Raw genomic sequence first — 72,089 nt, 5'->3', positions numbered from 1 at the left:
TCCTCTTGAAATTGCCCCAGTGTGGGAGGTGATCTTTTTACAGTGTATTCACTAAATAAATTTTTCAAGATCAACAAGGCTAGCAAGGGATTTCTTATTTGATTTTCTTTAGGGTAGCTAAAACATGGCCTACCAACCCTTTAGCAGTAGCTATTGCCTTAAATGAATTGTCAGACACTAGGGGACCCAAACCCAGGTTAAATTTCTAGTAAACTGACTTTAAGAAAACATTGGTTCAAAATTAAAGCTCAAATAGGTTACCAAGTGGTAAGTCAATGCACTGTTTGATTCTTTTTAGGTATACTGACTGACCAAAGATGGTCAACCATCATTTGATTAGAAAGCCATCATTACACCCATAAGACACTAACCAAAATTAAGAATAAAAATTCAAGGAACCTTGCTCATTGATCTCATAAAAAAGGCACACATGTCACCAAGCAAAATATATATATTTTTTTACAGCATTTGAATTGATAGTATGGTAGGTCATCTCCATCTATGTAGCGTCTCGAACCTGGTGGAACCCAGAGTGCTATTTACCATACATATATCTCTGATACCATAATTATAACGATCCGAACTAGAAAGGGGGCCCCGGGTGTTCTTGTCCATAACTCCATATAAATCATGCAGCCGAAGATAATTAAACCTCAAACACATTACTAGAGCTCTAAACCATCCCAACTGCACATATTTGTCTCCATGCAGTATATTACATCCCAAAATAACCAAAAACATGATAAACAAGTATCTCGCTTACACTTACAATAACTACAAAATCTAAACCCAGCCCCGCAACACGCTAGGCTCGATTCCCTGTAGGTCCTGAAAAATAAATTGGATATTGGGGTGAGACACTTCTCAGTAAGATGGATTAGATGATCATCAGTGTGTGGGTAACATGAGTTTTAGTGTGATCATAATACATTCATATATTTAGCTGTAGGTGAAATAGCATTTGAAAACTGTACTCACACCTATATAACTAAAAATACATAATTTCCCTAATAACATACTTTTGGCTCATTATAGCCCTTTTTTTTTTTTTTTTCTAAATTACATATGTGAATAGAGAACCTTCCTTATTGGGCCATTATATAACATCATAAATAACCCCCATGATCGGGTTGTGCGGTCCGAAGACTGGACTTAGCCATGGTTGACCTACCACCATGCTAAGTCAAACATACTCATTTGTAAGTCCAATTTGCCTACCCAGCCTGGTTCGGAATCCGAGGGGTGTACAAAAACTCTTCATGGCCAAATCGACTATCCCATGGCCTACACTTCCACTATAGTATGGTTGCACTAACATATTTCAATAGCTGCAGTACCGAGCTTTCATAAGAGCTAGTCCCTCAAGGTTCATCAACCATATATATAATTTACATAGTAAAAATTATAACATTATCTCATTTTCATAAATCAGTATAAACTGCCATCTTTGTAAATCTGTATAAAACCTATCATATCATAACTCAGTATAAAAACCATCATACCATAACTCGGTATAAAATCGTCATATTCATAACTCGGTATAAAACCATCATATCATATCTCGGTATAAAACTGTCATATTCATAACTTGGTATAAAATCGGCATACTCATAATTCTGTATAGAACATGTTATATCATAACTAGGTATAAAAACCATCATTTCATATTTATATATAATACCATAAACCATCAGGTTAATTATGCAATAACCATAAACATTCTCATGCCACACGATTTTAGTGATATATCATAATATAATAAACTACCCGGGGAAAATATATTTGCTAAAAATAAAGTTATAATCATCCCTAGGGTTTAATTTAACTCAATACATATGTTTTTCAAGAAAAGGAGATGATCACCCCACTCACTTTAGTTTTCCCAAAATACGTTTCCCTAAAGCATTGAGAGAGTTTATTATTAGGGTGAACCTAGTGTACATACAACTAATGGTCTCATTAGGGTTCATCCTAAATGCTTCATACTCACTAGTGAGCATATCATTTCTACTATCTCTAACATCAACCGTTCCTTCATAGGTTACTTCAAGTTTATCCCAGATTTGTTTAGCCGATTTACATGTCATGACCCTATTGAATTCATTTACATCAAGAGCACAATATAGTGCATTCATTGTCCTAGAGTTTATTTGCAACATCTTAAGGTCATTATCAGTTATCTCTTTTTCTTCCTTAGGTATGTCTTTGTTGTCTATGTTTCTAGTAGGATGAGGTCACCATGTGTGACTACTTTCTATACTTTCCAATTCATAGTTTGTAAGTATATCCACATTCGTTGTTTCCAAAAGATGTATTTTACACCGCAGAAAATAGGTGGTCAATATGAAGATTGACCTTCAGCAAAGGAAGAAACACCTAGGGTGTGCCATATAGATCTTTATGTAGCTTCTAATTTAATATTTACTACAACCCCACTATGATACCAATTGAAAAGTAAGGTGTATTCCCTAGAGGGGGGTGAATTGAGTTTTTAAAATTTTCTTTGAAAATTCTTTGTTTTACGAGTTCCTTTAGTTAAGTGTTAACCCAACAAATTAATATTCAGCAATCGCACAATTACACTGATATTGATTTGCAACCTCACAAGTCCAACTAACAATCCTTTTGAATATGTTAATCCAATCAACAAGGTAAGTGTCACACCCTGAACCCGCCAGGTGGGACCGAGGTGTGATGAGACCATTCACTGTATCTGATACCATTCATGTAGCGAAATAATAATTAAACAACCTCAATAAAATACCAGAGTAATATCTATACATCCCCAAAGAGTATATCCATCTATTTATACACTTCATATTACATAACCGACATTTAAAAACATAAACTATACATACATCAGTTCTTGCAACCACTCACAAGATACCAAAATTCTAAACCCTGCCCCCGAAGCTTTCTAAGCTCGATCACCTGAAGGAGGTGAAGGATAATAATTCGCTGGGGTGAGACACCCAGTGTGTGGCAGAAGAGTTTTAATATGTATATATATACACATACAAAATAAACTCATTAATTAATCAACAACTAGAAAGGTGCATACAAACCGTAGTCACACAAACAAAACCAATATTTACAGTGAAAGTTTTCAATGATTGGGAAGATTACGTGCCCATACATGTACCTTCCCTCTACTCTGATACTGTTTGTAACCGTACCCTTTGGTTCGGGTGTGGCTACAACTGATACCGATTAGGGCGCTCACATTTCACAATTAGCCCCAGGCGGAGAGATTTACTTTGCCATAAATATTCTCAAAACAGTATTCACATATATTCACATTAATCATCACACATAGTCTACAAATATATACACCACAGTTCATCCACACAGGAAAACAATACATTTCATTGATCTCAATACATGGCCCACATAAGACTATTGCGTACTACATTGTACGTGGCCCACATAGGACTACTATGTACTATCTCGATATTTGGCCCATATAGGATTACTGTGTACTACCCAATACGTGGCCCACATAGGACTACTGCGTATGACATAGTATGGGGCCCATATAGGACTACTGCACACTATCTCGATACGTGGCCCACATAAGACTACTGCGTATGACACAGTGCATGGCCCATACAGGGCAGCTACATATGTCACAGTACATGGCTTACATAGGACAACTATCTACTTCACTATACGTGGCCCACGTAGGGCAGCTACGTATTTCACTACACGTTTACACTCACAACAGACAATAATTCTGACTTGCAGCAATTCCACTTATCTTTCTCATTTTCCTGTTTAAGTTGTCAAAGATTGGGCTATTCAACAACCGAACAGTATTCACCACCAAACAATGTTCACAGCCAAGCAGTATTCACAAGCAGAAAACACTCACATCCAAACAGCACTAACAAGCAAACGATATACACAACCATACAGTATTTACAACCAAATAATTAAGAAGGATTATTTTCCTGCCACATGGTTTTTCCCAGATACAACTTATGATCAAAACCAATCATTTTTAAATGCTTAATCCGTTTAGAAAAAAACATACTATATATAAACAACTCATTTACTTGAAAATAACCGGTTCAAGTTTAATAAAAAGGCTAATAGAATTTATTTCCCCTTACCTGATCCTCGAAATTCTACTCAAATCGAACAAAAAATGGAACCATGTATTCCAAAAATCCCAACTTAATCAGTTCAACCCTAGAATATTTATCATTTAACATCTCCTAGGCCCACACACTCCCAATAATTAATTTAATATTAAAAATATCCTACTTACCTTAAATTTGGAGTGGTGCCCAAGAACTCCAAATCAAGTTTTTGCTTCGGCTAACTTGAAGAGAATCGCCCAAGGAACCTCGTGGTGGTTCATGATTGTCGAATCGGGCTAAATCCAAGCTAGAATCGAAGAGAGAAGGTAGGAGAACCAAGGCCCTAGAGAAAGAGTGAGAGAGGAGAGAGAATTCGTGGAAGAAAATGATCCAATGCCTATTTATAAGTAGCCCATCTTCGATGAATTTAAAAGGTTCGTTGACAAATCCAAGAAGGGCATTCGTCGACGAGAACATCAAGTTCATCGACAAAGCATTTAAAAACCTAAATTTTCCCTACTCTTAGTAATTACTTGTCAACAAGACATGTGTACTCGTCGACAAGACCCAGAAGGACGTTTGTCGACAAAGAAAATGAGTTCATCGACGAGTCTCTACTATTGCCCCTTTTTAAATTTCTCTTCTCTTTATTTATTTCCCATTTTCCTTTTATTTATTTATTTTTTTATCTTCTGGGTTCGAGTTATTACATTCTCCCCCCTTACAAAATTTCATCCTTGAAATTCGTTAATCAATATATATTCTATCATGCATTCCAAAAATTTAAATATTCTAGCATGTGAACCATTACATCACACAGAATTAAATAAAACTTATTATTTATCTCAAACATAAACATGTTACCTGCGCCTCTAGCAGTGTTTGTCCCAGCTGGGGCAAGTGTGTAGACACACGCTGGTCCGCCAAGTGGCACCGGATTATTTCCCCGATTCTGATCTGGAGTGGGTGTGTTACTCGGTAGTCCCTGGTTTTGACCTAGTGGCTTATGACAATCTCAAGCTATGTGGTTGTACTTGCCACACTAGTAGCACATAGGACCCCTACCTCAACATTCTCCCCAATGCCTTCTATTACACCTCGAACAATAAGAGGGGGTTGAGTTACCCCGATAGCTTTGATCACTCCTAACTGGCCTCTGACCCCCAATTTCTCTTTCTCCCCTCCATCGATCCTATCTGAAATTAGCATGGGAACTGGGAGACATGGGTCTCTTCCTCTGCTCTGACATCCCTACACCTCCCTGCAGGCTCAACTTTGCAACGGTGGCTTTATCCACCAATTCTAAAAAGTTATGTATCAGTAAGCATGCCACATGCTCGAGGATTTTTTATTTCAAGCCCCTCTCAAACCACCTTGCCTTTTGATATTCATCTAGGATGATGAAAGGAGTGAAGCGAGAAAGTTCCATGAACCTAGCAGCGTACTGCTGCACAGTGAGTTGCCCCTGAGTCAAATTGAAGAGTTCCTCTGCCTTCACATTCTTGGTGGTGGCGGGAAAATACCGACCATAGAAGACCTCCTTGAAACGTTTCCATGTCATAACAATAGGTACCTGCTGCTCTTCTAACAACTTCATTGCCAGCCACCACCACTCGGCCTCTTCTATCAGTTTGAAAGTGGCGAAGAGAACCTTCTGTTTCTTAGTGCAATCCAGCACTGGCAGTATCTTCTCCATCTTGTGCACTCAATTCTCAGCTATGATTGGGTCGGAACCTTCCACAAAATAATATGGTTTCAGGCTAGTCAATTGATCGATCGAACAACCCTGGTTCACAGGTGGGCAACTCAATCCCTCGGGGTTCCACCTCATCTCTTCCCTAACCTGTCGAGCTATACCTCGCAACAGTCGTAAGGTTTCAATATCATCTCCGCTGGAAGCCCCCAATTCGTTCTCCCCTCTAGCATCCACGCCTTTACCTCTGGGATCCATCTTGAAGATAGGACAGAGGCAAGTTTAAAATCTCCACATCTTAACATAACTGACACAATTATAAAACAAGAAACTAGATTAATATTCAAAACCTCAATTAAACATCCAACACTCAATTAACCACAATCATCTTAACCTTCAAGTTCTAATTCAAAGTTTCAGTCTCTCTTCTTGGAAACATCACCATCGATGGATTTACCGTGGTTTTCTGAAACCGTTGACTAAATCAGAAAATCACAGAAGTCTGTTAAGAGATTTCTGCCTCCAGGCTACAAAACAAAATTCAAATTCCTATCAATACCTTAATCTACCCGTTTTTACTCTTATCCTAACTTGAACCTATACTTTGGTATTAATCTTCCTAAAGTTTGTAGAATCTATAACCTAAAGCTCTGATACCACTTCGTCACGCCCCGAACCTGCTAGGTGGGGCCTGGGGTGTGATGAGACCATTCACCGTCTTTGATACCATTCACGCAACGAAATAATAATTAAACAACCTTAATAAAATACCAGAGTAATATCTATACATCCCCAAAGAGTGTATCCATCTATCCATACACTTCATATTACATAATCGGCATTTAAAAACATAAACTATACATACATCAGTTCTTGCAACCACTCACAAGTTACAAAAATTCTAAACCCTGCCCCCGGACCTTTCTAAGCTTGATCACCTAAAGGACTTGAAAAGATAATAATTCACCGGGGTGAGACACCTCTCAGTAAGGAAGAAATAAATTATAGCAGTGTGTGGCAGAAGAGTTTTAATATATATATATATACATAATAAACTCATTAATTAATCAACAACTAGAAAGGAGCATACAAATTGTAGTCACACAAACAAAACCAATATTTATAGAGAAAGTTCCAGAGGATTGGGAAGATTACACGCCCATACATGTACCTTTCCTCTACTCTGATACTGTTTGTAACCGTACCCTTTGATTCGGGTGTGACTACAACTGATACTGATCAGGGCACTCACCTTTCACAGTAAGCCCCCAGGTAGAGAGATTTACTTTGCCATAAATATTCTTAAACCAATATTCACACATATTCACATCAATCATCACACAGTCTACAAACATACACACCACAGTTCATTAACACGGGAAAACAATGCATTCCATTGATCTCAATACGTAACCCACAGAGGACTACTGCGTACTACATAGTACGTGGCCCATATAGGACTACTGCATACTATCTCAATACATGACCCACATAGGACTACTGCGTACTACTCAATACGTGGCCCACATAGGACTACTGCGTATGACACAGTATGTGGCCCACATAAGACTACTGCGTACTATCTCGGTACGTAGCCCACATAGGACTACTGCGTACTACCCAATACGTGGCCCACATAGAACTACTGCATATGACACAGTACATGGCCCACATAGGGTAGCTACGTATGTCACAGTACGTGGCCCACATAAGACAACTGCGTACTTCACTATACGTGGCCCACGTAGGGCAACTATGTATTTCACTGCACATTTACACTCACAGCATACAATATTCACCCAAACAGGCAGTATTCACAACCGAACATTATTCACCACCAAACAGTGTTCATAGCCAAACAGTATTCACAACCAGATAGCACTCATATCCATACAACACTAACAAGTAGACAGTATTCACAACCGTACAGTATTTACAACCAAATAATTAAGAAGGATTATTTTCCTACCACATGGTTTTTCCCAAATATAACTTATGATCAAAACCAATCATTTTTAAATGTCTAATCCATTTAGACAAATCATAATATATATATAAACAACTCATTTACTTGAAAATAACTAGTTCAAATTTAATAAAAATCTATTCTAATTTATTTCTCCTTACTTGATCATCGAAATTCTGCCCATATCGAATAGAAAACGGAACCATGTATTCCAAAAATCTTAACTTAATCAATTCAACACTAGAATATTTATCATTTAACATCTCCTAGGCCCACACACTTCCAATAATTAATTTAATATTAAAAATATCTTACTTACACTAAATTTGGAGTGGTGCCCAAAAACTCCAAATCAAGTTTCTACTCTGACTAACTTGAAGAGAATCGCACCCACAAACCTCGTGGTGGTTCCTGATCTTCGAATCAGGCTAATTCCAAGCCAGAATCGAAGAGAGAAGGTACGAGAACCAAAGCCCTAGAAAGAGAGCGAGAAAGGAGAGAGAATTCGCAGAAGAAAATGATCTAGGGCCTATTTATAAGCTGCTCTTTGTCGACGGATTTAAAAGGTTCGTCAACGAATCCAAAAAGGACATTTATCAACAAGAACATTGGGTTCGTCGGCGAAGCATTTAAAAACCTGAATTTTTCCTACTCTCGGTAATTACTCGTCAACGAGACATGTGTACTCGTCGACGACACCTAAAAGGACATTCGTCGATGAAGAAAATGTGTAAGGACCCGAACTCGAGTGGGTTCCTACATATAAATTTTTCAGCGGACACATATAAATCTAAATTATTTTTATTACCTATGCACTAATTAGCTTTATTACAAATATATGTCTCAACTATTAAAATGAAAATTTCTAAAATTATAACATATTATAAATTGTTTTATACTAAATTTTTATTCTACTCTGCTCTTTCTACTCCCGCTTATGCACTTGTTACACCAGATTTCTGGTATTCTCTTCAAAATTATCTAAAATGTAAAATAACGATTGGGGTGAGATGACGCTCAGTAAGTAAATAAGATTATTATTACTGTGTGGCCAAAATGAGCTTTTATAATTTTGTAAAATAATATTTAATACTATAACTTCAGACTGCTTTTAAAATAAATGTAAATTTAAAAATTTTTGTATAAAACTTTTACCATCAATTATAACAGTAAAATTTTATAACCATATATTGTTATTGTTAAATTAAATTTTTAGCTTTAAAACTGTAACTATAATATTTAATTATATACATATATATACTTTTCCTTATACATTTCCTTTAGATTATCATTTAGGCACAAAAATTGCCCTGTTCATATAAACATATACTTTTCCTTTAAATCTTCAATAACTCTATATACGTAATTAAATATGTATATGCATATATTGTAAAAATCAGCCTTAGGCCTGTTAGCCGTAAGTTATGTTAACCCACATGATTGGGTTGTGCTTTCCGAAAATTGGATTTAGTTAGTTGATTGATCAAACTAAATCAACGTACATTATCATTAAGTGAGATTTTTCCTACTAAACCCTAATCCGACCCAGGACTGCACTTAAGAGAAATCCACTACCATATAAAATCACTCTGCAAATAGCGTGGGAGCACTCTGATCTATTTAAACTTTAAGTTATGGTACCGAACATTCGTAATTTTCTATATCGTCTGTGTCATAAGGGGTTTTGAAAATATCTTATTGTAAAATTTATAAAATTATAATAATATCATGAAAATCTCATTTTTATTCATATTTTCGTGAAATACACAACGTAAAAATCAACTCATGTCATTTTTACTTATATTTTCGCGAAATTTGCAACGTAAAAATAAGCTCATGCTCCACAATTTTCGTATTAAAAATATTTTCTTAAATAAAAATTAATACTGTAAAATAACCGAAGGGTTTAGAACATTTCTTGACTCAAAAATAAATGTAAATATATTAAAGATAAAACTAGTATAATTAAACATGCGTAAAAATAAATTTGGGAGAATTTTATAAAAATAACTAGCATAATCAAAATTTTCTTACAAATAAACTTGGGTATAAATAAAAATCTAACATAAACAAATTTACTAACTAATAAATTTGGGTATAAATTTTAATAAAGATGAAACATAATCAAAATTTACTTACAAATAAATTCGGGTAAAAATTTTAAATAAAAATATAACATAATTAAATTTATTTACCTCTTACTTAACCTTGTACTACAATCACAACAAATATATTTAAAAAATGAGATCGGAAAGAGTGGGTGAGTGAGAATTTTAATTATAATAAAAATTCTCCCTCCACCACTAATTCTTTCACTCACTAGTCATTTTCTTTCTTTGAAAATTTTTTTGTGAAAAATAAATGTTGAGAGCTTCTTATTTATAAGAAAATTTTAGGGAAGAAAATTAAATTTGTAAAAGTATGGGGAGAGTAGTGAAATTATAATTTTTTTAAAATTATAGAATGAACATGGATGAGTTAGGCATGGGCTAGGTATGAGATGGGGATGAGGATCATGTAGGAGAAATGAGAGTGCTTGCCGACACTCCCATTTGATTAATTTTTAATTTAATTAATTAATTAATTTTTTATTTGTTTATTTATTTTTTTGAAATCATTATTATTATCATTGTTATTATTTTTAAGTTATGTTTTAGTATTTTTTTATGAAAAAAAATTAAGTTCGAATTTTGAAAACTCATGTGGGCCCCATATGGTCATATGGACCCCACACAATTTCGAGACCCAAGCGGGTCCTACGTAACTCCAATAGTTCTCACACAATTTTATGGATCCTACACAGTTTTGGGACTCATGTGAACTTCACACAATTTTGAGACTCATGTGGGTCCTACTCGGTCTTGTGGGCCCCATATAGGATACCTATATTATTATTATTATTATTATTATTATTATTATTATTATTATTATGCACTTATTTGTGTGTACAATCAGTATCTACTCCATTTATCATGTGAAATTTCATTTTGACCAAACCGACTTCTATAGAGCAACTAAACCGCATTGGTCTCTGAGCACTCGCTAAGATAAGGTCTTTCTTAGGCATCAAACATAGAATCAATGATCCTACAGAAAAGCACAACTATATTGATATTAACTTAATGACCATTTTTATTATTTTATTATTATTTTTCTTTAATCGTATATATATTTTTGGATCATTACATTCTCCATTCCTTATAAAAATTCAGTCGTCGAAATTTGCTAATTTAAAATGAGTACTGCATAATTGGTTGCGCTATTTGAAAGATTAAATTGATGAATGATTTGACTAAGTCTTAGAATAGATTGAGGGTTAATTTGGCGAAATATTTTATTTTGAGAACTGAAGTATGAATCATCGGTCTAATAGGGGTTGAAATGGAAAAGAAATTCAAAAGATGTGGAAAAGGATAATTATATATATATATATATATATATTATACATATCCTATAAATTAAAAATATATATATATAAAACAAAATGAAATGAAATCTGGCCTTTAGAGCCTTAGCCCAATGTCAACATCTATCGAAGTGCTAGCAGTGTCACTACTAACTACTTGGGTTCTTTCTTGGTGGAGTTGACCTTTTGTAATGTCGTTGGCTTGGGTCGAAAAAAGGGAGAGAACGTTCTTTTGTTCGGAAAGGGAGGAAAAGCTACCCTCTTCCCCTTGTGGCCTTTGGTGGGGATGCTCATAACGAGCCATCGGTGGCCCATACATGAGTCTCAACGCATTTTGGATCTCTTGGTAATGATGGAGTAGGCTAGCATTATCACAAACCTTTAGTGTGGTGACTGCGATGCTACCATTATAAGGGGTATGGCTCATTGGTGTGATGTTAGTTGTATGTTTCATAAATAGAATACTGTCGATAGGGATGAGGGTACAAGCGATTGAGAAAATGGTAGAGGCACTGCTCGGGGTGGTAGTGGCAGAGGAGGTAAGAGGGATAATTGATAGGACAGTAGTTGAAATAGTGACTTCTTCAACTGATCTCCGCTTACGCCTATGATTCTCAAACCAAAAGCGTACATTTTTCAGCTCGATTGGACCATACCATCAGAATTGTGCTGCAAGCAAGATAGCCCACTCCACAGAAGGGAGTTCCCCTTGACTGCTGTGGAAGGCCTCCTCTAAAATCTCCAACTATGTCTTACTGGGTTTCCATCTTTGGATTGGTGATCTAGTGCTGCTCTCAGTAACTTGGGGAGTTGGGTGATTTGACAACATTTTCAGTTAAATGAAACGAATAAATGAGACAACTAAGAGAAAAGTTGGGAAGAGCTAATCTCTGCAAACCGAAATGTGGTTGTTCAAGATGGTAGAAAGTTGTGATGCTTAGAGTTCGAGGAGGACAGACCCTTTTATAGGAAAATGACTGCGTGTTGTGGAAATCGAGAGAGAGCAACGTGTGCCGCGAGAATTGAGAGAGAGCGACGCATACTACGGATATCAAGCGCGCGATGTGTTTTGCCAAAATCGAGGGAGAGCAAAGTGTGTCGCAAGATTCGAGGGAGGGCAATGCGTTTTGCAAAAATTGAGGGAGAACGATGTGTATTGCAAAAATCGAGAGAGAGTGATGCGTGCCTCGAGTGACGCATTTTGCAAAAATCGAGAGAGAGCGATATATGTCGCAAAAATCGAGAAAGAGTGATGCATGCTGCGAAAATCGAACGAGCAACGCATATTGCAAAATTGGTAGACTCAAGGTTTTGTTTATGTTTCTACATTTTTATTAATATTTTAATTATAATTAATCACATCCTTAAGTCACCACTTGGGTGGGTGGCCTAGTAGTAAGGAACCGGTCGTACATCTATGTGATCGCGGGTTCAAATCCCCACTATGCCCAAGTGGTCTCATGCCCTGACTTTGCTTTGGGGGTAAGTGAGTTATAATCGATGATTTCCACCCATGAGATTATTTTTTATTTTTTATTTTTTTTACTGCAAGAGTACCCCTATATATATACATATATATATATATATTTATATTCCAATACTATTATTATCATTATTATTATTATTATTATTATTATTATTATTATTATAGATCAAATATATGTTTGATATGTTTGACCGATCGATGATTTAACATTGGTTAGTTATTTGAAGAAGATTAGTTAATTTTTATATTGCTTTCATTAATGGAATTTTTTTTACTATATAAAGTTTTTTTATATAATATAGTAAAATTTAAGTTGTATTAACTTTTATAAATTTATACAAAATAAAAATTAAAGATTCCGTCAAAATTTGTACTCCTAAATCAAACTTGGATACTTGATGGGAATTGAATATATAATGAATATATATATCATATTTAACTTGCACATGCTAAGGGAATTTTTTTTTTTTTGAATTTAAATATAATATAGTAACATTTAAATTGTATTTAATTCCTTATAAACTAATACAAAATTAAAATTAAAGATTTCATCAAAAATATATATTCTTAAATTAAGTTTGAATGTTTTGATGAGAACTGAATATGCAATGCAAAAATATATATTCATATCCAACTTGCACATGTAAATGAATTTTAGGTAAGTTCAGATTTCAGAATAAACCGTTTGCTCATATCTATTTGTATATGTAGCACTTCCAAACCCAGTAGGGTTTAATGTGTTATTTCTTATATTTTTAGTGAAAATAATAATAGTGAAAATAAATAAATCTCGGATATTATTATATTATTATATTTATATATATGAAAATTTTAAATTATTAATGCATCTAATCTAACAATTAATTATGAGTCATCAATATGTGTACATATTTCTACAAACATAAATAACATATTTAAATTAATTAACATGTTTTCAATAATACTACCATTTTTTTTAGAAAATATAGGATTGTTACCTGTTCTTGGGAGCCTTCACGTTGATCTCATTTCCTCCAATGTCACTATCTTTAGGATTCATTCTTAAATAATGATCAAATGTTATTTTAAAATCATAAATCTATTATTAACGTATAATAATATAACAAATTAAAAGAAATATTTTAAACTACTCAATCCTACTCAAATCATGTTATGCCTAAACTTTGGTAAAATTTATATGTTAGAGTACGTAGAACCTATATCCTATTCTCTGATACCAGTTGTAAGGACCCAAATCCGAGTGGGTTCTTACATATAATTTTTTCAGCGGACGCACATAAATCTAAATTATTTTTATTATCAGTGTAATAATTAGCTTTATTACAAATATATGTCTCAACTATTAAAATGAAAATTTCTAAAATTCTAAAATACACAAACATATTCTAAATTGTATTATGCTAAATTTTTATTCTACTCTTCTCTTTCTACTCCTGTTCATGCACTTGCTACGTCATATTTCTGTTATTTTATTCAAAATTATCTGAAATGTAAAATAACGATTGGGGTAAGGCGACACTCAATAAGTAAATAAAATTATTACTAGTGTGTGACCAAAATGAGTTTTTATAATTTTGTAAAATAATATTTAAAAATATAACTTCAAAGCTGCTTTTAAAATAAATGTAAATTTAAAAATTTTTGCATAAAACTTCTACCATCAACTATAACAGTAAAATTTTATAATCATATATTGTTATTGTTAAATTAAATTTTTAGCTTTAAAACTGTAATTATAATATTTAATTATATACATATATATACTTTTCCTTATACGTTTCCTTTAGATCATCATTTAGGCACAAAAATTGCCCTGTTCATATAAACATATACTTTTCCTTTAAATCTTTAATAACTCTATACACGTAATTAAATATGTATATGCATATATTGTAAAAATCAGTCTTAGGTCTGTTAGCCGTAAGTCATGTTAACCCACATGATTGGGTTGTGCGGTCCCAAAATTGGACTTAGTTGGCTGGTCAGTGAAAATAAATCAATGTACATCATCATTAAGTGAGATTTTTCCTATTAAATTCTGGTCCGACCCAGGTGTGCACTCAGAATAAATCCACTACCAAATAAAACCACTCGACAAATAATGTGGGTGCACTCTGATCTATTTAAACTTTAAGTTACGGTACTGAACATTCGTAATTTTTTGTATCATTTGTGTCATAAGGGGTTTTGAAAGCATCTTATTATAGAATTTATAAAATTACAATAATATCATGTAAATATCATTTTTACTTATATTTTCGAGAAATACGCAACGTAAAAATCAACTCATGTTATTTTTACTCATATTTTTGCAAAATTTGCAACGTAAAAATAAGCTCATGCCACACAATTTTCGTGTTAAAAATATTTTCTTAAATAAAAATTAATGCTGTAAAATACTCGAGAGGTTTAGAACATTTCTTGAATAAAAAATAAGCACAAGTATATTAAAGATAAAACTGGTATAATTAAGCATGCATAAAAATAAATTTGAGATAATTTTATGAAAATAACTAGCATAATCAAAATTTTCTTACAAATAAACTTAGGTATAAATAAAAATCTAATATAAACAAAATTACTTACCAATAAACTCGAGTATAAATTTTAATAAAAATTTAACATAATCAAAATTTTCTTACAAATAAACTTGAGTAAAAATTTTAAATAAAAATTTAACATAATCGAATTTACTTATCTCTTACTTAACCTTGTGCTACAATTACAACAAATATCTTTAAAAAATGAGATTAAAAATAGTGGGTGAGTGAGAATTTTAATTATAACAAAAATTTTCCCTCTACCACTAATTCTTTCACTCACTAATCCTTCTCTTCCTTTGGAAATTTTTTTGTGAAAAATGAATATTGAGAATTTCCTATTTATAGGAAAATTTTAAGAAAGAAAATTAAATTTGTAAAAGTGTGCAGAGAATGGTAAAATTATAATTTTTTAAAATTAAGGAATGAGCATGGATGAGTTAGGCATGGGCTAGGTATGGGATAGAGATAGAAATCATGTGAGAGAAATGGGAGTGCTTGCCGACACTCCCATTTGATTAATTTTTAATTAATTTACTTAATTAATTAATTTTATTTATTTTTTTTTGAAATCATTATTATTATCATTGTTATTATTTTTAAACTATGTTTTAATATTTTTTTTATAAAAAAGAATTAAATTCGAATTTCGAAAACTCATGTGGGTCTCACATGGTTTTATGGACCCCACAAAATTTCGAGACCCAAATAAGTTCTACGTAAATAGTTTTCACACGATTTTATGGACCCTATACAGCTTTGGGACTCATGTGGACCTCACACGGCTTCGGGACTCATATGGGCCTCACACGGTCTTATGGGCACCGCATAAGATACCTATTTTATTATTATTATTATTATTATTATTATTATTATATATTTCTACAAATTATGTCAATCAAAATATTATTTTATGTATACGTATTTATTTTCATGTACAAATAGTGTCTACCCTGTTTATCCAATGAAATTCCATTTTGACCAGGCCGACCTCCAAGGAGCGATTAAACCACATTGGTCTCTGAGCACTCGCTAAGATAAGGTCTTTCTTAGGCATCAAACATGAAATCAATGATCCTACAGAAAAACACTTTTGTATTGATATTAACTTATGACTATTTTTATTATTTTATTATTATTATACTTTAATCGTATATATATTTTTGGGTCATCACAAAACGAGTTCGTCGACGAGTCCCTGCTAATGCCCCTTTTTAAATTTCTCTTCTCTTTATTTATTTTCCCTTTTTCTTTTATTTATTTTTCTTTTATTTTCTGGATTCGGGTTATTACAGTAAACTTGATTTTACAATATGAAACAAAATAGAAATTTCAACAAGCTTCCAAAATTCAAATTTTGATATCAAGTAAGTTACTTGAATTTAATCAATAATTTAATGAACTTTGATATTTATCAATCAACGTATTCCTTTAAGGTTTCCGCAAACTTTGATATTTATCAATCAATGTACTCCCTTTAAGGCTTCTGTAAGTCCTAATAACAAATTAATTTCTAACAATTAAGTAAGCATCCACACAATTTATATATGCGGAAAATTAAAGAAATTTAGGGAAGAGAAAGACACCAAGATTTTACGAGGTTCGGCTATACCTGCCTATGTCCTCGCCTTAGGTAAACCACCCAAGGATTTCATTATACCACTCCCTTAACCGGTCGGAGCAAACCTTTTACACACTCCCTCAACTAGGATGGAACCCTACTCTCCAAGCGATACCCCACGCTCAGTTAGCCAACGATTCAATCAACCTTAAATCGTCAAAAACAACAAGAGAAAATTTTGTGTACAATGACACTCTCAAAAGAACTGATTAGTACAATTTGAATATCACAATATACTTCAATCAAATATCAGTGTAGAAAGATGAAGTTCAAGTGTATATCACCAGTTATTTCTTAGATTGAAATTTTCAAGTAAAGGACAAGAACAGTGAGCTTTTAAATAAGCAAGTACTCAGCTCTAATTTTCAGAAAATATTTAGCAAGAATGCTTTGATTGAGAAAGAAATTGATTAATGGCTGATTTTGATCTTTGTTGTTGTGTTTGATTCTTAGGTTTAACATGTATTTATAAAAATAAAAAGTAGTATTTCATATTTCCCAAGTTTCTTTGAGTATTCCCCAAGTTTTAACAAAGTTTGGGGGCCAAGTAAACACTTTTAAAAACCTTCCCACGTTGTTTTAAACTTAAATTTAAATTTACGAAGGTCAGTCGCCTGAACCCAAAGGTCAGTCGCCCGTGCCTTTTAAATCAGCGTATTTTTGAAAACAGTACGAGGTCAGTCACTTGGGTATGATGGGTCAGTTGCCTAACTTGGTTCTGTCTGTTTGTCAGTCGAGTGATCAAATATGAGCAGTCGCCTGATTTACTGTCAGCTTCAACCACCCTTCAGTATTTCGATCATAACTTTTTTTATATAACTCCAAATTAGATGTTCTTGGTATAAAAAAATCTAAAAGAAAATCCCACAACTTTTATGTTGAACACTCTTTAAGATAATAAACCATTGATAGAGAAAATTGCACATCAACGCAAATATATAAAAAAGAAGGGAATTTGGAGAATTCTATTTTGGTACTTTTTATTCCAAAAATAAATTTAACTTTTTTGAAATAACTTTTGACCTTATAAAAATATTTTCCAAGTATTTTAAAAGGTATCTAGGCCCAAGTAATTAACCTAAGAGTTTCATGCATGCATATTGAAATCGTTTGAAGTACTTATATGAGACTTCTTAAAAGACTATAACTTTCTAAACATTAAATCTTCATGTATTTGCTTTGCTCTCAGTATCTTCATGTATTTACTTTACTTTCAATATCTTCATGTATTTGCTTTGACTTCCTTCATAGCTCATGGACTTAAGTACATACTTCATCAAGTTCTTCTAACTTTAAGTATAAGCTTTCAATAGACTTTTCAAACACTTGACCTTGGTCTTTTATCAACACTCTTGAATCTTGAAACTTCACTTAACCAAATATGTTAAGTTTCTTTGTTTTGTTATTATCAAAACAAGATTCTAAACCTTATGAGGCCAACACTAACTGATCTCCTCATGACTTTGCTCAAGTCCCCTCATGTGTTATAAGAATGCAGGGATAGTACCTTATTCTACTCAATGTTGGAACTCTAGAATTCTAATCAAACTTTGTTATATTTCTGACTCTGTCACTCTAACGCATTGATTTTGCAGGCAACTGGAATGTGAGTAGGGACCCATGGACAATGCTTATATATGCATGGCTATGCATAAAATGCATAAATACTTATGTAATGCATCCAAAACAACCACTCTGTCAAAATGTTTAGAAAACCCCCTTCACTTCACTTTTTTTTTTTAAATCATTCAAAAAAAAAAATCACACTTTTATTTTTTCTTTTTTTCCAACCAATTTTATTACAACAAACACATATCTCTAATTAAATGCCCAAACCAACCTAGCTCTTGATGCACATGTCGTATAATCTTTGCAGTTTCAGAATCAAATTGTCCTCCTCGACTTACAAGTACATTTCTTTCATCTGCTAACAGCTAAGAATGATCTCATACACTTCATCTATTGAGTGTTTCATTCAATTCCTGACAGACCTTTCCTTAACTAAGAGAAGTCTTTCTTGTAGCCCTATATTTTCTTGTAACCATACTGTTTTCCATTCCTGTCTAAAATTGAGGCGAGACTTGGCAACCAAAGGTGTTTTGAATATTTATGGACAAAAATGTTGCAAATTTATTGATTTGTTCATCTTGAAATTTTTTTAAAAAAATGTGCAGTTGTACAACTATTTCTAAAATTTTAATTTTGTAATTTACTCACCATTGAATTTTTTTATTTTAATATGACTTATTAAAAAGGAATGACTTGGAATAATATATGAACAAATACTTATCAAAAAATTAGCTCGAATTTATTTTATTGATAACTAGTTGCAGCATGCACATCAAGCTTGCTTGTAATTTTTGGTAGTAAGGGCAAAAGCTTTTGATGGTAATTTGCAGGGTGTATTTAAATAGAATTGGCTGGACAAAAAATAGTTAATTTGAACGAAATCTGATCTACTTAAATTGATTTATAATTAACTACATTAAATTAGTTGAATATAGTTTAAAATTTTTTTATCTATCCATAAATGGTTCAATTGCCAATTATCAGGTTTTCTTAGACCAATATTTACCAACCAATGAACAGTAAATGTCCAAATCCATAAATAATTTCATATATTCATTAGCCCAACCAAACTCAAATTCAAATGCACAATTGGTGATCAAAACAAAAGTATTGAATTCATGATCTAAATTTTTTTTAAATTATAATTTTATGATTAGTTATTAAATGTTTTACAATTTTTCATAGTTACTAGGTAATATAATTTCTACTTTATGATTGGTTATTAAATATTTTTTAATTTACCAAATTATAATTTTAAAAGTAACTTCAAATTATCATGTTACAAAATAAGTTCTTCATTGAATAGTTGAAAAAAGAAAGTATATTTGTGACGGGAATGATGAAAGTTATCTCTCATATGTCATAAATTATCCAATTATAAATCCACCACTCAATTAAATTGGATCCTCACCCTCATAATCCATCACAGATCATACAACTCAAACTGCTTCATAAAGTCTATATTATATGTATTTGATATTCCTTAATAGTTGGAGATTAGAAAGAAAAAAGTGTTATAGCCTGCTCGACTGTTTTTCAGGATTCATTTAATTCATAAAATACTTATTTTTAAGAATAAAATAAAATATAATAAATTTATATAAGAATTTAATACTAAATTAGGACGAAGTTCTTCTCATGAAAAAATAATAATTATCAAGTTACTTCAACGATCTTATATTGAAATTCGAAAATAATCATTTCAAGTCTACTCGCTATGGGCTTGAAAAAAAAAAATTTATACTACCATTTGTTTCATGAAAATAATCTTTTTTTTTTTTTTTTGTAGACTTAGAATTTTCTATTAGAGCCAAGGATTGAAATTCAGGATAGAAATTCTGCAAACCAAACATAAAAACCCAGAAAATAACTTTAGCACAATTCGCCATCATGCAAATAATAATAATAATAAATGTATAAATGGGAGCAACACTTCCAAAATGCATGACATTTCAAAAGACCCTTGTAAAGAGTTATTTTCCCATTTCATTTCACTTTCATTTTACATTAGACACCATTCAGGTCAATGCAATCCAAACAGGTGCATTTGACAAGCCACAACTTTTTCTTTCAAGCAGACCATTTCGACCAACACATCCATGTCACCCTACTCACATGCACTGGCAGCGAAACGTACACAAATGGCTTCCAAACTCTGAGATCACATCCACAAGGCCTCCGTAACCTGCGACTGCTGTAACCTGAACAAAAGCATAGGATTCGATATAGAAGTTATTCCTCTAAACATTAGTCAAAACAAGCCCCACCAAATAGCAACGTTCAATCACTAAAATTTAAGATTGGAACACAAGACGAATAGCGATTGATGCAAAATTCAATGTTTGGAAACACAAAAGTTCATCCACGCTAGTTCTCCCTCTCTCTCTGCTTTTTTCATTACCCCCCCCCCCCCACCTTTTTTTACTTTTGGATACGCTGGATTTCCTGAGCTTACGCGTCAAACTAATCTCACGCCTACGCCAGCTGTGCCCACAGCCAACACGTAGGAGGTAAATCCAAATGTGCGGTGCAAGCAGCAGGTTTCGAACTCGAGATAACCGTTGCAAGCAGCCTTCTGGGATAAGTTCTTACCACTCTCCACCCATTTTCTTGGTGGAGTGGGGAGGAGAGGGGAGGGGACTCCGGATGACATTCCAGCATAATCGGAGTGATTGTTCTAATGCATACCTGATTCTAGCCTGGTACTTCCAAGACATACAACCATGGTTGGACGGGCTCGCCAAGCAAGAAGGGAGAAACTGCTAATTAGCAATTACAGAATTAAACATTTGGGTTTTGCTATTTCTGATCTTAACAGAACCTACTATTGACAATGAGGTTGTAAGGGGTGTCATTCAGTTGTTACAGAAAAAAGATAAAAAACAACGGAACAAGCTTGCATTCAGAACATGGCAGCCGCTAGCATCTCACCTAAGATGTATGATACATGTACATGCATGAATAGCTAGGGTTGGCAAGGGGCAATTCAGGATTTGAGCTGGCGAATTCAAATTATTTATTTGATAAGGATACTTGACAAAGAAAAGTTGGAATTTAGCACAATTCCTGGCCATATGTCCAGTCTGAAAATCAGTGGATTGAAGTTGCACTTGTTTCAGTCATGGGTTTAATACATATCAGCAGGAATATAAAGATTCAAGTACCAAATCCAAATCCTAGCATCCAGCCCTCTCTAAGATGATTAAATGACATTGAGTAAAAACAATATTGGAAATATGCCATCTTTTGAATCAGCCTACCAAGCCAGCAATGGCAGTATAGGTGACGACAAAAGGGAGAAAATTGTTGATATGCAAAAACAGATGAAATCAATGGCAATTTAATTGTAAGCAAAAGCTTCCCAAAACAGGAAAAAATTAATAATAAATAGGCAATCACAAAGTAAGAGAAAAGGAAAATTATTCAGGTACGTACACCCGATTGATGCAAGGAAACAGAAAATGCTGACTGAGGAGCACATTGTATTTGTGAGAGAACCATGCCATTTATGTCAAAACGACTGAGTAGAGGTTGCGCTCCCACTGCCAAAATCTGAAATGAAAAATGAAATTATATAATTGTGACTATTCTGCCAATATTAAAAATGCAAGAAATATGTTTTCAAAATGACAACTAGGATTAAAAGGTCAAAATTAGGCAAAGGTGCAAAGCAACTGGGGTGTGTGTTGAAACGCAGTCATGAACCAGAACAACTTTACACAACATTGTGCAATGCAGAGTCATTTTATGAGAGAAATTCCATTAATCGAGCAATTAGTTTAGAAAGTGCCATCCCACAAACACCATAGATTGGTTAATTGGTTTACTCTAAAATAACGAAGACCTTTAGGTACGTCTTAATTGCACAGATGTAACCAGTAGTTTAGAAATACAAGTACACTATTTTAACAAAAAAGCTATTGAAGTGAGGCAACAACAAGAAGTTCATATTCTCAGCTTTCATAAAATAAATTCAATAACAAAAGAAACCAGCAAAAAATATTTTCATGAGTAGGTAAAGAAATATAAAAAGAATTCACCTGATTGCCATGAAATAATACATCTTGTGTAGAAGCATTAGTGGAGATCCTTGTAACGCATTCACGAGCAGGAAGATTCCAGATTGTTAAACTCTGGCCACTGCCACAAGCCTATGAAAGCAAATATCAATCAATCAATCTCCACAGGGCAGATAACTATTGTGGGAGAATTATCATTGAAAACTTCAAAAAGGTTAACTGCATTTATTATGGCCTCCACTTAACCATGCTTCTGTTTAAGTTGACATCATATATCTTGGTCTTCCCTTAATGACAACCCTGATTATGACCATTGGTTACGTACCAGGTGCCACTTTGGCAGTAAAATTAATCTCACAATAAAAGAAGGCAATACATACATATATAAATAGAGGAATATTGTACAAACTGAAAAATGATGCAGTGCCATCTCATATGTGTGAGCATGTGTGTACCTAACACCTGCAAAGCTCTTGATACATATTCATTTCTATTATGTCAATCAATACTGTTAATGGTTATTTTAGTTATCTAGCATTATTAGTGTGTTAGTGTTATGTTAATGAGTGAAAGTTAGTGAGGGTAATATGCTCATTGGAATGTCCTTTGACATATATTACAAATAGAGGGAGAAACCAATCATTGTGTTAGGTCTTCCATTTTACCCAATTATTCAACATGTTATCAGAGCACGATCCAACCTAAACCCTAAGCTCAAACAAAAACCAAACCCTAAACCAAATTATAAACCTCAAAAGGATAATCCACACAATCAAAGACCAGAAGCAAAGTCCAGGAGCTGCCGGAAAATACTATAGTTGCCAGAAAAATCCTGGATGCTTCTGCCCTTTCAGAAACTCAAAGAAACACCTTATATTTTTGGAAAATAAAATGAGGGCCCTCAGAACCTGCCAATCTGCTGCCTTGTGAAATTTCACAGCCAAAGAGCTCCAACCGACAGCTGACTCCACGAGCCGGTACGTGAGAGAGTTTTGAGCAAGATTTCTGCTCCCATTTTTTTCCAAAATGTTCTAAATACCTCCATACATCATAATGTCAAGTTGTTCATCATGTATTTTGTTAAAAAAATTCAACTTTTTCGATTGTTTACTCGGAGCACTCTGTTAATGGTTGTTTGGTACTGTTAGAGCTGTGAGCTGGTTAATGGTGGGCAAGAAAAACTGCAGAACCAAACCAACCGAACCAAAATCAGTTAACCATTTTTCTGGTTCAGAATTTTAAATATTTTTTGTTATCGATTCTGCCCATTCAATAACCATAATTATCCAAACTGAATTGAACCGATATGCTATAAATATATACAAAAATATATATATTATATATCATTTTATATAACATTTTAATAATTTAAATTTAAAAAGTATTATTACACTAGGATTGACGCTTAATTTTAATGATGAACATTTTAAATTTACATGTTTAATATTATGAAAGAAAAAAATATTATTTGTAGTGACTTTAAAATTTTAAATACGGTTCGGTTTGGTTAACCATTGGATACTAATCTAAAAATCAGTTAACTGAAATGTTTTAAACAATTCAGTTTCGGTCTGCATTTTCTAGTGAACCAAAACTTTGGTTCAGTTAATGGCTCAAGGGGTATGGTTTGGTTAACCGAACCATGCCCACCTTTAGTGCTGGTTTCTTGGTACTATGTATGAGTTTTTTGGTGCTGTGGAAGCTTTATGCTGGTTTAATTGTGACTTATACATGGTGGGTCACCTTGTTCGTGGTTGCTCCAATTGTTGTAGTGCTGTGTGTTGGTTTCTTGGGGCTGTGTCTAAGTTTCTAGGTGCTGTAGCAGCCTTGTGCCGATTTATTGTGACTCATTCATGGTGGGTCACTTTGTTTGTGGTTGTATTGATTGTTCCAACAATCAATCTTGTTATCATTGGTCTAAGTTTGGGAGTTTCGAGATGGAGTTTGCAAATCCCAAAAGTATGGATCCCTCGTTAGTCACTTGTTTGAGTGAACCACATACTGTAACTATCTCAGAGGAGGAGTAATTGAGGTTTCTACAATACCAATTGTCTCAACAAGCATCTTATCACATTGTATCTTTTGCCTAGAAAGGTAGTCCTATACATTGCATGTCATCTAGTATCACTCCCACTAGTCCTTGAGTTATCAACTTTGCTACCACTAACCATATGACATGTGCAACCAACTTCCTTTCCGTCTTCTAGTATCCTAAAAACCTACCTCAACTTACACTTGCTAATGGGTCCACTACTACAGTTAAGAGGATAGAAATAGTAAATCCTACTCCCTTCATCTATCTTTCTTCTGTTTTGCACATTCTTAAATCCACTTTCAATCTCATGTCAATTAATAAGCTTACAATGTCACTAAATTGTTCTGTTGCCTTCTTTCTTGATTATGTGGTTATTCAGGATATAAAGACAAGGAAGATAATTGGCACATCACGTGAAGCTTATCGGCTTTACTACTTTGAGTACCTCTCTCCTCTCATTGCCTGCACAGTTGCTGCTAGACTACTTCAAATCAATTGTTACCTTGGTCATCCATAATTGAACAAGTTGAAAAAAGTTCCTACCCTGAGTTCTATGTCTAATCTTGAGTGTGAGTCTTGTCAATTGGGAAAACATCATGATGTTCCCTGTGCTTCCCAAGTCAAGTTGGTTAGTCCTTTCATGCTAGTCCATTCCAACGTTTCGAGCCCCAGTCGTGCCATGTCAAAGTTAGGGTTTTGGTTCTTTATTTCATTTTTTGATGACTACTTTAGGATGACTTGGCTGTTTTTAATGAAAGATCATTCTAAGTTGTTTAATATCTTTTGTGCCTTTTGTTCTCAAATAAAGACTTTGTTTGATGAACTAGTCAGGATACTTCATAGAATTAATGCTAAGGAGTACTTTAGTACCCAATTCACTACCTATATGACCAATTCTAAGAAAATCCCATCTCGAAGTCACTCATATCCTATTGTATCAAATGAATGTCCCCAAATTTTTTTGGAGTGATGTTGTGCTCACAACTTGCTCCCTCATTAATAAAATGCCATCCTCTCCACTTGCTGGTAAAATCCTATATTCAGTTATCTTCCCTTAGGCTCCTTTGTTCTCCCTTCCTCCTCGTATATTCAGTTGTGTGTCCTTTATTCATCAATTAACTCCAAGAATGAATAAATTGGATCCTCAAACTATCAAAATTTGTTTGGGTTACTCCAATATTCAAAAGGGATATCAGTGTTATATACTACTTTACAATGATTCTTAATCTCTGCTAATGTCACCTTTTTTGAGTCTACACCATACTACTATGATTTCTTGAGTTCTATTGACCTCGATGAGTCCCTTCATTTGCCTTGCCTTCCAGATCCTGACCTATTCTTTGTGCCCAATTCCCCCACATCTTCATCCAATTTGAGTCCTTCTCCCCACTTGTATTGTCCCAATTTGGAGGTATACACACGATGACTCAAAGGAGGAGAGCCTCCTCCAAATTCTACTTTTACGCCTCATCAGATGATCTTATTTCCCATGAAGTTGATCCTTTTATAGCTGTTTAGAAAGGTCAATGCACTTGTACCCAACATCCAATCTCTAATTTTGTTTGTTATGACTTTTTGTCACCCTCATATTACTATTTTCTTAGTACTCTATCTTCTATTGCTCTTCCAAAATCTATTTTGAAGCCCTATCCTAGTCTGGGTGGAGGACTGCAATGGATGAAGAGATCTGTGTGTTACATGATAATGTTACCTGGGATTCTCTTCCTCCTAACAAGTATGTAGTTGGTTGTCACTAGGTGTACAATGTGAAAGTCAATCCTTATGGTTTTGTGGCTTGTTTGAAGGCCGACCTTGTTCTAAGGGATATATTCAAGTGTACAGTTTGGATTATTCAATATTCAGACACATTCTCTCTAATCGCCAAACTTGCTTCAATACGTTTATTCATCTCACTAACCACTATTTTTCATTGACCTCTACTTCAATTAGATGTAAAGAATGCTTTCCTACATGGTGATCTTCAGGAGGAAGTCTATAGGGTGCAGCCACTTGGTTTATTGATCAGTGGGAGTCAGGCTCAATGTGTCGAATTAAGAAATCATTATATGGATTAAAACAACCTCCTAGAGCATGGTTTGGCCGATTCAATGTAGTACATAAATTTGGCCTCCAACACTGTGCAGTAGATCACTCTGTATTTTATCATCATACTTCATCTAGTAGGATTTTGCTTATTGTGTATGTGGATGACATTGTGATCACTAGTGACAATGGTCAAGGCATCCAAGACCTAAAGCTTTTCCTACAAAGTTTTGGATCAAAGACTTAGGACCATTGAAGTACTTCATCAGTACAGAAGTATCAATATCTCACATAGGTACCGTCTTGTCACAGAGGAAGTATGTTTTTTAATCTTTTAGATGAGATTGAGTTGTTGGAATCCAAACCTGTTGATACACCCATGGGTCCCAACAGTAAGTTAGTGTCGAATATGGGTGATTTGTTGCCTAACCTAAGACAGTGTTGGAGACTTGTTGGAAAGTTCAATTATCTCATAGTCACTTGACCGAACATATCTTTTGCAATAAGTGTTTTGAGTCAGTTTCTTGATTCTCCGAGAATAAGTCACTGTGGTGCAATTATTTGCATCTTGAGATATCTCAAAGGTGCACTTAGGAGAGGTCCCTTAGGTCAAGATTGCGGTCACACTCATATTCAAGGATATATAGATATAGATTAAGCCCACTCACCTTCCAATAGAAGATCACAATCGGATATTATATCTTTGTTGGTGGTAATTTGGTTTCTTGAAAGAGTAATAAACAAACTGTAGTGACTAGGCCAAGTGCTGAGTCAAAGTATAGGGTCACAACTCACACTACATGTGAGCTTGTTTGGAGAAAAACATGTTTGACGAGCTGGGGTTTCCACATTCTCAGTCTATGGAATTGATGTGTGATAATTAAGTTGGTATTCATATTGCCACCAACTTGGTCTTCCACGAGCGGACAAAACACATTGAAGTTGATTGCAACTTTGTTTGGGAGAAGCTTGTGCAAAAGCTCATCACAACCACTTATGTGAAGTCCGATATGCAGCTTGCTGACTTGTTTACTAAAGCTTTGGGGGATGCCCATGTTAAATTCAATTGTAACAAGCTAGGAGCATATGATAATGCTCTAGCTTGGGGGGGGAGTGTTAATGGTTATTTTAGTTTTCTAGCATTACTAGTGTGTTAGAGTTATGCTAATGAGTGAGAGTTAGTCAGGGTAATATGGTCATTCGTATTTACTTGACATATATTATAAATAGAGGGAGACCAATCATTGAGTTAGGTCTTCCATTTTACCCAATTATTCAACAAGTACCAAACAATGCAATCACACCATTATGGAGCATTTTGAGTCCACAAATATTTTCTATATGCAACTGAAAGAGAAAATTAGCAGTTATAAATATTATATGCACGTCCTTAGTATTTCGACACAAATGACAACAGATCAAAATTCTACCAATGAGTGCCCCAAGGGCAATTGTTGAAGAACCTATTTAGGAAATATTTTTGCATTTAATGTGATTGTTAACCTTGAATATGATGGTTTGGGCTGCACTTAATGAAGAATATTTCTTAAAATAGTAATCTTAACAAGTGCCCCATGACCTAACATTGTTGTGTGTTAAAATGTGTAGGTCAGAAAAAAAGTAAGGAATGCATTTTATACAGTTATAAAAAGTTATAGTTGTTGGAACTTTTAAACATTAAATAATAAAGAGAAGCAGCCAATTACAAAATAATATACATCTCAACATGAACTCTTACCAACCAGCTCTCACTTGCATCAAGAGCAACACAACTAACACATGGGAAGAATTCTTTCAACTTCAAGTCCTCCTCTGGATCAATCACTTGAACACATTTTCCACTTCTGCAATCTAGGTAACACCATTAAATAGTTATTAAAGTATAGAAAAATTATAAGGAAAAATATGTGCTAGTTAAAGAATTGTACTAATATATGAGGAAAAAAATAAAAAATAAAAACATGCAATCATCTTGTCTAGTATTGCCTCAAATATTTAAAACTACAAGGGCGAGTTTTACCCCATATTCGTGCAGTACCATCCTCTGCACCAGTTATGATCTGTACACAAAAAAGACAAATATACTCACAGAAATCACAGAAAAGATCTATTAGGAACATAAATTGAAACTAAAATACTCGAGGCACTATGATAACGACTGCATGATGGGGCTTCTCTATGAAAATTGATTCAGCATCACTTGAATAGGCTGCAGAGGGTTAGCATTTGTGATTATTAGGGTTTATGTTTCCTATTTAAATTGGGATTTTTCTTTATATGTAGTGCTTATGTAATGGCAATAAGCAGATTGTTATGGACTTTAGGAATGGTTTGAGTTTCCCCCGGTGTCTCTCTTCTCCATCTCTTGGCACCTTCTTCTCTCCTGCTTTCATTACCAGGGCCAAGCGTTGGCTATAAAAACTACATTTTAGTTGATCTCAAAGATGAGAAATTTATTCACATCGATGGCAATTCCAAATAATGAATCTTATTGTTTGCAAAGATAAGAAAATGTTTGCAATCCTCAATGATAAAGCATATGGACAGCATAATAATTAATCAGATTTACCAGCATGTTGCCACTTAAAAATTGTCAGAATCAAAATTCGACATCAGATTGGTAGCATCTTTTGTTTAAGTATAACCCAATAAAGGATCATACTTTCTACAATCTACAATATAACAAGAAGAGCAAATTTGTTTGTGGGCAGAAGTTTCCACTAGGTAAAAACAGTGGGTAATTCTTCTCCTAAAACAGCAGAACCAACACAATAAATACAAAACAAAAGACAATGGGTAATTCATTATTCTAAAACAGCAGCTGTTATGCTTGGGATTCACTCACAAGTTGTTTGCATTGTCCATTGAAGAGTTTTGTTGAAAGAAATTCTTTTTGCCTGTTAAAAATGTAAATTTGTGTGCATTTTTTTCATTTTAATCATTTTTTTATTTCCTAGCCCTGTTAATTCCCGCCCCCCCCCCCCCCCCTTCTTTTTGTATGGTCCTTGTGGTTGTTCCATTCCCTTGAATTTTTCTCACAATTTTGGGACGATCAAATCATTTTTATAAGTTAAAACAATCAAACTATAACAATAATGTAAAATAAAATTAATTTTGAATGAGGTTTGCATTACTTGATAGGGTTAAAAACTAGTTAAGCAACAAACTGCAAGAACAATTGTCAAGATAAACAACAATAGGCAGGAGGACCTCGACCTGATTGCATGAACTACGGGCAACAATGCAATGTAAGTAGTCTGAGTGCCCCCTGAAAACCATCTTGATTTCACCTTTTTCCTGAAAATTTATTATTCAGATCATGTTGGCAAAGGTACAGCAAACCATATATGCCATCACTTGAGCATCAACACCTTGAACTATATATTTTCTTTTGGCCAGGCCATGAATGCCATGTTCACCTTGAACAGATACATACCAGATCCCAGCAATATGCACAACAATCACCAGCAGCTGCAAAAATGGATCCTCCCTGTTGTAGAAGAAAAGAAACAACATAATATCATTATTAAGCAGAAAATATATATATATAATAATGTGTAAAAGTAGCTTCAGTTAGTATTATGATTAATGCCAGGAAACCAACTCCAGTCATGCAAGAAATGTGCACAAGCTAACATAAGAAAACTGATCAAAGATACTATTAATAGGCACAGATATAAACTTCATTTTTTACCTTCCTTGATTATCTAACCCAGCACAATGGTAGCGAAGTGGGTGGAGGAATCATGTAAGACAAGAAGATAGAAAGACAATACACCACATACAAACACACACACACACACACAATTTTGTTGGCAAATACTTGATAATTGATGCATTTGTACAAGCATGGCTAAAACCATGTCCATCAAACTTAGGTATTGGGAAGAACATAAATTTTCCATGTATTTACAGGGAAATATAAATCAGACTACCAATATTACACATTTCAAAAAAAAGGGAAAAAAAAAAAAAAAAAAAAGCATCTAGCTGTATATAAACTATAAAGTGAGAAATGCTATGTTGTACAGAAAGTACAGTTGATTGCAAACCTGAGTGTCAACAGCAATGGCATTGTTTTCAGGGATTGGAGATAGAGCACCCCAAGGACCTCTGAGGGACAAAAAAAAACACGCAATGAATCTAAGTGGGTGTTTCTGGCCTAAGAAAATAAAAAGTTGGCATGGCAGGAACAGAAAAATACTCAAGTAAGGGAACAACCAGAGATAAAGAAAGAACAGAGAAATTAACTTGTAGAATGGCTCTTTTATCCAAAAAAAAAAAACGAAGAAAAAGATGGCAAGCTCTGCCAAAAAGTGGACAAACAAAAGACAATTCTGAGCACAATTTAAGCATCAAGAAAATAATACCAACAGAAAACAAGGAAAAAAAAATCCTACAAAGCTTCACCCACATTCATGCAGCATTTAGACCTTCCCCTCTTAACATCTCATCAAACTTCAACCAAAGTGATACAATTTAGTATTTAAAATGCAGAATATCAAAACCTTTGTGCTATGGGGAGAAAAAAATTGAAAGAACTAAAAATAATCATGGATTTAAAAGTAATCTGAGCATAAAAAAGGAGACATTCTGATGATGATGAAGAAGAAGAAACAGAGAGGAGGAAGAAGGGAGATACAAGGGAGGGAAAGTTCTTTGTTATGGTATATGATGCATTATTTCGCCATGCTTTGGTGTTTTGCCGCTGGTTGGTTTGAAGGAGTGAGTTTTTCAGATATTCAGAGGGATTGGCAAGCATTGTTAGTTTGATTTGTATTTTTTCTCTTTTCTTTTCTTTCCTTTTTTTGGATAAGAGGAAAACTTATTCTCCTTATGATATATTCTTCCCTTTCTGATGAAATCACCTTCTTTTCATATTAGATTAAAAAAGGAAGAAGGAAAAAAAAACTAAAAAAAAAAAAAAAGGAGATACAATGGGGGGCAAACAAACACACCTTGACTTCAGTTACTAATTTACAAAAACTAACTTCCACATGGCTTTCACAACCTACTAATAAGAAAGCCTAAATCACAAGAAATTACAGATAAATCCCTAAAGATGCATGATATTACAAGAGACTCCTAAAACACACATATAACAAACCCACCCCCTAATATACATAAGCTTACTACAAATAAACTAAGGTTGTGTGTGGGAGAACAGGTTTCAGGCCTTGGATATGGATTTGTGTAGATTTGATCATTTGAACAAAAGTCAACACAATTCAATAGAGTCTACTTAGCATGGATTTGTGTGGATTTGAAGGTGAGCGTGAGTGTCATTTGATTTGCAGCATAGCATACAAACATCTATATCAATCACCTTATAAGGTCTACTTATCTCAAGCAAGTCATTTGTATGTATCATGTTGTGGACTAGAGTCAGATAAATGCCTGAATCATAAAAGGAATCTTTGCTTTCCAAACAGCATTATTCAAAGGGAAAGGGGTAGGGGTTGAAGGTTTTAGAATATGAGTTGAGAAAGATTTAGGGGTCATCTCTTTGCCCTTAATGGCCTCTAAATAGACGTTGGGTTCTTAACGGTCCAAAATTCAGCGAACTAGTATTGTTTGGTTAGCCTCTGAAACAACTCTGGATTGCCTCTAGGAGAATCAGCAAACTCCCCGGTGCTAATTCGGGAAGAGAAAAAATCAGAAGCTTTTTTTTGGCTTTTTTACTCCTAAAAAATAACACAAATTACACAATTTCGGCTCTCCTCACACGATCACCCAAACAAATCATGTCCTATCTCTCCAAGCTCTCACCTCTTCGGTCTCTCCATTGCTAAATGGACACCTCCAGTGTTGTCTCTCTTCTTTCGACATTCTCCTTGCTCCTTCGACACTGGCATGTTCTCTCCCCTCTTCTCCTTCTTCCTTTTCAATTATGTTCTGGTTTTCCTTTATTTATTTATTTTTTTGCTAGTTATGCTTTGGTTTATCTACTGCTACACAAGATCTCAAAATATGATTTGGGAAGACCCATCTTGCTTGAATTATCTCCGACTGGTGTGGCTTTCAATTTTGGAAAGGCTCACATATTTTTTTGCATATTAAAATGAACTCGACTCTTTCGGTAAATCCAAGCCCACAGTAGAAAGAGACAATGAATGCAATTGATTTTTAACCCTTCCACTTCCTTTGTGGGGATTTACGAAGATTTTTCTTTGTATATATAGAGGATCGAAATGTTAGATCCATTGATGGAAATTATAAAACCGAGATTTTTGCAGAAGAAAGGTGGAAAAAATGGAGAAAAAGCAAGTATTTAGTTGAAGTGTTAAGTTGAAAAAAATAATTTCTTATTATGTTTCAATAAATAATATTTTATGTTTTAAAGTACTTACATTAGAAAATATTTTCAATTACTGTTTTATGTTTTAAATTTGAGACACATTATATTGATCTCAGAAAATGTTTATTAATTTTAACAAACAGGTTTTCCCTTGATAGTTTAAAGGATTAAACTAGAAAAATACATTTATTCAGAGGTTAATTACCAAACAACTAAAATAATTCAGCATTCAGATTCAGAAACTAGTTCCAAACTTCCAATTATATTTAGAACCTGGTTCACAGATACAGAATTGCATTCAGCATTCAATGCTAATTGCTAAATTTTATCAAATGCCCCCTTAGAAGAGAAAGACCCTGTGGAGTCCCCAGTCCAAATTTGGGCACCCCCCTCCCCCCGGGCAACAGGTGGTGGTCGGAACCAAAAGAAATTGGAAGTTATATGAAAGACAGCCCTGCTCTAGAAAGAAAAAAGCTAAAATTGGAGCATTATAAACAGCAGAAAGTCTAAGAAGCAAGGCACAACAGTTCCAACAGAGTCTCTCCCATCCAAATGTCCTCCTGGACACATTCTATTACCATTACCAAAGTGAGTAAAAGGAAAGAAAAGACAAGCTACCTTAGAAACAAGCTTCCAGGGGCTTGTGTGGGAAACATTGCCACATCCATTTGTGCCCCACCCATTCTGATGAATTCAATACTTCTAATAACCTTGTGCCACAAGGAATTGGCCTCTAAGGGGAACTTCTATAACCATTTTCCAACTAAGGATATGTTTTTAGATTCCGCATTACCAAGCGCGAGTTCCCCCCTCAGATTTGGGTCTCCTAACCACATCCAAGCTCACAAGGTGATCCCTCTTATCTTGCCCAAAACCAAACCAAAGGAAATTTCTCACAGTTTCTAAATCCCTGCAACCCTCATGGGAAATCTTAAAAGAAGTAAAAATAACTAAATGGAAATATTAGAAAGGGCAATGCTAATAAGAGTAATTCTATACCCCCTAACAATGGATAAGCACTTTTCCAGCCATCTACTGTCAACAACTGGATCCCAGAAAGCAACCGACAAAATATTAACCTCTAAAGGAAGACCTAGATAAGAAAAAGTCCAAGTGTAATAGTCTCAGCACAACTCCAATGAGGTATTGTCCACTTTGGCCCACTGGCATTACGGTTTTGTCCCATAAAAGGTAGCTCACATAGTTGGAGTTTAAACCAACCTTATAAGCACAAGATCTCCCTAGTACAATGTGGGATTGTGACACTAAGACAGAGTTGCACCCAGCTAGAGACCGAAAACCCTCTAGGCTCTAACTCACCCATACTCAAATTAATTCCGCCGCCCCGCTTTTGAACAAATGCATCTTCAAAACAAAAATCATCTAAAAAATTCTTAACATCGTAAGGACCTTGCAGTCCAAAATAGAGATAGTATTGACTGTAAACAGAAAATGAGACACCTCCTCCCTTCCAATCAAAAGGCCCCTTATCCCTCCAACATCCTGGGCATGTGAAACCAACCTACTTAACCATCAACTACCATGCTAAACAAAAAAGGAAACAATGGATCCCCCCTGCCTAACCCTCAAGAAACCATAAACCAGCCTTAAGACTGCCCATTAACAACCACTGATATATTAGTAAAGACACCCTCTTATCCAATTTCCCCACACTGCCCCAAAACACTTTCTTGCACATCACATTATCAAGAAATCCCCAATTTACCATATCACAGGCCATTTTAAAATCCAGTTTAAAACCAAACCTTCTTACCCCTCCTTACATCCTCAACCATCTCATTTGCCACCATGATATCATTGAAGATTTGTATATCTTTAATAAAAGGTCCATCGTCTCTATATCCCCCAAAAGCTCCCTTAGTCCCCTTTGACAAGACCTTAGTTAAAACCTTGTAAAGGCTGGTCACCAAACTAATTGGCCTGAATTTCTTTACCCCCCTCAAACACTCCTTAGGAATAAGTGTTGTAAAATTTGGATTCACACTCTTCCCCATCAACCCACTACAATGAAACTCTCCCAAAAAAACCTCAAGACATTTTCTTGCAGCACCTCCCAACTATCCCGACAAAAGGCCATAATAAAATCATCTAGACCCAGTAAAGGGCGTCCCTGGGCCATAAAGCTCCTTGCTTTTCGAGGGTAGGGGGAGGGCCATCACAGTGTACGCAGCCTTACCCCTGATTTTATGTAGAGAGGCTGTTTCCTTAAACTCGAACCCATGACCAACCGGTCACAAAGAAGCAACTTAATGTTGATCCAAGGCCTGTCCTCTATCTCTAGACCCAGTGCTTTTTAAAAAAAAAAATAGATAGAAAAAAGAAGCTTTATTGAGACAAGAAAAGAGATGAAAATAAATTGAAGAAGAACAAAAAAGACTGCATCAACTTGATGAAGTCACCCAATCTTGGTTAACATCTTGAAAACGGCAACATCTAAAACAACCTGCACTATAAGCCCAAAGAGATGTCAAATACTGAATTCTGCCCAAAGAAGATCCCTTCACAACTTCTTTCCAGAAAAAGAAAATTCTAGCATTCCTTTCCAACCAAATTTCCCAAAGAACAGCACAAATACCAAACCTCCACAGCTTTCCAACATCCTTCCCCTTGCCAAAACCAACAAAATAAATACTTAAACGCTCCTCACCCAATTTTGGAGGCCTTAAGTCCCACTAGGTGGGGTCGGCTACATGAATCCTCTTCCACCAATTCACCCAGTCCATAGCGTTTTCCTCTATTAGATTAAAGGCTATTAAGCCCTTCCTCACTACCTCATTCCAAATTATTTTAGGCCTACCCTTACCACTTTTCATGCCAAAAACAATAACTAACTCACTTCTCCTCACAGGTGCTCTACTAGGTCTGCATTTCAAATGCCCAAACCATCTAAGCCTCCCCTCCCTTATCTTGTTTTCAATCAGTGTTACACCTAAATTATTGCATATATGCTCATTTTTCACTTTATCTTTTAATGTTAAACCACTCATCCACCTTAACATATGCATCTCAACAACTTTCAATTTTTGTACATTTTTCTTAGTTACCCAACATTCTGAACCATAAAGCATAGTTGATCTTATAGCCGTCTTATAAATCTTTTCTTTTAATTTTAAGGGTATTCTATGATCACACAACACACCTAACGCACTCCTTCATTTTAACCAACCTGTATTAATTCTATGTACTACATCTTCTTCAATTTCCCCTTCAACTTGCATAATAGATCGAATTACATTTCATATATTTTGTCTTATTCCTACTTATCCTAAATCGTTTAGACTCTAATGTGGCTCTCCAAAGTTCTAGCTTAGATTCCCCTTTGCTTCTACTATCATCAATCAACACAATATCATCTGCAAGCAACATACACCAAGGGATCTCATTTTTGGGTATTCCTAGTTAGTTTATCAATTACTAAAGAAAAATATAAGGACAAAAAGTAGAACCTTGATGTACAACTTTATAATTGGAAGCTCTCTAGAATCTCCTCCTACAGTCCTAATGCTAGTCACTACTTTATCTTACATATCCTTAATGACCTCCGTATATCCATTGCAAACTCGCTTCTTTTCTAATACCAACAAAGAACTTCCCTAGGCACTCTATCATAAGCTTTCTTTATGTCAATAAAAACCATATGCAAGTCCTTCTTCTTTTCCCTAAACTTTTCCATTAAACTTCTTAAAAAATAAATAGCTTCTGTAGTTGATCTCCTAGGCATAAAACCAAATTGATTTTATGAAATCTTCGTTTCTAATCTTATTCCATGTTCAATTACCCTTCCTATAATTTCATCGTATGATTCATAATCTTAATTCCACGATAGTTTTTATCCCCTAAACATTTCCATACTTCAATAGGTATTTTATGTGGTCCTATATATTTCTCGCTCTTCATCTTTTATAATGCTATCTTAACTTCAAGGACTCTATTTTGCAAATAAATTTCCTATTTTTAGTCTTCCCCTCATTTGTCACTTCCAAGTTCAATCTTTCATTTTGGTTTTCATTAAACAACTTATCAAAGTATCTCCGCCACCTTTTTTATGTCTTCTTCTCTAATTAAGATATTATCATTCTCGTCCTTTATACATTTTACATCACCTAAATACTTGCATTTTCTTTCTCTAGTTTTAGCAAGTTTATAATTGTCTTTTTCTCCTTTTATATCTAGTTTACTATATAAAGTATCATAAGTTCTATGTTTAACTTCATTGATAGTCTATTTTTTGCATTTTTTCTCGCTTCTTTATATTTTTCAAGATTTTCTATATTTCTACAATTTTGCCATATTTTTTATACCAATTTCTTTTTGTCGTAACGGATTTTTGGACTTCTTGATCCCACACCAACTTTCGTTACTACCCAAATGTCTTCCTTTAGACTCACCTAAAATCTCTTTTGCTATCCTTACAAAAAGAATTTGCCATTTTATTCCAAACAATATGTGCATCAACCTTATCCTCAACTGTCCAATCACACTCTTTGTTCATTTTATCTTTGAATTTTACTATATTATCTCCCTTCAAGTTCCACCACCTAGTCCTCTAGTGTTGATTTATACACTCCTTCTATTCCATTTTTTAATATGTATATCTAATACTAGGACTCTATGTTGTGTAGTCAAACTTTCACCTAGAATAATTTTACAATCCTTACAAGATAGACGATCTCCATTCTTAGTTAAGAAGAAATTTATTTGGCTTTTATTATACCCACTCTTGAAAGTTATTAAGTGTTCTTCTCTTTCTATAAAGCAAGTATTCAATATGACCAAATCGTAAGACATGGAAATCTAAGATTGTATCACCGGCCTCATTTTTATCTCCATATCCATGGCTTCCATGTATCCTCTCATATCCTATATTATCCATGCCAATGTGACCATTCAAATTAGCTTCTATAAGTGTCTTTTCAGACATTGGTATCCCTTGTAAAATACTATTTATATCTTCCCAAAATTGTCTTTTCAAATTTTCTGTGAAGCCTATTTGGGGAGCATATGTACTAATGACATTCACTATCTCCTGGGGTAAAGCTATCCTGATTTTAATGATCCTATCCCCTATTCTCTTAACATCTACTACATTATCTTTTAGGTCTTTATCTACAATAATACCCACCCCGTTTTAATGTTTTTCTTTACCTAAATACCAAAATTTAAATCCTGATTTTTCAATTTCTCTAGCTCTCTCCTACCCATTTCATCTCTTGAAGGCAGATTAAATTAATTTTTCTTCTAAACATTATTTCCACAATTTCTGTACTCTTTCATGTAAGAACCCCTTTATTTGAAGTTTCTAATTCTATCTTAGATTTTGTGCCAATTTACTAACCCTCTTCCTTTTATACTGACTTGGTATATTTCCTAGACCAAGGTGAATTTGGTAAGAACTCATGATAATAAAATCTGACAAAGTTTTACGCCTACTTAACACAACCCTGCTCCTTTATCCGGTCTTAGGACTGGCTATGTGTACAAAGAATTTGTGTTACACAAGCGAAGTACACGTTTGTGTTTTTTTTTTTTTTTTTTTGGCAAATTTACTTCACATAGACAATTTTCTAAGTCACACCCTACAACTAATAGAAACCACACACACAATACAATGCATTAAAATATTTTAAAGCATACAATTTTGGGTATGAATCCAAGCTAAACTTAAAAAAAAATAAAAATAAAAATAAAAAAAAACATGCAATTGAACTTTTTGAAAAATTTTATTATTCTAAAACTTGCAAATGGAAAACACAAAATTGCATATACTAAGCCTACAAATCAAAACACAAAATCTCCGCTACTAACCAACTATTGGAACAATTATTAATAATAGTACTAAGAAAAGAAATGACAAGAAAAGGAGAATATCTCACCGGTGACTGAAACTAAAAAGGTAATGACGACCACTTGAAAAATACTACCATAAGTACCTTTGACGCAAAAAATTTGATGCTGCTAACAAAAATCAATCGAAGAATCTTTAAGCAACAAAGGATTGCAAGAATTCTTCGAATCTAAATTCAAGGTTCAAATCCAAGAATATTGAAGAAACAAGATTCCTCAACCCATAAAATATTTATTGCTTCTTCATCAAGAATCTGTAATGAACCCACTTGAAATCGAATGAGCTCAACACAATTTGTAATGAACTCAAGCGAGTGATAATTCCTTGAATGAATGAATTACTCGCAAGAAAACGAAATTACAAAGATGAACTGAATTTAATACTTCAAGGCATACAAAGGAAATGGAAATAAGAAAGAATAGGTTGGCAGGTTCGAGAGAGCCACTCTCCAGAAACAGAAAAACAAATTGATTCCAAAAATTCTACTCCCCTGTATTCCCGCTAACCCCTAGCTTTATACATAACAAACTCTAACTACTATTCTGGAATACCCCATGCGCTCTACTGCAGTTGGCAGCTCGGCCCAGCACCCGGCCCAGCTGCCACATGATCCATGCCTCGGCCCATGACGACTCAGCCCGCGAAGAGCTGACCTGCGAGTGGCCGACCCGCCCAAGCTCCCCACTCAGTTCGGCCTCTTCTGCCAACCTCAGCTCCGAACCCCTGGTCCGAGCTCCCCTGCGCCCACTTCTGACAACCTCAGCTCCGAACTCTCGATCTGAGCTCCCCTGCACCCAGCCGTTTCGTCCAAGCCCCTCAAGCCCTCTATTCAAGCTCCCCTGTAGCGAACCGCCTCGTCCGAGCCCTTCAACCTGCTCGGCATCTTCAATCTGACGATCAACTCGGACCCCTTCTGTTCGAGCTCCCCTGTAGCGAACCACCTCATCCAAGCCCTTCGATCTGCTCGGATCCCCTTCTGGTCGGTATCTTCGACCTTATTCATGACAATACCCTCCCCTTCAGAACACCTTGCCCACAAGGTGAGGGAATTTCTCCTTCATCATGTGGTACCACTCCCATGTCGCCTCCTCCTTCTCCTGTCCCTCCCACCTAACTAGTATCTCCGTTGCTGGAAGGTTCCCCCTTTTTTTCATACGCCGTTCTAAGATCTCTTCCGGTTCTGGGCTGAGGGTTCCATGGGAATCTATGGGGGGAAGCCGTGGGTTTACCCTATCAGATGCCCCAAGATGTGGCTTGAGCTAAAATACATGAAAAACCGGATGGATCTGGGTTTCCTCTGGGAGTTCCAGTCGGTATGCTACTTCTCCAATTTTTTGTACCACCCGAAAGGGTCCGTAGAATCTCAGTGACAATTTCAAGCTCCGCCAAACTGCTACAGTTGTTTGTCGGTAAGGTTGGAGTCGAAGGTACACCCAGTCGCCCACTGAAAACTTTCATTCCCTTCTCTTTAGGTCAGCATACTTTTTCATTCGCTGCTGCACTTGTTGCAAATTATGTTTAAGGAGATCTAGGGTGAGACCTCCCTATCCGTGAGGTACTCATCTACCATTGCCACCTTGGTGGTCCCAGGGATATAGCTGATGAGGGATGGTGGTGGTACACCATACACAATCTGGAAAGAGGTAGTTTTCGCCAAGGTGTGGTAGGATGTATTGTACCAATATTCAGCTAATGGTAAGTGCTTCACCCAATTTTTTGGCGTATCTCCCACAAAACACCTAAGGTATCCTTCCAAGCACTTGTTCACCACCTCTGTTTGGCCGTCCGTCTGTGGATGGTAAGCCGTACTAAATTTCAGTTGGACTCCTCGTAGATTAAAGAGTTCTTGCCAGACTTTACTTAAAAATGTGGTTCCCCTGTCGGAGATAATTGATCTTGGCATGCCATGTAACTTGAAAATGTTATGAATGAAATTCTGTGCTACTTGACTTGCCGTGTATGGATGACTTAGGGGTAGGAAATGAGCATACTTAGAGAGACGGTCTACCACTACTAAAATGACATCTTTCCCATGTGAAGGGGGTAATCCTTCTATGAAATCCATGCTGAGATCTGTCCACACCTCTCCTAGAATGGGAAGGGGCTGTAGTAAGCCTGTCGGGTAAGTATTTTCTCCTTTCATTTGCTGACAAATGGGGCATTCCTTGATGAACTGCTTAACTTCTCTCTTCATGCCACACCAATAGAAATCTCTTCTGGCTCTCCGGATTGTTTTTTCATATCCCTCATGCCTTGCTACTGCATTGCCATGAACTGTTTGTAATACTTGTTGCTTGATCTGTTCGTTTCGGCCTATAAACAGCTTACCTTTGTAGAATAATAACCCATCCCTCAGAGTGAACCCTTCTGCTGGTGTGCCCGAATGAATTTGTTGCTGGATATTTTGTATTTCAGCGTCATCGGCATATGAGGCTTTTAAATCTTCGATCCACCCAAGAGTGGGAAGAGAAATAACCATTATACTCGCCTCATTGTTTGTTGGGTGATCGTCTGTTGGATTGAGGGTGTCACCTTCTGAATCTTTTCTGGACAGAGCATCCGCTACTCGATTTTCTTGTCCCCTTTTGTACTGTACTATAAAATCATATCCCAGTAGTTTAGTGATCCACTTCTATTGCACAGGAGTACCCATTCTTTGTTCCAACATGAATTTTAAACTCTGCTGATCTGTTTTGACAATGAATCGCAGCCCTAAGATATATGGTCTCCACTTATTAACTGCTGTCACTAAAGCTACCAATTCTTTCTCATAGGTTGACATGAGAAGGGCTCTGCCCTTCAGGGCTTGACTGAAGTATGCTATGGGCTGCCCTTGTTGCATGAGTACTGCCCCAATCCCCTTGCCTGATGCATCACATTCAATTGTAAATTTCTTCGTAAAGTCTGGTAGGGCTAGAACAGGGGGAGTAGACATGGCCTCTTTTAACTCCCTAAAAGCCTTCTCAACTTCCTCGTTCCATTGGAACCCGTTTTTCTTAAGTAAACTGGTCAGAGGTGCGGCTATGGCTCCATACCCCTTAATGAATCTTCTGTAATACCCAGTAAGACCTAGGAACCCTCTTAGAGCCTTGAGAGTCTTAGGTGAAGGCCAGTCAATCATAGCTTGTAATTTGTAGGGATCTGCTCTCACCCCCCTACCCGATACCAAATGTCCTAGATACTCCACCTCTCGACAGCCAAATTTGCATTTACTTCTTTTGGCAAACAGTTGTTGATCGAGTAGAATTTGTAGGGTCATTCTTAGGTGGTTGAGGTGTTCTTCCATAAATTTGCTGTACACCAGAATGTCATCAAAGAAAACCAGAATGAATTTTCTAAGATGTGGTCGGAATACCTCATTCATCAAACCTTGGAAGGTTGATGGTGCATTGGTCAGTCCAAAGGGCATTACAAGAAACTCGTAGTGTCCTTCGTGTGACCGGAAAGCGGTCTTAGGGATGTCCTCTGCCCTTACCCTTATCTGATGGTACCCGGATCTCAGATCCAGTTTTGAGAAGACCTCAGCCCCATGTAGCTCATCCAGCAGCTCTTCAATCACAGGCATAGGGAATTTATCCTTAATGGTAACCTGGTTCAGAGCACGATAGTCCACACACATTCTCCAGGTGCCATCGGCCTTTCTTACCAACAAAACAGGAGAGGAGTAAGGACTATGGCTCGGTCGTATGGTTCCTAACTCCAATAGCTCCCGAACAATCCTTTCTATCTCCTCTTTTTGAAAATAAGGGTATCTGTAGGGTCTTACACTGATGGGAGAAGTTCCCTCCTTAAGGGTGATCCCATGGTCACATGACCTAATGGGCGGTAATCCCCTAGGCTCTACAAAGACTTGCTGAAATTCCTCCAACAGGGAGGTTAGAGGTGGGGAGATGCTGTCCATTGCCTCTTCTTTTATCCCTTCCAATGGTTGTAGCAGGATTCCCTTTCTCTCCAAGCAAGAGAGTTTTCCCTCCACTACTTCTTCCACTAACGCCTAGGAAGTGAGTCCTTTCCAACAAACAGTTTGGCCATTATGGTTGAATTTCATAGTAAGTTCTACAAAATTCCACATGATTTCGCCCAGCGTACTGAGCCACTGAATTCCCAATACAATATCACAGCCCCCTAAAACCAAGGAGTACATATCAGCTTCAAATCTACTCCCTTGCACCACAAAGCTTACTGCTGGGCATCTTCCCTCACACCGGATCTCTTCTCCATTAGCTACTTTCACCTTCACCTTCTCCCCACTATCCAAGGTCAGCTTAAGTCTCCTGACCAGAGCTGGATCAATAAAATTGTGAGTGCTTCCTGTATCTACCAGTATCACAAAGGATTGTCCCCTAAAACAACCAACCACTCTCATTGTTTTAGAGTGAGGGGATCCCGTCAGGGCGTGTAGGGTAATTTCCAATTTGTCCTCTCCCGGTTGTTGCTCCACCCCTGCCTCTCCCGAACAATCATGCCCTACGAACTCAGGGGATTCCGCCTCCTCGTTAAAACAGTTGAGCTCATTTCCTTCCAACAAGAAAAGTTTAGCAACCCCACATTTATGCCCTGGATGCCATTTGGCATCACAATTAAAACACAACCCCTTGCTTTTCTTTTCTCTTATCTGCTCTGGGGAGTATTTGTGGACCTGGGTGTTGGGTTTGGCTGCTGGTTTGGTCACAGTCAGGTGATGAGATGGGGTAGAGTGCTTGGGTATGATATACTTCTTAGTCGCTAGGAGGTTTTCTTCTTGTATCCGTGCCTTACCATAAGCCATGTGAACATTGATCAGGTTCCAGAGTTTCACTGCCCACCTGATCTCCTCCTTCAATCCCCCCATGAACAAACTGAGCCAGTGGCCTTCATCAAGGTCTCTGACTCTATTGGACAATTCCTCGAACTGTTCCTTGAATGAGGTTACAGTAGAGGTTTGTTTTAGGTTTGATAACTGCTCCAACGGGTCGTCATAAGGAGCGACTCCAAACCGGCTATGCAAGGCTCTTTCGAATGCCTCCCAGCTTGTTAATAGACCAGACCTCTCCAGGTCTTGGAACCAGATTAAGGCCTTGTCCTCCATGTGGAAGGAGGCCAACAAAACCCTTTGATGGGGTGGAGTTTCATGAAACAGGAAAAAATGATTGACCCTATAGAGCCAACCTGCTGGATCCGAACCATTGAATTTAGGGAAATCAACTCTCACCGTTTTAGTTTGAATACCTGCTCTGTGTTGCTCCCCATTGAAGCTCTCACGGTGTTGGTATCCGAAGTCGTGGCTCGATGTCTCTCCTGGCCCTTCTTGGTTGAGTTTCTGCTTGCCGAGATTCTTCACAGCATTGGAGAGAGCTCCCAACTGTTGAGTCACGGTGTTGAGTAGCTTCTGCTGTTCAGCTTGAGTGACTTGCTGCTCTTCTTGTGATCTCCTCAGGGCAGCGATGGACTCCAACATCTGGTTCATGCGAGTTCCCTCTCCCATGGTGGTAGGAGCTTGTCTCTGATACCAATTGTAATGAACCCACTTGAAATGGAATGAGCTCAACACAATTTGTAATGAACTCAAGTGAGTGATAATTCCTTGATTGAATGAATTACTCGCAAGAAAACGAAATTACAGAGATGAACTGAATTTAATACTTCAAGGCATACAAAGGAAATGGAAATAAGAAAGAACAGGTTGGCGGGTTCGAGAGAGCCACTCTCCAGAAACAAAAAAACAAATTGATTCCCAAAATTCTACTCCCCTGTATTCCCGCTGACCCCTAGCTTTATACATAACAAACTCTAACTACTATTCTGGAATACCCCATGCGCTCTACTGCAGTTGGCAGCTCGGCCCAGCACCCGGCCCAGCTGCCACATGATCCATGCCTCAGCCCATGACGACTCAGCGCGCGAAGAGCTGACTTGCGAGTGGCCGACCCGCCCAAGCTCCCCACTCAATTGGCCTCTTCTGCCAACCTCAGCTCCGAACCCCCGGTCCGAGCTCCCCTGCACCCACTTCTGACAACCTCAGCTCCGAACTCTCGATCCGAGCTCCCCTGCACCCAGCCGTTTTGTCCGAGCCCCTCAAGCCCTCTGTTCGAGCTCCCTTGTAGCGAACCGCCTCGTCTGAGCCCTTCAACCTGCTCGGCATCTTCAATCTGACGATCAACTCGGACCCCTTCTGTTTGAGCTCCCCTGTAACGAACCACCTCATCCGAGCCCTTCGATTTGCTCGGATCCCCTTCTGGTCGGTATCTCCGACCTTATTCATGACAGAATCCTTGCATTTGTTTGAGTCTTTAGAAGAAAAGAAAGGAAAGAGAGGAAGTTTAGAGAGGGGATCTGTTTGGTTGGTGAGAAACAAAACCAAAATGAGAGAATAGAATACAGGAAAATGAAAGAAAGAAAAAGAAAAGAAACCTTTAGAAGTAGAAGTAAAAGAAAGAAAAGAAGAGGAATTTAGTTGGTGAGAAATTTATTTATTTATTTTTGGGTGACTTTCAAAATTCAAATCTCAAAAACGAAAATCATAAACCATGGAAGCTGCAGGAGATTCTGGACGTTCTTCACACGCACATGGCCGGCAAGTGGGGTGTATGGGGTTCCAGCGAGGGTCCAATGGGGATGGTATTCCTGGCTGATAGCAGATTAGGATGTGGTGAGTCTATTGGTAACAGTGTGTCAAAACAACCCTGACAAGGTGGAAAAATAAAACTCCCGACGAAAATCAATCACTTCTTGGATGCCTGATGGATGAGATTCAAGGAATTTGCACGCAGGATCAAATTTTTGAAATTGGAAAATTTGTTCTGCATGCTAAAACTACCCAAAGATTCAAAGATGAACAGTTCTATGTCTCAAGAAAAAATGCAATGCAAAAATAAATTGATGTAGAACATATATAGAGACCAAGAATGATGGAGTAAGAAAACAAGAAATTATTTTTCTCCAAATTGCTTAATCTGTCTCATACTTGACCTCTTGATGTTTCTCATCACCATAGGAAGGAGTATAAAGGAAAATGAGAGCCATTAGCATCACCAGTTAAATGATCAAAAAATAAAAGACGCATCCTCAAAGCTCTTTCCGCACACAAGAAACATATCTAGAGACAAAGCTTTAGAAGGCTTACTATGCAGCTGATTTTTGGAGTCAACTCTATTAAGGGCCACCAAACAAACAAAAGCCTTATTCTTAGAAGGAACTTTAGCATCCCATATGACCCGAAAAAGAACACATGAGCCCTAATTAAATAAGAGAAGAAAGATTTACATGAGTAACCACCACCACAACCAACCCCCACCCCCCAAAAAAAAGAAATTCTAATGTCACTCCTACTGGAGATACTTATTTTATCTTATTTTATTTTTATAAGTAAAGAGAATTAATTGAAAAGGCATCAAGGGGATGCCGGCCTGTAATACAGAAAGTCAACCACCCTGAAGGGTATCACAAAAATCAAAGATTACATTATAATCATTTACAACAATCCCATTATGCCAGCTAGTAACCGCAGTCAACCACAGCTTTTTGCTGATCTGGAGGGCTGAGATTGAGTAATTAAACACTCTCCTGTTCCTCTATTTCCAAATGCACTAGAAAATTGTGAAGGGAATGAAAGACATAGCCTTTCTCTTCTCTTTTGATGCCCGAATCCCTCTCCAGGCCCAGAGATCCCCTCCCACAGAGTTGGCGATAACCCACAGTTGTCCAATCAAATTCAAAGCCAAATTCCAAAGATTACCGGTCCAAGGGCAATGAAGGAAGATGTGCTCAGCAGATTCTGCATCAGCCATGCAAAGGGGGCATCTGTTGGCGATGGACAGCTCCCTTCTCTGCAAATTATCTAAAGTCAAGATCTTGCCATTTGTTGCCTCCCAGGCAAGGAAGGCGCAACTCTTTTGTAGGGGCAGCTGTCTTCCAAATCTGAATCCAAGGAAAAATTATTACTGTTAGACTCCAATAGAAGGAGTTTCCTATAGAATGATCTGACAATGAAAACCCCCTTTCTATTTAAGGTCCAAACTGGGCGATTTGTGCTGTTTTGGTGCTGGAAGTTGTAAAGATAGCTGCAGAAGTCTGTGAGCTGGTGGAGTTCCCAGTCTTCCACATTTCTAAGGAATGGGATGTTCCAAAAGAGCCCCTGATCGGAGGTTTGGAAGTGTTGGCTGATGCAGGCATCTTTATCACAGGCCAAGTTGTAAATAGCTGGAAATAAGACACTACAGGCTTCCTGGTTGCGCCACACGTTATGCCAAAAACAAATTTTGTCCCCATTCCCCACATGGAATCTAATACAAGAAAAGAAATAATTCTAGCCTTTCCTAATGAAATTCCACAACCCTACACCTTGTGGTCCTCTGCCAGTGTAGGAAATCCGATTATGTTTAAACCCATATTTCATGGCAACGATCCCCCGCCAAAGGTGATATTTCTCCATCATGAATCTCCGTAACCATTTCCCTTGTAGGGCTTTATTGAAAAAGTGGAGGGACTTCAAACCCAAGCCTAGTAAACAAATGGGTTGCTTCACCATGCTCCATTTGACGAGGTGGAACTTCAATTCTGCCCCCAAGCTCACCAAAAGATGCCTCCTTTGAATTCCTTTCAGTCTCTTGGCAACAAAAGTTGGAAGGGGTAGGAGGGACATGAAATAAATAGGAAGATTTGTCAAGGTGCTTTTTATGAGAGTGAGGCTGCCACTTTTTGACAAAAAATTCTCTATCCTAGAATCCTTTTTTCAAATTTAAAATGATGGGATCCTACATTCCTTTATCTTTGAATTTGGCACCGAGAGATGCCCCAAGATAATTGATGGAGAAAGGTCCCATCTTGCAGCCCAAATGGCTAGGAAGGAGAGTCCCATCTGCAATTCCGCCAGTCAAAGTGATTTCACTTTTTCCAAGGTTAATTTTCAAACCCAAAATCCAATACCACCTCAAACCCTAGCAAGATGCATCTCACGTTCTGAATGTAGAGAGAGTCATCCTCACCAAAAATGAGTATTATCCTCAAAGAGGAGATGTGTGATCTCCATGGACCTCCCACTCCTGCCAACTTTTAGGCCTTTAGTTAGCCCTTCCCAAGTAGCTTTTTTCTACATGAGGCTCAACACCTCCATAACAACAATGAACAAGAAGGGGGATAAAGGGTCCCCTCGTCTCAATCTTCTGGAGGAGCCAAAGAAATCAGTAGGGTACTCATTAATCAGCACTAAGAAACTTGGTGTGTTCATGCAATGAGCAATCCATCTACACCAGCCAGTTCACGTGATCAACAAGTTTCTGCATGTCAAGCTTGCATGCCACTCCATTTTAGCTTTCCCTCATATAAGTATCCACCACATCGTTAGCAATGAGGGCTGCATCCATGATTTGCCTTCTAGCCACAAAGGCGTGTTGATGTTGCCCAATGACCTTTGGTATGGCTCTTTTGATCCTTGTAGCAAGGACTTTGGCGAGGATCTTATAATTACTTTCCCACCAAGCTGACTGGCAAAAGTCCTTTATGTTGGCTGCCCCAAATTCCTTCAGAATCAGAGTAAGTGGTATTGTTGCTGCACACAAATCTATTTGATCTAAAAAATTTCTCAAAGGTGTTGATGAAGTCTTGCTTGAGCACCCCAATTTGATTGAAAGAATGATATGGAGAACCCATCTAGCTTTTGTCAACGGAACAGCAAACAGAAAAGCAAAAGATTTCTTTCCTTACTTCAGCCCACAATTATTTCCTTATTTCTCAATTCATTATTTTGTACAGTTAGCATATATTTAGTTTACATGTATAAGGCTTGACAGATTATAGTTTACATGTATAGGGCTAGTATCATGCTAGAACTTATCTACTTTCCACGTATAGCACTCTTGTAAAGTCTATATATAATATATAGAACTCAAGGCCAAACCATTCGGCCATTCACACAATACTTTGACATGGTATCAGAGCCAGCCGACTGCTAAGTTTTTTTTTTAACTTTTCGAATTTTTTTGTCTTCCTGGTTTCGGAGGTGTCACTCATTTCTGTAGCTGTTGTGGTTTTTTTCTCCTCTGGAATTTTTTTGTTTTCTGTTCTTTCAGTATTTCTGTGGCTGAGTGGCTGTCGACACAACAGGTTTTCTGGTTTGCCATTTATTTTAGCGCAGGAAACAGCTTTCTGTTGCTGGTTCTGGTGCTTCTCTGTCTCAGCACAGCAGGTTTCTGTCCTTGTGATTCTCAGCACAGCAGGCAACAGCTTTCTGTTGCTGTTTCTGGTGCCTCTCTGTCTCAGCACAGCAGGTTTCTGTCCTTGTGATTCTCGGCACAGCAGGTTTCTTGGTTCAAGATTTATTTTTTGTGCAGGAAGGTTGGTCTTGGTTCTTGCTGCTGTTGTTTCTGGTGCTTCTCTGTCCTTGTGATTCTCGGCACAGCAGGTTTTTTGGTTCAAGATTTAATTTTTAGTGCAAGCAGGTTGTTCTTGTTTTTCTTTGTACCTGCGTTGATTTATTTTTTGGGCTTCTGGATTTTCTGGTGGTCTTTTTCTTTCGGCACAGTCTGCTTTTTTTTGGGCTTCTCGATTTCCTCCTTTATTTAGCATGGACTCCGCAGCTATGTGTGCCAACTATACAAGCAACAATTATTCTATGTGGGCTTTTCAATTTGAACTTTTCCTTAAGGGAAAAGATCTTTGGGGTCATATTGATGGCACGGATTGTGCACCTAATCCTGATAAATCCAAGGAGTCAGCGGCTTGTCCTTCATGGGTTGTGCTTGGTGCCAAGGATTTAGCGGCTTGTCCTTCTTGGCTCGGTTGAGCCACATATTGTCCCCAACTTGCGACCTTATTGCACCACTCAATCCATGTGGACTTATAAAAAAACAATATATCATCAAGATAACGGTGCCCGTCGTTTTTAGTTAGAGCATGAGATTGCCATGTTTGAACATGACAATCGTTCCATCCAAGACTATTATTCAGGGTTTCTGACTCTTTGGAATGGAAATATTCTGATCTGGTTACTGCGGATGTTCCTATTGCCTCTCTTCCCATTATTCAACGTCTTCACGAGACTAGTTGTCATGATCAGTTTCTTATGAAACTCTGCCCTGAGTATGAATCTATTCCCTCGTCTCTGCTAAATCGCTCTCCTATTGATGTTTGTTTTGGTGAGTTACTTCGTGAAGAACAACGGCTTAGTACTCAAATTACTTTGGCACAATCTCATGGTAGTTCAGGGTCTGCCCCAGAGGCTTATGCTGCTCAATGACGAAGACCGCCTATGCATTCTAGCACCTTGCAGTGTTTTTGCTGCGAAGAGTTTGGGCATATCGTTGTTAATTGTTCCAAGAAATCTTGCTCTTATTGCAAGAAGAAGGGTCACATTATCAAAGATTGTCGTGCATTCGCTCACAGAATCGTCAGACCTAGGCATTACAGACTTCTTTTATTGTACCCCCCACAGTGACTTTTGCAGCCCTCGGCTCTTTTTGAGGTAACTCCTCTGATCCTGCACCTCCTACAACGAATTACTGCACACCCGAAATGGTGCAACAAAAGCTAATTTCGACATTATCAACAATGGGGCTCAAAGGTAACAATTCTACTAAACTCTGGTATGTGGACTCGGGTGCCTCTAATCACATAACGAATAATCCCACTACTCGGTGTCATGTTCGACCCTACGTTGGTCAATATGCTATTCAGACTGCCAATGGCAGTTCTTTGCCAATAGCTGCCTTGCTCCTCAGCTTTCCACGAATCTTATTTCTGTTGGTCAATTAGTTGATAACAACTGTGCTGTTAATTTTTCTGGTAATGGTTGTGTTGTGCAAGATCAAGTAACGGGGGGGCCGATCACAAAGGGACCTAAAGTGGGGCGCTTGCTTCCACTACTTTTGCCTATTCCAGCACGTTCTCCAATTTCTTCTATTAAGTCTTTTGCTTGTAATAATGTTTCAGATTTTAGTATGGTGTGGCATTGTCATTTAGGCCATCCCAATACTCAGATCTTATCTCATGTATTGAACTCTAGTTTACTTGGTAATAAAGAACGTAATAAAGAACGCTCTTCTTTATCTCTTGAGTGTGCCTCTTGCAAACTTGGTAAAAGCAAAACTCTTCCCTTCCCTTTGCATGCTAGTAGAGCTTCTCAGTGCTTTGATCTTATTCATAGTGATGTTTGGGGGCCTTCCCCGATTAGTTCACATGAAAAATTTAAATACTATGTCTTTCATTGATGATCATAGCATATTTACTTGGGTCTACTTTTTTCGCCCTAAATCTGAGAATTTCGTACTTTCACTAAGTTTTTAGCGTATGTTAACAATCATTTTTCTGCTTCCATTAATACATTAAGCACAAATTCTGGTGATGAATATGTGTCTACTGAGTTTCATGCATTTTTGGCTTCTAAAGGTATTATTCATCAATGTTCATGTCTCGTTACTCCCCAACAGAATAGAGTAGCCGAACGGAAAAATCGTCATCTCCTAGATGTGGTACGTACTCCCTTGCTAGAATCCTCTGTTCCATCCTTGTTCTGGGTTGAGGCTCTAAAAAATGCTACTTGATTAATCATTTACCGTCTCAAATCCTACTCATGGAGTCTCCCTATTTCTGCCTATTTGCTAAGCAACCTAGTTACGATAACCTCTCTACCTTTGGTTGTGCATGTTTTGTTCATTTACCTCCTCATGAGCGACATAAATTATCTGCTCAATCTATTCGATGTGCATTCTTGGGATATAATGTGTCAAAAGGGATTTGTTTGCTAGGATCCTACATTACATCGTACATGCATTTCTAGGAATATTATTTTCTTTGAAAATCAACATTTCTTTCCTGTGTCCTTTGTACCCTCCTATTCTATTATGATTCTCCCCTCCTTTGAGGAGTAATTCTCGGATCCTCATCAAGTCAATTCTCGTTTTAAACCAGGTAGCTCATCCGATATCTGATCCTACCACGCTCCAGATTCAGTCAGTTGCAGCACCTCCAGAGCCTTTGGTACGTCGCTCTTCTCGAGTGTATGTACCCCCAAATAGGTATGGGTTTCCCTCTTCAAGTTCTGGAAAATATGTTTCAGCTCTTACTGCTGCATTGTCAAATTTAGATATTCCCACATCCTACTCACACGCTGCCAAGCATGATTGTTGGCAACAAGCTAAGCAGGAAGAAATTGCCGCTCTAGAGGCCAATCAAACCTGGGACATTGAGCCTTATCCTCCCACCATTGTTCCTCTGGATTGTAAATGGGTTTACTCAGTCAAGGTCCGATCTGATGGAAGTCTATATCGTTACAAAGCTCGCCTTGTTGCACTTGGGAATAATCAGGAATATGGTGTCAATTATGAAGAGACCTTTGCTCCTGTGGCTACGATGACTACTATTCGTACGATTCTGGCTATTGCTGCTTCCAGTGATTGGCCACTACATCAAATGGATGTCAAGAATGCTTTTCTTCATGGGAATCTTAAAGAGTGTATTTATTGAAGCCACCCCCGGGCTTGTTTCCCTCTCTGACTTCACATGTGTGTAAGCTTCATCGCTCTCTTTATGGTCTCAAACAAGCTCCGAGGGCTTGGTTTGATAAATTCTGCACCACTTTATTACAATTTTCATTCAAGTAGAGCAAGTATGACACTTCATTGTTTCTTTAGAAATCAGACATGGGTATTGTTGTTCTTTTGGTTTATGTTGATGATATTGTGATTACTGGTTCCAATTCTGCTTTACTTGCTCAGCTCAAGACTCATCTCTCAGAGTCCTTTCATATGAAAGATCTTGGGTCTCTCACATATTTTCTTGGTCTTGAGGTGAATCGTAGTCCCTCTGGTATGTTACTCGATCAACATAAGTATGCTAGTGACTTGGTGGCCACAGCTGGCCTTCAAAAGGGTACTTCTGTTGATACTCCCATGGAATTAAATGTCAAGCTTCGCAAAGAGGAGGGTGACTTACTTGCTGATCCCAGTATATACCGAAAGATGGTGGGTAGTCTTGTCTATCTCACCATTACTAGACCAGACATTTCTTTTGCTGTACAGCAAGTCAGTCAGTTTCTTCAAACTTCTCGTCATCTTCATTTAGCCGTTGTTCGTAGGATCATACGCTATGTTCAAGGCACTTCTACCTGTGGTTTATTCTTCCCTGCAGACAATTCTACTCGCCTTGCTGCTTATAGCGATGTTGATTGAGCTGGTTGTGCGGATACACGTCGCTCCATCACTAGTTGGTGTGTGTTCTTAGGTAATGCATTGATCTCTTGGAAGAGTCAGAAGCAAGACAGAGTTTCTAAGTCATCGACGGAATCTGAATACCGGGTGATGTCTCTTGCTTATTCTGAAATTATTTGGCTTCGAGGTTTGCTTGCTAAGCTAGATTTTTCTGAGACCGATCCTACACCTCTACATGTCGATAATATGAGTGCTATCCAGATCACGGCCAATCCTGTCTATCATAAGCACACGAAGCATATTGAAGTCAATTGTCACTCTATCCATGAAGCATTTGAAGCTCGTGTTATCACTCTTCCACATATTTCCACTAACTTACAAATTGCGGATATCTTCACCAAGGCTCTCACTTGTCATCGACATTGCTTCCTAAGTAGCAAATTGATGCTTGTTGATCAACCCGCATCAATTTGAGGGGGGCTGTCAACGGAACAGCAAACAGCAAAGCAAAAGATTTCTTTCCTTACTTCAGCCCACAATTATTTCCTTATTTCTCAATTCATTATTTTGTACAGTTAGCATATATTTAGTTTACATGTATGGGGCTTGATAGATTATAGTTTACATTTATAGGGCTAGAATCATGTTAGAACTTATTTACTTCCCATGTATAGCATTCTTGTAAAGTCTATATATAATATACAGAACTCAAGGCCAGACCATTCAGCCATTCACACAATACTTTGACAGCTTTGGCACTTTTTCATTGCATTCTTCAATGACATAAAGGATTTCTAGTTCCTCAAAAGATCTCTCCAGCCACTCTGCGGTGGAGGGACACTGGGAGATTTAATGCTAATTGTTTAATAAATTTTTTTTTTAAAAATTTCTACGTCTCCCCTTGTCATATAACTCCCCCTAGCTTTGTGACGATGGAGGCATCCTCTTTGCAGCCTTGCCTAACCCAGAGAACCTTGCAATGTACCCTCCTCTTCTCTATCTACCCCTGTCATCACCTTCTCTCCTCACCAAAAACCCTAAACCCTCCCCCTTTACCCCTTTCCCCTCACTACTTCTTCTTTTGCTCCCTACAACTATGGGGGTTCTCCTACCCTCACCTTCTTGCCTTCGCCCGTGTCAAACACAAAGCATTCAGTGTGGATTGATAGGAAATCTTTCGACTTGGCCATAGAAGGGGAGAAAACTAACATCCTAAGGCTTAAGGAACTTCGCAATGGTCGTCGCACATCCATTTATTTGGAGATTGAGGAGCTTGCTTGGTTCCTTCGAGCCTGGAAAAATTTATGGAGCTCAAGAAGAGTCACCCCCTCGACTTCGTGGTTCCCAATAAGGAAGAATGAGAAAACCTTGTCACTTCTCATGAAATCAACAAGAATGGTAGATTCATCTCCCTCTTAGAAACCAACAGCAATGGCTAGAGGCATTTGGTCTTCCCAGAGGGTTACAATTTGAAGGAGTGGCACAAAATCTTTGAAGCTACAGCCGAACTGGGTCAATACCTGCTTCATCCATTATTTTGGAAGCCGAAGGCCAGATGGCACACAAGCTTTTGTCCCTCTCCTCGAAAATGGAAGAATTGAAGTCCTCAACCCCTATTGTAACCCCATTGACCTTGTCGAAGCCTGCAGCAGCTTGGCCTTGCACTCATTGGGCCTGCCCTCACTGTGGCAAACCCCTTCAATTAATCTTGAGAGCTGGCCAGCTGCAAGAAACTCTCCAACACAATAAGCAAACAAGAAAGCAGCTGCAAATCTCTATCATTCAAGACCCTTCTAAAATGAAATCCCAAGAAAAGGAGTCCCTTTCAAGAACAAGGAAAGAGGAAATCATGATAATGGCAAAGAGAATAGGGAACAAGGAAAGGAACAAGACAATGCAACTTCCCTCATTAAAACATTTTCCCAAAACCAAATATGATTTCCACTACCTAAATGAAACTTCATAAAAGGAAGAAATATAGAGTAAACTTAAGATATTGACCTCCTAGGAGTCTCTAACAAACTTCTAAAAGCCATTTCTTGCATCCCACCCACTCTTGCAAACCAAATTTACTTTTTACAACTTTGTGCAAAAGGAAATTACCTCCATAGGAAATCACCATAACCATTTAGCCAAGAGGGCGGTGTTTTTAGACACCAAATGACCAAGACCCAACCCTCCCTCCTTAGATCTACACACCACCTCCCACTTAACTAAATCATCTCTCCTCAGACCTCTCCCCTGCACTTGACCTAACAAAATCCCTCATAATCCTTTAAAGCTTTTGGGCAAACCCTCCAGGAATCCTAAAAATGATAAATAGTACATACGACTAGCTGGCCTGCATAATAGTAATTCTACCCCTAAAGCGAATAAAGCATCTTTTCACCCCATCAATGGCTTAGCTACCTTTATCATCATCGGATCCCAAAAAGCTAAACAACAGTGCTTACCAAGGGGGTCACCTAAATAAGTTAAAAGGCCACTCCAAAAGCCCACACCAGACTAGGGAGCATAAATCCAAAATCCTCTAAAAACTAAGACTAATAACACAGATGCCACCATTTTCCAAATTAATTCTAAGATTAGAAACCCTCTCAAAAATCTACATAATGATGAGAATGTTATCCCTATCAAACACAGCACTCCTAATCCCCTCTATACCAAAAGCATCAACCTATTCTTAATTTCATCAATATATAACAACTGATTAAAAAAGCATAATCTCATATTCAATCTATTTCCTTCACCCGTTTACCCTTGACTTATTATGCCAACTCCCGTCCTCCCTCGTCAAGAACACCTCCAACTCGTTGCAAAGATGAATCCCCCTAAATATAGCCTCCTCCCCCAACAAACCACATTCCTTAAAAGAAGATAACTATTCCACTTCCTTCTTTGTAGAAAAACAATGTAAATTATGTTTGTAAAATAAATAAATAAATAAAAAAAAAAAAAAACAAAAACAATGGTGTCTAAGCATCTAGCATGAGCAGCTATGTGGCCATAAAAATACCAAGTCATACCAAGATTTGCCACACCAAGGGACTTCAAATATTTTATGTATTTTGGATCCAATAGACCTGCCAGGGAGTTGAGGCAAAAAAAGTACACCATCAATTGCGCCTTGAGCCTTCACACATATAACAAGAGCACAGCATTAATTTCACAACACAACTCCTAGATAACTGGGTCTGACTTGTAAAGAGAAAGAGAGGCAAATCTATAGATCATCTCTCTTTAAAAAAAAAAAAAAAAGAATAAATAAGTCATCATATTATACACATAAGCCTAAGACACTGGTTTTTCTATTGATAAAGACCTGCCACATCATACAAAAAGGAGTTCCTCTTTCCCAACTTTTACAAAAGAAGAAGCTTCTATCTTCATTTCTTTCCCTGCCCCATTTTTTGCCTCTACTTTCCTCTCCTTCCGCATTTTTTGCCAAGACCCCCACTTGACCGCCCATTAAGCATGAGTCATCACATGTACAAACCCTCTATCTTTTCTTGATAAACAATTTACAAACCCTCTATCAACATAAGGGATGTCACTTAGCAATGATTTTCCTTCCTTTATCATTCATAGTGCTACCCCTTTGCCATGGAACTTTCTTCAATAAATACTTTTTTTGAAAATTTTAACCAATCAAATGACCATACAATGCCTTCAAATGAGAAATCAATCGGAAATTGGTCATATTCATGACCAGGAAGTGTACACTAGCATGTGCTTCATCTCATGCTAACACAAATAATATGCAATTTTTTAGGTGTGCTCTTTTGCATTTTTAAACTAAATAAATAATTCAGGTGGGTTTTCTTTCTAAAAGTCAATATGAAGTAAGAAAAATGGTGACATATATCTTATTACAACTCACAAGTTTGCCATATGCCAACCATTATATAACAAAAAATTGTCCTAACATAGCTATATATCATAGTTTAAATCCATCCTATACAGGAGCGGTGTTTCAGGCTACTGCGTTGACTTAAAACCATATACTTGCAGGATCTTCTGCTCAGATTTTGAATGTGAAAAGACAGCATGTACTAAATTTCATTTCTAAATAATAACAAATATTGTGGAAAATAGGTAAAAAAGAAAGTGGTGCCTCTCTCATGTTTGAATATTGGCATAGAAATAATCAGACATGCATAGGCATGAAAATCTTTGTATGATAATTTACAAATACATGAATTAGAGCATTAACCTCACAACTCACTTGTGCTGAGGATTTGTTAGTTCTAGCACTGGCTTCAAATGTTTTCCTGTAAAAACAAGGCCAAGCAAATAAAAACACATTTAAATATGACAATAAATAATTAACAAAACAACATTTTAACATCTAGGAACAACTTTGAAGGCCTCAAGTTCAAGCAGTGAAAACATCCTCTCCAATTATGAAAGCAAGGCTGTGCACATCATGCCCTCCACAGAACCCTGATATGGCATGGCAGCTTTGTGCACTGGATGTTGTGCTTCTGTGTGTGTGTGTTTAGCCTCACCGCACTTACATGCTAAAATAGTCATACAAAGTCAACTGTAAGTTCTACATGGCATATTAGTGTTTAAATGTAAATTACCTTGTAAATGGACAGGTACCCTCAAATTGGTAATTTCCTTCCACCTCCATCCTCGAATCCGACCATCATCTCCACAACTAGAGGATATTTATATAAAAAATTCAGATTCAACATAAGCTGCTTTAATCTCATTTGTTTCAATGTATATGTAAGCTGTAACAACCAATGAACTAGCAGATCTATTATTTTAAAAACTCAAGATTCACATACATTAAAACTTGATTTTTACACTGAAATTTTAAACACAAATCTATGAAATTTGTAAAAGCAAAAAAACAAATATTTGAAAAGAAGACGGAAATCTAAATTTTTTTTTTGTGGCAGACAAGCTACTAGTAAACAGTTAATAACATGCTTGTTTGGGCACACCAGGCTCATTGCCTCATCCACAATCCATTATTCTCAGAAGCTCATTAACAATCTTGTTTGAGTCCATAGCCTCACATGGCTTTGATGTAGAATGGCAAGCAGGTAAATTGGATGGATGACTTTTATTAGAGACCAATTTCAAAGAATAAGGTCAAGGGATTGTTGGGTCCTAAAACCAAATGTGCTTCGTTTATTTGTAGTTGGCTTTTGTGTATTTGGGTGTGTGCATGTGATAGATGTGTCTTTTCAGGGGTTCATTTGCAGTTTCATGTATCTTTAGAGGTTTGTGTATTATTTCTTGTAATTTAAGTTTTATTATAGATAGCGTGTGAAATCCATGTAAGAGTTAGCTTTTGTCTAATTTGAATTGATGTGAAATGTGTGTTTCTTTCCCCCATCGCATCTCCTTCTTCCTCTTCTCTACATCCTTCCTTCATCTTCCTCTTCTCCTCTTCTATATTACTCTTCCTATATTCCCCCCTGGGCAGTACCTTAACTGCCGTTCTGCTCATCATCTAGCTGCTCCCGCTGCATTATTAGGTAGCAAAGCCCAATCATGATCCCATTCTTCCATTTCAATCCCCAAATATACCCTCACTCACTCTTCTTCTCCCTCTTCTTTCAATTACATTCCAGCAATCTCTGCAGAATTCTTGAAGCAACTTCTCTTCTCCATTTTTGCTTTTTCTTCCTTCTCTCGTCTTTCTCCTTCGCTCTCCCTCCTGATTCTACATTTACTCTGTTCATCACAAAACTATTCATTGCACCAGAGAGTTACAGTCGCCGCCCTTCATTTTCGTGGACCATTTTCCAAGTATCATTTCACAACACCACCGGTCCACCACTACTCTTGACTACCATCATAGACAGAAAAAGCCAACCAGCAGATCCCCAAAATTTCATTGCCATCCAACCACCTGTGTAACCCCATACACTGGCAAAATAATCTCCAGCCATCATCCCTCTTAAATCCCCCATATCCTGCACTTCTTTCATTAGACCACCAGTACCACTGCAATCATCACCCTCAGATCTACCTTCGCTCCAAGTTTCACAGTTGGAAAGCTGCCACCAGCAACTCGGGCAGGCGGCACACGTATGGGAAAATTTTTCCCTGTTCTACAGCTTCCAGATTGGAAGACATTTGCTTCCAGCCACAGTACTCTGAAATTTTCCTGCAAAAAAACCTGCAAATTTGTGAAGTTGTTTGATAGAAAGTTGCTTGTTTGGTACACATTTTGAAGGATTCGTAAGTTCTTCTAGCATCAGATTCCAGGCCATATTGCTGCAATTAGTTAGTTTTGTATGAGCGCTTGTTTGATTTCCAATAGATACTCCACAATAAAGGTGAAATTAAAGATAATTCCCAAGAAAGAGTCAAGTTTGTGGTTTTGCATGAATAAATTGACACTCGTTGGCAAACTGTGTTAAACGACCCTAGTGATATATAGTTGTAGTGTATAATAACAAAAATAATAATAATAATAAACAAGATAGTGGCTAATGTTGAGTTGTCTCCAAAAGTAGAGTCAATGTTTAAAATATGGAGAATGTTTTGGAGACTATTGGTAATGCTTCAAAAGGAACTGCTCGAATTTGGTGATTAAACGACTTTAGAAAGGAGATATGGTGAGATCAGAACATGGGATGAGGTGAAAAGAACCATGCAGGAGCAATTTGTACCCAATTACCAGCAGTGTGTCATCTGCAACTCTTTGATTTGAAGCAAGAAGACAAGGCAGTAGCACATTACACTAGTAGGTTCTATCACTTGGCTCCTTGTGCCAACATAGGATGGAAAGAGGATGTGATGATTGCTTTGTATAGAAAAGAGTTAAGCGAGCTATTGCTTCCAAGCTTGCTGCATGTCATCTCTTTATGCAACGCAGGCTGCCACTCAGATGGAGAATGTGCTATGTAATCCTCTTAGACATCAACCCTTCAGTTTGAGAAGGCTACTAGTGGGGTAGTGTGTGAGAAGTCAGCCATGAAGTTGAGCAGAGGAGTTCAGAATACTATCCCTTGGAAGAAATCTGAGCATTCTGGAACAACTTCTAAGGTCCACCAGCAATCAAGTGCTTCAAGCATCAGGATTTTGGCCATAGCTGAACAGTGTCCTAACCAAGTCATGGCAAAGACAGAAAAAGATGACAATGATGCCATGTCGAGTGACTTAGATGATTATGGCAACGTGATAAATTGCTTACTAATTCGCCTTATACCACAAAATGCGAGGAAAGTGAAGATTAGAGATGAACCAGAATCTGTCAAACTCAAGTGATTTATCATGAGCAGCATTGTACTCTGGTCGTTAATCCTGGTTGTACTAATATAGAATGCAAAGCAGCTGTGAAGAAGTTAAATTTGGAGGTTGAACCATGTAGATACCTTCTTTTATATTGGTCCAATTACATAATAAAATATTATTGTGATCTACAGTCAAACACTAGTTGCTTGTTTTACTGACTTTTAATCCCATAATTTTTGCAAAAGCTGCACCCTCCATACACTGCACCCTCCATACACACACCCAAGATTGATCATGAGACATGGTGAGTCTCCAAACAAATCCAGGATCCCAAGATGTCATAGAGAGATTTGATTTGATGGGCTCGAATTGGGGTCCGTTAAGGGTGGCCCAACCCCCTTAACACTTCCTTAGCTAGCTCAAGTAATTGCCTTGAACACGTGGCATTTCCTTGTCATTTTCCTGTCTATGGTGTAGCTAAACCATTAGTTAATTAAATCACTTTCCTCCTTTTGGCCAAAGTCTCATACACAATCATGACCCCCCCCCCCCCCCTCTTTTATTGGATAATAGCTCACTCTTAACTAGCAGTATAAATATCCCCTTTCTTATCCAATGGGAGAGGTCTCTTAGCAGTCATTTCTCATCAGAGACTTTCTCAATCTAACCCAAATCTTTTCTCTCTAAAACCCTAACCATTTCAACATCATCCTCTTCACCAAACACTTAAGCCCCTAAGGATTGCCCAGTTCTCCTCTTTTGGGAATCTCCGCTAAATCATTACTCGTATACTACACTGCCTCCCATCCACCAAGAAACCCACATATACAGACCACATCTCAGTCCATACAAAATTGCTTGGATAAACAATACCAACTTGAAGGTCCATGATTAATGCTTGCTTACCTTCAAGATTGGTTCAATTGTGGGGACAGTGCAGTGTGATATCCTTCCTCCAAAGATTTGTCATATACTTTCAGATTGTCTATGGTTGCTTTTTAAAAAGGTTAAGCATCATTCCTATGAAAAATTCATGTACCCTATCAATCAACAAGAAGTACAAGTTGATGTCATGTCGAGCTCTTCTATTTACCAATCGAAGCACATCACCAGTTCCTTTCTTGTGAAGCTAGATGATTCTTTTCATCATGATGGACTCCTTGATGCTTTCCCTAACTCAACGGAGTAGAGTTCTTTTTGAAAGGAGGGAAATGGATCACTTAGACCCAATTTGAAGGTCAATTTCAAAGAAAAGGTCAAGGGATTGTTGGGTAATAAGACTCATAATTGTGTTTAGTTTATTTGTAGTAGTCTTGTGTGTATTTAAAGATATGTTTGTGAGAGACATGACTTTTTAGGAGTTCAATTTTTATTTCATGTAGTATCTTTAGGAGTTTGTGTGTAATTTCTTGTAATATAGACTTTCTTATAGATAAGGTGTGAAATCCATGCAAGAGTTAGTTTTTGTTCAATTTATGAATTTGAAGTGAACGTGAGTTTCTTTCTCCTCATCGTATTTCCTTCTTCCTCCTCTCTTCTTCCTTCCCCCCTCTTCGCTTTCTTCTCCTTCCTCTATTTCTCTCCCTATTTTCCCCATGCCCAATACCCTTACTGATGTTCTGTTCATCATCCTTACTGCTTCCATTGCATCAAACATTCAGGCTTATACATTATTGTAGGGCTCTCTCTCGGACCATACATCCTGTGGAATTAAGAAATTTTACTTTACTGTGAAATTGATTTTGTAAGCTTGGAGCTGTGTAATTTAAGTTCATTCCTGAAACCAATTTGCAGATAAAGCAAGTAGTTAATGTATTTGAAACTAGTGGTCCATATCCACTTTCAAGTGTCTAAATTAATGCAACCTAAATCCTCAAGAATGAGTGCATGTAAAGGATCAATGTCCATGACTAACAGGTGTAGGCTTGGTGGACACTAACACTCAAAAACATTCCTTCAACACTTCATAGAGCACAATTTTAATGCAATAAATGACATATCATTATTTAACTTCCATTTGTTTGATTCATAAAAAACATTATAATACTTATTTACCTAAAACCATATAAACTTGCAGCATTTATAGCAGAATAAGTAATTTATTGAGAGTAACATTTGATATAGTGTTACATAAATTTTATAGACCTAATATCAATCATATATATTATGGTTCCATTTAGTTACCAATTGTGTCTTACATTCTTAGAATTATCATGCTTTCAAGTCCATGTCATGCTGGACCCATGTCGCCATGTCTTTCCATGCAACATAGACAAGGGCCTATCCTACTTTACAAATTTTAAAAAAGAAAAAATGCTACAAAACAAATACACTTATAAAAAAATAAGTTTATGACTTTAGTGTGTGCATGTGCACAAATATTAAGAGCGAGACATTGTTTTTCTAATCGAACCTGAATAACAAAGAATCTTCATCATCACCATAGAATTTGACATCATATGCAGGACCATCATGCCCTTGAAGGTAGGAAGTAGGTTCAGCCACTAGCAACCTGGCCAAGTACATACAGTGGGCGCCCCCGCGGGGGGGGTGGTGAGGAATAATCAGATTTAGCCAACCCCTTAGGTGTATGGCAACTAATTATGATTACATACTTACTGTTGATTCCTAGTATTGCTAAAACCAAAAGGCTGCATGAACAAAAAATTAGATTAGCATGATCAACTACAACACAAAAATTTCAACGTACATCACCAATTTGCAATGTTGCATGAAAACTATATTGCCTGCTTGTCTTTTATATATAAAACTACATTGGCTTATCTGCACACTAAAAGTGACTAACTTGCATGTTTTAAGTCAAATAGCATACCAAACATGACTGTAAACACTTGTTCTTCCAATGAAAACACAATCAAGACTGCAACTAGAGTAAGATGTAAATTGAAACTAATTAACTGAAAAAAAAACAAATAAAACATCTAAGCTAATTTAGTGGTGTGCAGAAAGATTGATTGACTCAAATCAGTATGATTCAAGCGGAATTGTGGTCCTAGATACAGATGACTAGCTAAAAATGCTGGATTAGTTGCAATTTAAGTAAGTTACACGGAATAAAGTGTACAAATAGGCAGGCCGCCTCAGTCTCCAACGCAAGTCAGAGAACAAACGCTTCATGAAAGCTTTCCCCCGCCCTCTTTGTAAGAGCGGCATCTGTATTTGCATTGCATATGGTTACAGCATAAATTGCAACGGCTTCATAATTGCAACAGAAGATAGGGGCAAAGTTTTAAATATGCACAAAAAAAAAGGGAAAAAAATTAAATCTCTCATACGAAGGAGGTTTGAACGTCCAAAATTCAGTGGCCAAGGGGTGGCCAGACCTTAAAAGGAGAGAAGAAAATGGAGAATAAGCGAGAGAAAATAAAAGTCTTTTTCCTCCACTTCTCTCCAATCAAACACTCACAACACCCAACGCGCAGAGACGCACACATACACACACACAGGGGGGGAGAGAGCTCACGAGTGAAGAGATACAAGAGGAAATGGAGTAGGAAGATAGAGAACCGTCGCTAGAGGCGACAACGACCGCGTCGGGATTAGGTTTTGGAAAGGGAGCGAAGACGGTTCTGAAGACGGATCGAGTCTGGATCTCCCTCTCCTTCAGTATGCTGCTCCGGTAATCTTCTTCGTCCCAGTTCGTCGCATCTCCGCCCATTTGAGTCGGCGATTCGTAATGGCTTCTGTGATGTTGCAGCTAGTGGTTCTCGCAGTCGGCCGCCACAAACTGGCCGATGATCAGCGAGCGAAGTGGAGCCGTCCGGTGGAAAGTTGAAACCCGAAAACGTTTCGTAATTCCGATTTTCGCAGCGCTAAAAACTGTAAAGTCTTCTCCGAGAAAGTACCCTAGAATTAGATAACTACGTCGTTTTAAGAGGGAGAAGAAGTAGACAGGCCCTCAACGGCTATTTGCCTTGCCGCTAAACGATAAAATAATGTTGTGTTTTCCAAACATAATCTCTTTTTGCATAATGTTTTTATGAGTAAATAAACCCACTGGAAAATTGGGGCTGGCTGCAAATTTGGATTTGTGTGAATTTTAATAAGATTTACTATAAAATTATATTAATATTTATTTAAATTCACATAAATTTAAATTTTAAATCTAAAATTTATATTCCTACATGATAATTTTTTTTACCACATGTGCGCTAATGTTATTTCTTCTACATTTGAAAATTTAAATTTTAAGGTTTAAATTTAAAATTGGTGTAATTTTAAATAAAATATAATATAAAATTATATTGAAGTTTTTCTAAATCAACATAAGTCTAATTCCAAATATGAAATTTATATTTTCAAATGTTTTTTTTTTTTTTTGTATTTTTAGCAATATGAATGTTGTTAAGAAAGGAATTCTTAATTATTTCTTTTCTTCAAAGTAGAAACTCAATTTATTTTTTGTCATTGAATTTTTTTATTTTTAAATAGCTTTCTTACTCATCACATAGAAAATGATCATAAGAATTCTTAAGAGTAATGTAAAATCATATAATTCATTAGAATTAACTGAGTACAAGGTAGTCTTGTGACAAAATCCATCGTAACCTCTTCTCACATTCCAAATAGGAATAGGAAGCAAGTTGGAGGGTCCTAGTTGGTTGTTGGTACCCTACCTTGATTTGCTGACAAACTAGGCATCTAGCACAAAATTTTGACCCCTTTCCCTGAGGAACCATCTTCCACACAACCTCCTATTTTCAGTGGTGTTAATTACACCTTCTAGAAACAGAGGATGCGCATCTACCTTCAAAATACTGATTGGAAAGTGTGGAGGATTGTCTCTAAGGGAAATTATGTCCCTATGAAAATTGAGGGCACTACTAGAGTTCCTAAGACTAAAGAAGAATATAATGATGATGATATGATAGTTGTTAGTTTAAATGCTACTGCCATGAATATTTTGTACTGTAGTCTTGACGTAAATGAATTTAACGGAATTATGACATGCTATACTGCTAAAGAAATATGGGATAAGTTAGAAGTCGCATATGAGGGTACTAAGGATGTGAAAGACAGTAGGATAGACATGTTGATTAGTGAGTATGAGGCCTTTAAGATGAATGTAGGTGAGTCCATTCAGAGCATGTACACTAGATTCACACACATCATAAACTCACTGCATGCATTAGGAAAGACCTACCCTACATATGAGATGATTAGGAGGTTTACCTCCCATTTGGGAAGCTAAGGCTATGACCATTGCTGAGGGTAGAGACCTTAAGGCCATGACTCTAGATGAATTGATAGTTTCTCTGATCACTTATAAATTAGCCATAAATGAGAGACTTAATGAGCATAATAAGGCTAAGAAAGTGACTGCATTAAAAATCTCCACAAACATATCTAGTGAATGCAGTGAACCTGACACTGATGAGGATATGGTCATGCTAACCAGAAAGTTTAGCAGATTTTTTAGGAAAAACGGGAAGCCATATAAAAAATACAGGGAGTCAACAACTGAAAAGGGAGAGTCAAGTAAAAGAAAAGAGATATCAAATGTTACCATGTGCTACAACTGCAACAAGGTCGGGCATATTAAACCAGATTGCCCACTACTGAAAAAGGAGGCTAAGAAAAAGAAGAAAACCATGAAGGCTGGGACATCATGGGATAAGCTTAGCAGCAGCGACTCAGATTTAGACCATAGCGACTCAGAGGTCGCCAATCTGTGCTTGATGGCACACGACGATGAGGTATCATCTTTTAGCTCATTATCTTCATTTTATTCATCTGATGATTATGATTCTGATTGCATGCCTATATTTAGAGAGTTGCAACTGGAATATATTCGTATATCTAAACTGTTAGGCAAAATGACTAAAGAAAATAATGATTTAAAAAAGAAACGTGAAAATTGGTCAAAATTGTTTAATATCGCAAAAACCTCTCATGCTTCCATTTTAAAAGAAAAAGATGTTACCATTGTTGAGCTTGAAAGAAAATTTGAGGATAGTTTCAAAATCATTTTTAAATTCACCGAGGGCAGACGCAATTTTGAAAAACTACTCAGTGCCCAAAGAAACTCCTTAAGTAAAAAGGGTCTTGGTTTTAATGGTATTGAAAATGTTAGACGATCTAATCTTTACTTAGAACATCTTATGCGTAAGTCAAAGTCCCATATCCCTCCTAAAGATCCTAAGTACAGAATAAGATTATTTAAATGTAAACAAATTGGTCACATTCAATTTGATTGTCCACTTAGGAATAAGCGTGCTAAAATTAGGAAAGTATGGGTAGTTAAGCAAGATCCTGCTACTAACCCCCGTGGACCCGACAAAATTTGGGGACCAACATCAGTCACTTAGCTTATTTTGCAAGTATGCCTAAGATCATCCTCCTCTAAAGACCGGTGGTACCTAGATAACGGGTGCTCATGACACATGACCGGCGGCAAGGGCAAATTCACATAAATTGTTTCCAAGGATGGAGGTTATGTGACATTTGGTGTCAATGCCAAAAGACACATCATCGGGGTAGGTACGATTGGTAAGGATTCCTCTCTTACTATTGATAATGTTTTGTTGGTTGATAGACTGAAGCATAATCTACTCAGCATAAGTCAGTTGTGTGACATAGGATATAAAGTATCTTTTGAAAACGATAAATGCATAGTAGAAAATAAATCAGATCATAAAGTATCTTCACTGCCTATCGCCATGAAAATGTTTACACTACTTCTCTTGATAATCTAGTTTCACAACAAGTAACATGCTTCTCTACTGTAAATGAAGCTAGTTGCTTATGGCATAGGCGCTTAGGACACACAAGCATGGATTTATTATCAAAACTCGTTAGAAAGGAATTAGTAAAAGGCTTGCCTAAAATGTCCTTTGTAAAAGATAAAATTTGTGATGCATGTCAAATGGGTAAGCAAACAAAATCTAGTTTCAAGAAAGAAAAATTCATATCTACTACTAGACCACTTGAGATGCTTCATTTAGATTTGTTTGGTCCTAATTCTGTGCAAAGTTTTGGTGGTAAATCTTATGCTTTTGTAATTGTGGATGACTTTTCTAGATTCACATTGGTATTATTTCTTGCACACAAAAATGAATCATGTTAATAGTTCACCAAACTTTATAAGAGAATTCAGAATAAAAAATGATATAAGATAACCCATATAAAAAGTGAGAGGCACGGAATTTAAAAATGAGAACATAGAAAAATGTTGTGACTTAGAGGGCATATCACACAACTTCTCTACACCTTGGACACCTCAACAAAATGGTGTGGTAGAAAGGAAGAATAGGTTACTGCAAGAAATGGGTAGAACTATGTTGAATGAACATAACTTACCCAAATATTTTTGGGCCGAGGCCATTAATACTGCATGTTATGTTATGAATAGGGTGTTGATTAGATCGTCAATTAATAAAATCCCTTATGAATTATGGAACAACCATAAGCCAAATATTTCATATTTTCATGTGTTTGGTTGTTAATGCTTTGTGCTTAGAGATAATGAACATCTAAGAAAATTTGACTCTAAATCTAATGAAGGTATTTTCCTAGGTTATGCACTGAATAGCAAAGCATATAGGATTTTCAACAAAAGAACATTGACTGTCATTGAATCTATTCAGGTTGTGTTTGATGAAGCTAATCCATTCTTTAAGAAAGATGATGAAGATGATATTGAGATTAGAAAATGCTTAGATAAATTATCAATTGAAAACAATGCAAGTGAAAACCCATAACAAAATGAAAAATCATCTAAGGATAATGAAAATTAGGAGTTGCCTAGAGATTGGAAATTCCTTAGAAATCATCTCATTGATCAAATCTTAGGTGAACCATCCCACGGTGTAGCCACAAGATCCTCCTTGAGAAATCTGGTAAATCATTCTACTTTCTTATCGCAAGAAGAACCTAAAAATATTAAAGAAACCATAGAGGATGAGTCTTAGGTGATGTCCATGCAAGAAGAACTTAATCAATTTGAAAGAAGCAAAGTATGGATTGTAGTTCCTAGGCCAAATGATCACACAATTATTGGAACTAAATAGGTGTATAGAAATAAGAAAGATGAAAATGGGATAGTAACTAGGAATAAAGTTAGACTAGTTGCCCAAGGGTATAACCAGCACGAAGGGATTGACTTTGATGAAACATATGCTCCTGTTGCTAGGTTAGAAGTTATTCGTATGCTACTTGCTTTTGCTGCTTTTAAAAATTTTAAATTATTTCAAATGGATATTAAAAGCGCTTTTCTAAATGGCTTTATTAATGAAGAAGTATATCTAGAACAACCACCCAGTTTTGAAAATCATAAATATCCACATCATGTTTACCAGTTATCTAAAGTCTTGTATGGATTGAAACAAGCTCCTAGTGTAACGACCTGCTATTTCTTTAATATTTTTTTTCATATATACATATAACACAAATATCATCTGTCTGAAATACTTCTGATAATACCCTAGGCTCAAGGGAGCACTGAGGAAACTATGTACATCATACGTATCTAGCAACGGTATACAAAAACTGCGAACTACTATATACAATATCAGATAACTACCTTGTTCTAAAATATACTTACAATACATAAATACCCAGTGACGTCACTATAATCTGAAAATTATCCCAAAACTCTGGTATCTCAAAATACCTACCCTTTCCTGTATGGGCGGTACAAGCTAATCTCTATCCGCGAGCCTAATCTTCTCACCTAGCTGGATCTCCTAAAAAATAGTAAGTCACTAGGATGAGATAACGCTCAGTAAGTGAAAATATGCTATTACTAGTGTGTGGCGGCTGAGTTACACATTTGAAATACTAAAATAATACTGATATTGTAATCTGAGTAAACCGATAAACTGTACAGAATATATACATGGAATATAATTTAAAACATAGTTGTGTATCTGAGTTTGCTATCTGAAAGTACTGCTAATATAATAGTATAAACTGCTACTGTGTGATATATTTGTACATAGGAACTTCTATTATACCCTGAGATCTATATATCATGATATATCCCCTTATGATAGGGTTGTGCGGCCCGTAGGCTGGACTTACTCTGGTTGGCCTACCAGGCAAGTCAATCTGAATCTCTAACATCCGCCAATCTGTGTAAATCTAGCCCACTGCAATCACTTCGGGCCATCTCTAACCTCTGTCATTGTCTAACTGACTACCTCAACCTAGCATGCTGGGGAGACTACAATCTCTCCTTGCATGGTTAGACGGAAGCCACATACTATCTAAGTCATGTGGTTGCACATGTCTGAAATAGCAACGGTAGCGTGCTCTGCTGTATATCTCTGTCTGTAAAATCCACGAGGATCTGAAACTATATAATACTGTATACATATATAAATATATAATCATCTCCCTGCTTTTAACATGATTTCAAAAACAACCATAACACTATAAATCTAAACTGTAATTTCTGAAACATCTATCTGAATTATCTGTAATATTTATTTAAAATATCTGAAATATCTGTCTGTAATAACTGTGACATCTATCTATAATATCTGTAATATTTGTCTATAATTTTTGTAATATCTATCTAAAATATCTGTATATCTATCTGTAATTTTTGTCTGAGTGTTATGGTTTAGAAATCATGTTATTCTGAGAAATACTATAAGTCTCATTCATTGCTATAATATGTATAACTGAATATCTGTAATACTTTAAAATCTACATACTATACTGTAATAAACTCATGCCACACATTTGGGAAATTAAAATCTCAAGCTCAATTTCTGTAATTTTGTTGTAAAAATAATATTCATACTATTCTGGAAAAATAATCTAATCTGCATGCTTATAAATACACATTCATAATCTTTTGAAATACATAACAAAATTTCTAGAATAGCATATTTCCCTTACCTAAACTCTAGAAAGCCCCTATTGTAATCTGGCCCTATACTTGCAGGGTTCCCTATTCAACATCCTAAAAACATTATCCCCTAGAACAAAATATCATTATTTCATTGCATATTACATTTCCTATAACTGTGGGAAAGGTAAAAACTGGATAAAATACCTTACCCTGAAATTGGGATGAATTTCAAACCATCTCCACCAACGATCAGCTCCGGCAGACTTGCAGGAAACTTCGCCAGGAGTGTTGTGATGGCCTCAAATCTTCAGTCCGAGAAATGGAGTTGGGATCGAAGAGAGAAGGGGAGGGTGCGTTTTAAAGAGAGAGAGAGGGGTTTTCTTGCGCCAGAGTCTGCCAAAAAATTCTAATTTCAACTATTTATAGGGCTGAATTCGTCGACAAGACACGTCATCTCATCCACGAGTCTTGTAGAAAGTTCGTCGACGAACTTGCACCCTCGTCGACGAGTTTCATTCTGCCTTAAATCCTCTCTTGGTATCTTCTCATCGACGAGACGTGTCTTCGTTGACGAGGTCCCCATGTATTTATCATCGACGAATCCCCTGTGTTCGTCGACGAGGCCCTGATTAATTCCTTGGGTTATTACACCTAGAGCTTGGTATGAGAGGCTTAGTGGCTTTCTATTAGAAAATGGGTTTACCTGTGGCAAAATTGACACTACACTCTTCATCAAATCCAAAAATGATGATATGCTCCTTGTTCAAATTTATGTAGATGATATCATTTTTGGAGCAACTAATGATGAGTTGTGTAATGAGTTTGTCAAATGCATGTAAAGTGAATTTGAAATGAGCATGATGGGTGAACTTAGTTTCTTCTTAGGGCTCCAAATTAAGCAAGCTAATCATGGAACTTTCATATGTCAATCTAAATATATTAGGGACTTGCTAAAGAAATTTAATATGGAAGATTGCAAAATTCTTGGTACACCTATGAACTCTTCCACTAAGCTTGATAAAGATGAGTAAGGAATCCATTTTGACGTAAAATTGTATCGTGGCATGATTGGGAGTCTCCTATATCTCATTGCTAGTAGGCCTGAAATTATGTTTAGTGTGTGTATGTATGCTAGGTTTCAGATTGCCCCTAAGGAATCTCACCTAAAAGCTATTAAACGAATCCTTAGGTATTTAGTTGGGACTATAGAGTTAGGCTTATGGTACCCTAAGCATTCTACCTTTAAGATTGTTAGTTATACTGATGCTAACTTTGCCGGTAGTAAAGTTAATAGAAAAAGTACTAGTGGCACTTGTTATTATTTAGGACAAAACTCAGTTGCCTTATCCACAGCCGAAGCAGAATATATTGCGGTTGGGAGTTATTGTGCCCAAACTCTTTATATGAAACAACAACTTGTGGATTTTGGATTGCACTATGAAACAATACCGATTAGATGTGATAATACTAGTGCAATCAACATCTCTAAAAATCCTATCTCACATTCACGAACTAAACACATTGAGATTAGACATCATTTCCTTCGTGACCATGTGCAAAAAGGAGATGTGGCTCTTGAGTTTGTATGCACCAATGAACAGTGGGCAGATATATTCACTAAAGCACTTCCCGAGGATAGGTTCATCCAAATTAGACGTGAGTTAGGTCTAATGCACAGTAGAGAGGCTTCTTAGATGTCTCATAGTTTGCATAAATTTAGGGGGAGCTCTAAAGTGAAATTTAACAAGTCTTAGTAACCAATATCACTGTTGATTTGTTTACTTGCCTTAGACTTGTGAATGCTGATTATTGCCTGTGTGCACATATCTTACATCTATAGCATGATCATATTGAATGTAATGCATGTTGCTTCTTACTTGTGATGCACAACTCCTTTGTCCACTTCATGATGATATTGAAACTTTTACTTGATTGTTGGACCATACTGAACTTTTTGAGTAGTTGTGGATAAACTGCTAGGAAATATAAACTCAAACAGGTTACATTTTATACAGGATTTATTTTGGAAAGTTCGATTTACAAAAGGCACTCTGCCGAAACTTTTTCAAAATCCTTCCAAAATTTCTTATGTATAAACGTAACACTTATCCATTGCCTAGAGTGTTAGCTCCTATGGCCCTTTTTGCTGATGCCAAAAAGGGGAGATGTAGGGCAAAAATTTGGGTTAAATACATGAAGCATATTGTTAGGGGGAGTCTCTTAAGGCTATACCCAATTTTTGCATGGTGTATTTATCATCATCAAAAAGGGGAAGAATGTTGACTTTATAGGTCGCACCCGATTTTGATAATGACAAATACT

General features: G+C 36.8%; 1 protein-coding gene across 1 annotated transcript; it reads right to left on the bottom strand.

Annotated features, from left to right (window-relative positions):
• Window positions 1–20,254: 20,254 nt before the first annotated feature.
• On the bottom strand, window positions 20,255–63,830 carry LOC131157525 (THO complex subunit 6). Its single transcript, XM_058111750.1, has 13 exons — window positions 63,432–63,830; window positions 62,567–62,598; window positions 62,361–62,459; window positions 57,331–57,407; window positions 56,970–57,015; window positions 30,513–30,573; window positions 29,897–29,950; window positions 29,677–29,757; window positions 28,481–28,520; window positions 28,199–28,311; window positions 22,404–22,514; window positions 21,799–21,915; window positions 20,255–20,564 (listed from the first exon to the last, which is right to left on the bottom strand). The coding sequence occupies exons 1-13, from the start codon at window positions 63,624–63,626 to the stop codon at window positions 20,475–20,477; spliced, it is 1,116 nt and encodes a 371-aa protein (XP_057967733.1). The 5' UTR covers window positions 63,627–63,830; the 3' UTR covers window positions 20,255–20,474.
• Between the last annotated feature and the right edge of the window lie 8,259 nt (window positions 63,831–72,089).

The sequence above is a fragment of the Malania oleifera genome, chromosome 6, assembly GCF_029873635.1.
Source record: "Malania oleifera isolate guangnan ecotype guangnan chromosome 6, ASM2987363v1, whole genome shotgun sequence".
NCBI lineage: Eukaryota > Viridiplantae > Streptophyta > Magnoliopsida > Santalales > Ximeniaceae > Malania > Malania oleifera.
Note: the sequence above shows the minus strand (reverse complement) of the source record. Positions and strands in the feature narration are given on the sequence as shown.

What these genes read in the sequence shown, in the direction of transcription:
- LOC131157525 (XM_058111750.1), bottom strand. Translation starts at nt 63,626, where the DNA reads ATGGGCGGAGATGCGACGAACTGGGACGAAGAAGATTACCGGAGCAGC. An exon ending in CCCGTAGTTCATGCAATCAG is followed by an intron (nt 28,521 to 29,676) that starts GTCGAGGTCCTC and finishes TTTTGTGTACAG; the next exon opens with ATCATAACTGGTGCAGAGGA. An exon ending in TATTATTTCATGGCAATCAG is followed by an intron (nt 21,916 to 22,403) that starts GTGAATTCTTTT and finishes TTTTCATTTCAG; the next exon opens with ATTTTGGCAGTGGGAGCGCA.